The sequence below is a fragment of the Apium graveolens genome, chromosome 5 (genome assembly GCF_009905375.1).
Source record: "Apium graveolens cultivar Ventura chromosome 5, ASM990537v1, whole genome shotgun sequence".
Classification (NCBI taxonomy): domain Eukaryota; kingdom Viridiplantae; phylum Streptophyta; class Magnoliopsida; order Apiales; family Apiaceae; genus Apium; species Apium graveolens.
In genome coordinates this window covers 17,089,327-17,161,415 of record NC_133651.1, presented here as the reverse complement: position 1 = coordinate 17,161,415, position 72,089 = coordinate 17,089,327, and the positions used below count along the sequence as shown (strand labels likewise).

Here is a 72,089-nt window from a genome sequence, read left to right as displayed (position 1 = left end):
ACAATGTAATTCTTCAATTCCATCTCAGCATACACATTTTTGCAGCACTTTTGAATTTCTGCTTTATTACAGTTCATATGCTTATTAAGTGTTTTGTTATCATCAAGTTAAACCCAAATTTATGCCTATAATTCTAGTAGACATAAATAGGGGGAGATTGTTAGGAATATGTGTATTAGTTTGATGATAAGTTAAACAAAACACTTAAGTAAAAATCTAGTATTTGTAGCCTCAACGGATAAGACCATCTTGGCTATCCGTTGAAGGAGTAGCTTTACTTAGAAATGAGTTTAGTATTGTAGCACATTTCAGTCTCTGTATTTAAGTTGTACTTCTTAGATGTTGTGGGAAATTATCAGTCATGTTGACTACTAGTGGATATGCAAATAGGAGGGCTAATTATAAATATTTCATGCCTTGTAATTTTGTATAAGTGAAATAGCATCAACTGATATTAAAGGCCTTCAACGGATGAGAAACAAAGCTTCAACGGATGTCTCTAAAGCTTCAACAGATAACATCCATCAACGGATGAGTGTCTCAACGAATAATGCTTCAACTGCTAATACATCAACGGATAAAAGCTTTAATGGATGCTTAGTTCAAATAGCAGTTGATAGTGACAATTCAGAAGCTGACAGAGGCACATGGGTTGACAGAGACAAACTGGAATGTGGCATCCTCTAGGAGGAATCAAGAAAATGCAGCATTTCCATTCTGGTGCAAACAAGGAAGTATTCAAAGATTCACAGCCAAACCTAAATTGCATTGGATAGAGAAATGAAGAAGAAATATGTGAAGAACCTTTTAATTGTATTTTACAGTTTTGTCTTCACTTGTAAACTTGGTGATATATAAACCAAGTAGCAGCTAGTAATTAGATGTGAATTTTCCAGAGCTGTTTAGAAAAATCCAGAGAGAAAATCATCTAGTTTGTACTAGGAATCAGCTGTGATTTAATTCTTTGAATCACAGATTTTCTGAAATAACACATCTCTGGTGGAACAACAAATCCACCAGAAAAGTTTTTAAGTCTGTTGTGTTCTTTACATTTGTGTTTGAATATATATCTGTCTGCATTAGCTCAAAGCAATTCACACACATTTGCTCATCAAAACACATAGACTAGAAACTGCTCAAAACTTGAAAAAGATTTGAGATTTACATTCAACCCCCTTCTGTAAATCTCATTGTTAGTTCACTGGGAATAACAACACCTTATCTTAGATCTGTCAACAGATCCAGTTTTATAGCCATTCTTGCTATCAGAATTGTACTTCCTTTTTTCCTTCCAGCTGTTGTCTTTGTTGAAAAACTGTCCTTTATTCTTAAAGTATCTTGGCTTCTTTACTCTAATATTAGAGAATTTCCTAGTCAAATAGGCCATTGACTGATCTAGCTCATCCAGTTCTTCAAGAGTATAGAACTCATCTTTTTCCAATTCCAGAATAACTTGTTCCTGTGAATCATTTGTTCTTTGCTCACTTGTTGAGGCAACTGGAGTTTGAGATCTTGGTTTATCATTGGATGTTTGACCTTCATTTACAATTAAAGCACTTGAGCCATCCACAATATGACCTTGACCAGATCTCAATGATTGTCTTTGAATCATCTCTAGTTCATATGTTTTGAGAATTCCATATAGAACTTCCAGTGTTATTCTGCTCAAGTCTCTCCCTTCCCTGATTGTTGAGATTTTATGTTCCAAATTATCAGGAAGAGTAAGCAAGAACTTTAGATTCACTTCTTCAGCTTCATAGAATTTATCATGAAGTTGCAAGTCATTTATCAGCTTATTAAATCTTTCAAACACATCATTAATGCTTTCCTTTGGCTTAGCCATGAAACCCTCATACTATGAAATCAGTATCCTTCTTTTATTTGATCTAACTTCCTCAGTTCCCTCACAGAGTATCTCAATTTTTTCCCATATTTTCTTGGCAGTGTCACAGTTGACAATATTGTTGTACATTACATTGTCAAGTGACTCAATCAAAATTAATTGCAAGCTGCTATCCAGGAAATTTTCTCTTTTTCAGGATCAGTATATTCAGCAGGATCTTTTTCAGGATCAGTATCCTGTCTCCATCTGTAGATTCCTCAGTTCTAACCGTAGGGATGAAGGGTCCATCCTTGAGGATCTCAATGTAGAGTGGATTGGTCATCCTGATAAACAGCATCATTTTCTTTTTCCAAAGAGTGTAGTTAGCTTTGTCAAAGGTAGGAATTTTGATGCTACTGATTTTCTGTGTATTCATTCTTCCAAGATCTTGAATCTGTTTACTTTCATATTTTGCTCTGATACCACTTGTTAGAAAATGAATAACACACAGAGGGAGGGGTTGAATATGTTTTACAGTTTTTAGGCTTTTCTTGAATATTTTTGGCTTGGTTGAACAAAGTAAATTTAATCTTGTAAAAATGTGTTACTGTAGGAATTTAAACATGCAAGAATAAGGAACACAGATCTTTTCAAAACTCACTTAATTTTGTATTAAAATTAAGAATGTTTTGCTACAAAATTTCTAGACTCTTTGATGTTAAAGAGCTTAGCTTCTTCTTGAGAGTGTTACGAGAAATTTGATCTAAATTGTTACAACTGACTAAGGACCAGTGTTAACTTTATAACTCAGTTAACTGCTGGTTTACACAGTGTATAATAAGACATGCTATTAACTTTTCTAAACTGTCACTTGTCATTTCAATTTATAGAAAAGTAGATCTTCCATTTCTGGATTAGCATATCTTTAGCATCCCGTGTTCACTTTAATCTTCCTCTGTCAGTTAATCTTTACTATTGATCTTGCACATTCTTCGAGCTGCTTTTTGTAGACTTGTCAATCCAGCTGTTGGATTGTTTGTTGATTGTTTATCTTGGATATTGAACTGATCTGCAACTTTGTACTTTGAGATTGTACCTCGAGATCTCCAGGTTAGGTCTATAGAGCACTTGACATCTCGATAAGTATATTGTCTTATCGAGATCTCTAGTACTCTATATTTAATTTGGCTTGTAGAAGTCTTCAGTTCTCTATAAGATATTTTAGGCTTGTCGAGATCTCTAGACTTCACATCTTTACTTTGACTTATCGATAACTCTTAGTTCTCTAGTGGATTTTTGACTTGTTGACATCCCAGAGTTCTCTAGTCAAATTTACCTTGTCGATATCCCAGAGTCCTCTAGTTAATTTTAACTTGTCGATATCTCTAAGTTCTCTAGTGAATTTTGACTTATCGATATCTCTGAGTTCTCTAGTAGAACTTGACTTATCGATAATTCAAAGTTCTCTACTGAATGTAGACTTGTCGATAACTCTGAGTTCTCTAGTGAAGAAATGACTTGTCGATATCTCCAATCTTCAGTCCTTCAATTTGGCTTGTAGATATCTTTCTGAGTTCTCTAGTAGCTTTCCTGACTTCTCGATAAGCCATTCTGGAGTTCTCGAATGACTTCTATATAACATTAAATCTGTGACTTGTAGAGATCTTGACTTAGAGTAATTTTCTCTAAACAGATTTATTCAACTCCAAGCTTCTTCAAAATTCTTCTGAGGCATGATCTTCTTGATCTTCTTCCAGATAGAATCCTTAGGCTTGATATTGTTTTAGGAAAAAGACTTCAGTCTTCTCATTTGCATTTTTACAGACTTTAAGTGTTACAAGTATAAAATACAGACTAAGATAACAACACAACTTACTTAGGGTTGGCCCCAAGCTTAGCTGATTACCAAAAATTACAGTTCATCAATCTTCACTTTAGATCAGATGTCCATTTGGATTGCTTCATACTTTGATCAGGGACACTAATAATATTGTTATCTTTAGTGATCTTTGACATCATCACTTATATATTACAGGTCCCAACCAATTTTTCTTAGCTGTAATCTAACCTAAACAAACAACAAAACATGAAAACAAAATCAAACATAGATGATAAAAATAACAATCAATTATTCAACATAATCAAGTCAAACTGCGTAAGATTAGAAAACAATCACAAATATATGTACATGAAAACAGATAAATACACCCAAAATATACATCCATAGACATAATAAAGAAGAAAAGAAGATAGAGAGAAAAAAATATGGATTTAATTCTAAAAATGGATGTAGGTAATCAAAGATGTAAAAATGGTAAATCAGATAATGATTATCGAAATGAGAAAAGTGGTAATGATTTTTGAATTTGAATTAGTGTTAGCATGAATTCTGGATCTATAATTGATTTGTCGTACTAATTTATATTTTAGTTATAGGTTTATTCTTCTTAATATTGATATATTATTATTATTTTGATTATTTTAAAACCCATATAAGTATCAGATAGTCTATGAATATAGACTAAATTGTATAGAAAATAGTATGTTTAGGAAAATGGGTCGACCCACTGGTCATATTTTAAAAATAAGAGTTTTATGTATATTTGCCATAGTACCCTTTTTAGTACAAATTTGAGGATATTTATGCTAGTGCTCATTAAGATATAATAGATATAATACCTAATAGTAAAATAGACTCTTGTTTAAATAAAAATTGTCTGAGATTAAGTCTCTTATTTTTCTCTAGCCTCCTTATCTCTATCTCAAATATAGCCGCTGGGGCGTTCACCGGTTTTCTCCGGTGAAAAGCCCCATTATCTTTATTTTATTTCATTGTTTTTACCTTTATTATTAGATCTTGATTTCTATCATATATTGTTTTTCAAAATAATTCTTAAATTAAACACCATCGGAGAATCCAGATTTTCTATCTTCTCCGATTAAATGTGTCGTTCTTCGTTTTCAAGGGGTCCGAGTTCATTTATTTTTGTGGTTTGTTTTGTGGATCTAAGGCTTGCTTTTATTCCTTAATTTCAATTTGGTTGTAGTCTCTCTTTATTGAGAGTTTTGGTATTTTTCTCCTTTATTTGTGCGAGTATGATTTTTGATTTAATGATAAAAATTTCTATGGGATTGCAATTATGGTCGATAGCTCAAATGGGATTAGTTCTAACTGGATGTGATAAAGCGGGTACATGTAAATATATGATCTTCAACAAATGGTGTGATTGTTTCTCCAAAATAAATGGATTGATCAACTATTATTTCTGTTTTATGTTGTTCGACGCGACTATCTTTGTAGATGTCGTATGACTTTTATTTATTGAATTAATTTCTTACTAAAAAAATATAGATAATACCGAAAGTATCTTATATATATATATCAAGTTCTATGGAGACCCCTATTTTATCGGAGATCTCGGAGACCGCCTATGTTCTCCAATCAAAATACTATAAAATACATTATTTTGTGAAGTATGTTCAACAAATATTGTAATGCCCAAAATTTGGTATAAACCTTGTTCGGCTCAAAACCGGGTCAATTGGTCAGAATTGGGATATTGGTTGCTAAAATTAAGAAAAAGATAAGGCAGCTATTTTATCACGAAGGAAGAAGGCGCGCCCTACAGATATGGGGAGGCGCGCCCTTATGCATGACGCCTTACATAATCAAGGCGCGCCCTCATTGGTGAAGGAGACGCGCCCTATTGATATATGAAGAAAGGAATTCAACTGATTCATAGAGCTATCCCCTGAGGTATTAGGGCGCGACCTAAGTGAGAAAGATAGCTTGGATGGGACTTCAACATGGTTACTTGGACAGGTTCTTAGGATGATTCAAGGAAGAGGGAAATTATTATTACTAACCTATTTGTTGTAGTTACTCTATTAAAGAACTCATTTCTGTAATGCAACCACAGAAATGCGGTGTTCGTGATCAGAGACATCCAGTGGTATGCCTGGATGGCAGGCCTCCTCCTATAGTCAATGAGTGTCCTCATTAGGGATGTGGGGTAAATTCTGGAGTGTGCTTTGGGAGCCCTGTCTCTGTAGTCAACGGGTGTCCTCGTTGGGAGACTTCGGAGTATCATGCACTTTGCACCTAAAAGCTTGGGATCACTTATCCTGCAATCTGGTAGGGGCTCCTTATCCGGGGGACGAGAATGCATCCAACATTTGGGGTGAACCACGGCTATACCCGCGTCCACGGGCTAGAGAAACAGCTAGTAGCGGAGGGTTATCCTTGGCCAGGGAGATGCCTTATCCGTGAAGTCTCGAAGCCGTGGACGAGCCTTGGGCCTTTGTGGTTGGGCCTCATCGGCGGACATTTCTAAAGCTAGTAGAAGACGGTTTCCAGTAGGTTTTCTACTGGGCCTCGGGACAAGAAATCTAAGCCCGTTAGGTTTCTTGTTCCCCAAGAACTACGTTGGCTTGATTCCCTATAAATAGGGATACGTAGGAAAATTGCAAGGGGTCGGAAGCGAGAGCCTTAAGGAGCCACCACCTACCCTAAGCAATCTCAGCCCCCAATTCACCACAACCACCACACTACGCTCATTTTTCAGGGAAAGAACCATCATCGTAGATCTTGATTCCGGAGATGAACCTCAAACTTTGTTGATACCAAATTCCTCCGTCAACAAATTGGCGCTAGAAGGAGGGGCTGATCAAGATCATAATCTCATGAGGAAGAGATTTCACATCACGGTGAAGGTTTTTAAATGCAAGAATTGAAGTGTAGCCACGGAGGAGGTTGCAAGTAACGGCCACGAAGGAGATCCACAAATAACTATTTTCGGCCAGGGGGGTTGAATGAGATTTAAAAGTAGTAATCGCGGCCACGAGCGACATCCATGGATGATGATTTCCAGTTATGGGGGTTGAAGTTTACAGCGATGGCCAGGAAGAAGCAAGGTTGGATGCAAAATTCGGATTTGGCGGGTTAAGCGATTTGTCTACACTGTTTGGGCCCTAACTCGAGTTTCGTAAGTCAGATTTGGATGATCTTATAGCCTACACAAAGATTATTGAATTCTATTTAATTCAGAGATGATATGGTTATGAGAATCCAAGTTGAACAGCCCAGAAATAGAGGAAACAGTAACTGTAAATTTTTACCAAAAAATCCTTTTTGGTTGGGAAAATTGAAGAAACCTATTTGGTTTAGAAGATTGAAAGAAATCTATGTGGTGTAGAAGATTGCAAGAAACCTATTTGGTTTAGAATATTGGGAAAATCCTATTCGATTTAGAAGATTGCAAGAAAACTATTTGGTTTAGAAGTTTGGGAAAATCCTATTCGATTTAGAAGATTGGAGAATCCTATTCCAACAAGAAGACTGAAGAATCCTATTTGATTTAGAAGATTTGAGAATAATATTCAGTTTAGAAGACTTAACCAGGAGAAAATCTGAGGACGATCGGGAGGAGAACACTCCAAGAAGAAGGCATTACTACGATGAGCTAGTCATCGCCGTTAAGACGATTCCTCGAGGTAACACTCGACTAGTTTTGTTGTGTTTTCCGTTAATTGTTTCTAGGACTTATGCAGGAAGAATATTTTGAAAGATATTTAGCACGGAGGATATCCTCACAAACACTTAGAACACGCCTTGATGAAGACATCTGAGGCCCGGGAGACTTTCAACAAATTTCAGGAGAGTTTGCTGATTGGACATGTCCATCCCTCTAGGACGCGTCCTCCAAGTAACATTTAAAGTTCCATATTAATTATATTTCTTGCAGGCAGGAAATCTTATCTGGAAAAAATCTCATGATTTTCCAAGCACAGTATCACAATCTATTAAGGTGCGCCCTCTGCATGTGAGACATTCAGTGGAAAATTGCCTTCCCAGGGCGCGCCCTCAGAAGAAAAATTCTATGGAAGTTTTCAATGAAGATGTCTTGATGATCAGATGAGTTATAGTCAGTATTTGAATAATGGCTCGACTGAAACTAATTCCTTGTCTTTCAAGATGCGCCCTTTCTTTAAGGTGCGCCCTCAAAAAAAATATTGATGGTGAGGTGAACTTTATTGACTACAAGGAGAATCTTAATATTGGAACTTTAGAAGAAAAGAAGCTATCAGAGTAGAGGCACCATGAATCCTAGGATGCGCCCCTTGATTGTCAAGGTGAGGCCCCATGACGTGAATGAGCTCCTCCATCTAAGGATATAATGTTATATCCTCAACAGTTATAAGTAAACTCTCCAAGGCTATCTCTCTTCAGGCGCGCCTTCATTGAAATACCCATGTCATCTTCCTCGTAATTACATACATGATTTATAAAGAAGCAAATGAAGTACAACGATCTTCCTAGTATGCCGAGAGTATAGTTTCAGCGAACGCGCCCTCACATCCTCAATAATCTGAGTGAGTTTTCAGGACGCGCCCTGAGCATATCTGGCTCATATGTTAAGGCTTCTTCTTTCGATATGATTATCAAGGTCATCTGGTTGTCTTCAGCAAAAAGAAAATATGGGAGTTGTATTAGAAACAAATGAGAAAGATGAGGCTACAAAGTATTTTTGACAGGGTGCACGCTCGGGGGGTAGGTCACCTCTCATTAATTCTGTGGTGTTACATATTTCCACATGATTAAGATATATTATTTTTCCTAAAAATCAGAGAGATGCTCAAGTTCTGGAAAACACCCATATTTAATAAAACGCTCAACTTCAAGAAAATATCTCTGAGAGTGAGATGCCCGTTATCAGATTCCACTTCGTGAGATGCCTCGCTCAGAGATGTTTCAACATGAGATAGTTTCTGCATCCTTTAAGCTTTGTTGAATATAAAAGCCTTCCAAGAATATTGATCTTTGATTTAGTTTTGTTACATGAAGATTCTGTAGAAGACCCTTGTCGAGGTAGATGCTCCTCTTACAGAAGACGCGCCCTCCAAGGATGATTTCCTTTGTCGAGGTGAATGCGTCTCTGACAGAGGACGCGCTCTCCAAGGATGATTTCCCTTGTCGAGGTGGATGCGTCTCTGACAGAGGACGCGCCCTCCAAGTATGATTTCCCTTTTCGAGGTGGATTCGTCTCTTATAGAGAATGCGCCCTCCAAGGATGAATACCCTTGTCGAGCTAGATGCTCCTCTTACAGAGGACCCAACCTCCAAGGATGAATACCCTTATCGAGGTAGATGCGTCTTACAGAGGGCGCGCCCTCCAAGGATGATTTTCCTTGTCGAGGTGGATGCGTCTCTTACAGAGGACGCGCCCTTCGAGGATGATTTTCCTTGTCGAGGTGGATGCGTCTCTGACAGAGGACGCGCCCTCCAAGGATGAATACCCTTGTCGAGGTAGATGCGTCTCTTATAAAGGACGCGCCCTCCAAGGATGATTTCCCTTGTCGAGGTGGATGTGTCTCTGATAGAGGACGCGCCCTCCAAGGATGATTTCCCTCATCGAGGTGGATGCGCCTCTTATAGAGGACGCGCCCTCCAAGGATGAATACCCTTGTCGAGGTAGATACGTCTCTTACAGAGGACGCGCCCTCCAATGATGATTTTCCTTGTCGAGGTGGATGCGTCTCTGACAGAGGACGCGCCCTCCAAGGATGATTTCCCTAGTCAAGGTGGATACGTCTCTGACAGATGACGCGCTCTCCAAGGATGATTTCCCTTATCGAGGTGGATGCGTCTCTGACAGAGGACGCGCCCTCCGAGGATGATTTCCATTATCGAGGTGGATGCGTCTCTGACAGAGGACGCGCCCTCCAAGGATGAATAGCCTTGTCGAGGTAGATGCTCCTCTTACAGAGGGCGCGCCCTCCAAGAATGAATACCCTTGTCGAGGTAGACGCGCCTCTTACAGAGGAAGCTCCCTCCAAGGATGATTATCTTTATCTAGGAAGACGCTCCTCGTAAAGAGGACGCGCCCTCTAATTCAGAGATGTTAATTTTATTTGAGGAAGACGCCGCCACTATAAAGGGCGCGCCCTCTAAAAATATATGATTGTAGAAGATCGTAAAGGTTTTTGCTTTGAGTTAAATAAATGAATCGCACTATTTGTGGAAAAGACGAGATCAGCGATTTAGAGTTATGATTTGACAGGGAGCAAGAAATCAAATATGGAATGGTATTGTGTTATCGATGGAAGGATCACTCTTACTAACAAGGCACGTCCTCCTTTCATCAAAGATTATTTATTATTTGAAGATCATAGAACTGGTCTTTTATTCCGATTGTGCCTTCCCTTAGAGAGCGCCCTCCGATGATGACCCTTTCAGTTTAAGGCGTGTCCATAAGAGACCAATATCGGGATGAAAAAGTTTGAGAACCCTCGAACCTTTATTAATGGATTGTGTTTTTCCAAGGTATGTGAGGTGCACACTTTTGTACAGTTTCTCTTGTTTCTTACGCCGAGTTAGCTCATGTAAGCTTAGAGATATGGTGCATTAGTGGTAAACCTCTCTAGACACACCAAGGTTAAAGCTATTAAGATGAGAAGCAGGAGAGAGTGACAAATGTTACGCTGGGGGTGTGAAGTTGTTGTATAGATTCATGAGATGTGCATTCATACAAGGCGCGCCCTATCATGTTCAAAGAAGAAATAGAGCAGGATGAAGAAAGAGGAATGAATAAGTTCGTAAGGGCATACCCTCAAATTGGTAGATGCTCATACAAATTTTTTAAGTTTTCTAGGGGCTGAAAATTCCAATCCCATTTTCAATAGCATATGGAATTTGGGGGCTAGTTGTTATGCCCAAACTTTGGTATAAACCTTGTTCGGGTCAAAACCGGGTCAATTGGTCAGAATTGGGATATTGGTTCCTAAAATTAAGGAAAAGATAAGGCATCTATTTTATCACGAAGGAAGAAGGCGCGCCCTATAAATATGGGGAGGCGCACCCTTATGCATGGCGCCTTACATAATCAAGGCACCCCCTCACTGGTGAAGGAGGTGCGCCCTATTGATATATGAAGAAAGGAATTCAACTGATTATTAGAGCTATCCCCTAAGGTATTAAGGCGCGCCCTAAGTGAGAAAGATAACTTGGATGGGGCTTCAACATGGTTATTTGGACGGGTTCTCTGGATGATTTAAGGAAGAGGGGGGGTTATTATTACTAACCTATTTGTTGCAGGTACTCTATTGAAGAACTCCTTTATGTAATGCAACCACAGAAAGGCGGTGTCCGTGGTCAGAGACCTCCAAGGGTATGCCTGGACGAAAGGCATCCTCCTGTAGTCAATGAGTGTCCTCATTGGGGATGTGGGGTAAACTTTGGTGTGTGCTGTGGGAGCTCTGTCTCTGTAGTCAACGGGTGTCCTCGTTGGGAGACTTCGGAGTATCCTGCACTTTGCACCCAAAAACTTGGGATCACTTATCCTGCAATCTGGTAGGGGCTCCTTATCTGGGGGGACAAGAATGCGCCCAACATTTGGGGTGAACCACGGCTATACCTGCGTCCACGAACTAGAAAAACAGCTGGTAGCAGAGGGTTATCCTTGACCTGGGAGATGCCTTATCCGTGAAGTCTCGAAGTCGTGGACGAGCCTTGGGCCTTTGTGGTTGGGCCTCATCGGCGGACATTCCTAAAGCTAGTAGAAGACGGTTTCCATTAGGATTCTACTGGGCCTCAGAACAAGAAATCTAAGCCCGTTAGGTTTCTTGTTCCCCAAGAACTACGTTGGCTTGATTCCCAATAAATAGGGATACGTAGGCAAATTGCAAGGGGTCGGAAGCGAGAGCCTTAAGGAGCCACCACCTACCCTAAGCAAGCTCAACCCCCAATTCATTACAACCACCACACTCCGCTCACTTTTCAGGGAAAGAACCATCATCGTAGATTTTGATTCCGGCGACGAACCTCAAATTTTGTTGATACCAAATTCCTCCGTCAACAAATATCACTAATTCATTAAAATTGTTGAAGATCCTTTAAGTTTAATAAGTAGAATGTGTATGTTCTGCAAGCTGAACAAATGTTCTGCAAACTAGACATGTTTTATAAAATAAAACATTTTGTAATGTTCTACATGCAGTACATATATTATATTCAAGATTTTGAATAATATATGATTTTTGCAAAACATGATTCATAAAATAATAAGTTTTGCAATGTTTTTATGAAAGATTTTACTTGCAAAACATAAGTGATCTCCAGAAAAAACAAATTAAAAACGAATGGGAAAAGCTGAAATTGGGTGTGGGAGGGTGCATAGTAGTTGGGTTAGGAGCTTTTAGGGGGGTCATTAGATTAGGTTGATCTAATGCTTCAGATTAATTCTGAGTTTCTATATTAAATTTGGTTTGTATTATATATATATAGGGTAGCACTCCATGAAATACCCTCTTACGTAGAGAATTGTGGAGAACCATTATTTAAAAAATATATAATATATAATTTATTTTATTTTTCATCATATATAGTTAAAAATTTTAATTATCATGTTAAAAATCGAAGTTACAGAATTTTTTATTTAATAAATCATTGAAAAAGTTTAAATTGGTTCTATAGCAGAATCACAGTAGAATCACACTTATTAAAAATTATTCCACTTTAGAATCAAATTTAAAATCAAGTAATTTTATCAAATTTTAATTGTTAAATTTTTTATTATATTTATATTCTAGATTAGCATCGAATTTTATATTTTTTAAAATAAAAAATTACAATTTATGATGAGATTTTATGATTAAAACAATGGTTCTCCACGATTCTCTATATAAGATGGTTCTGCACGGAGTAAAGGCCTAATATATGGGCACATGATCAAATAAGTTCTCAATCAGAGTTCTCACGTATACATAGAGTCCCACTCAAATATAATGCAAATTAGAATAGAAATTAAAAACTGCACCACAACCAATTTAAATGTACTCTCCATGCACAATTCCATCTAATTTCCTCAATTTTTAATTGAATTTTTCCTATCAATTGGGAAACTATTTTTAAAATCTAACTTCACCATATTTTTATACATACTCCAACAATCAGTATGAATACCATATGTGATATATTTCAACGATAAATCACTATTTTTACCTACCAGAATCACTAAAATCTACTTATTCAAAAAATAGTACTGATTTAACCTAGTGATCCAGTTAAGTTTAAATACTGATTGATCGTCATAATATACCAAACATATTATGCAAATTGATGAGTGGGAGATGGAGAAAAATACGCTGAAATTATATTTTAAAAAAAAATAATCGATTAACGGGAAAAATCAAATTAAAAATGAAAAGGAATATATATATGAATACATAGTGCACATTGAGGAAGAGAAAGGGGTTAAATATGCATTGTTATTGATTTTTAGTTTCTATTTTAAAATTAATTTATATTTGATCATTAGCCATACATGTACCTAATCTCAAAATATAAAAATAAAAATTGACAAATACCTCATAACTTTACAAAAGTTATACACGGCGTCTAACAAACCTGCTTTTGTCTCCTATCCCATATATTTTCACATGAGATTCTCAAGAGTTTTTAACCAATATTTAGTTTTTTATAGATAAGACTTAACTGTCATATTCAGATATTAGTATAGAATATTGAAATATATTAGCTCTATTACTCTGATTTTAGATTAGGCCTGACTTATGTCTGATATTTTTCAATTTTTATGACCAGGAGTACAAGTTTGTGCAAATCACAATTTTATTTTTAATATATTATGAATTTTATTTAAATTATATATACAGTTGTATTTTTAATAATTTCTTCCACCAGATATACTATTATGTGTTAGGATTTTATTTTTAAGATTGTATTATGGTATTCACTAAATCACATTGTTTGCTTTTTCAATCACCATGTTTAGTACTTAATACACAACGTGTTAACTTAAAGTTAGGTGATTATAGTACACTAGATTAAAACCCACGGGTTCCATTAATTTTTATATTTTTTATTTATATTTTATATGATTTTATTGAAATTCTAATAAAAATAAATAAATACGTTAATTAATAACAATATAGTTATAATTTGATTGTGTAAAATTTTAAGTTAAATCAAATAATATAGTATAAAATAGTATATGGTTGATGAGATTTGAACCATTAACATTATTTATATATAATAATTAAATGTTTGATGTTAGCGGGGTTCGAATATGTGAACTTGGTTAGTGTATTTATTTATAATATTAAATATAAATATTTGTTGTTGGCAGGAGTCGAACCTAGAAATTTATTTATAATTTTATAAATAATAATATAAATGTTTGTTGTTGGCGGGATTCGAACTTAATTGTAAGTTTGGTGGGTGTATTTTATTAGTATTCAGATCTAACGATTATGATCATTTGATTAAGAGATCTAACGGTCGTGATCGAAAGGGATAACCAAAAATAGGGTTAACCAAACTACAAATTATACCCTGTTCGATTATTATAATTTAGTATAGATACTATCAATAAACAATGAAAAATGACAAGAGTACTAAATTGATTATCAAAAAAATTACAAAAAATCATAAAAAAATTACGTGGGTCAAGATTTTATTGGCTAAATAAATACTAATAATACCAATAAAATTACGTGGGTCATTTTATAATAATTTCTATAACATTTTTTATACCTCTAATATAAATAATATATAAATACATGGGAGAAAACTTTCATAAATAAAATAATCTAAATGGACGGGGATCAGTGATATACAACACCGCCAATGAGTACAAAGTAACGAATCTGAATGAAAGCATGCTTACATCAGGGTCGTATATTATTTGCTTTCCTCGTTAAGACGTCAAAATAACTATTGCGCAAAAGGAAATTATAATATATTTTTTCGATTTCTGTTTGCAAGACCATTCTATTTGAGCACAGTGTTGCTGCCGAAAATTTGTACAACGGCAGATTGAATGTATCAATTTTAAGTTTCAAATCTATATTTATACTATATATGTTATTATATTATAATAGACGAAATATTAAAAATTTGGTATTTGATCAATAACCTAATTACCCTTATTCAATTATTTAATTATAATTACTGGGTCGATCAATTTTAATTGTAATTGGTATTGAAGTCAATTTTCTCAATTGCTTTACCAAATTCAATTCTATTTTATATCGAAATATATATTATTATAATTTATATTAAAATCAACTTCTTCTACCAATTTAAATTTTAATTCATATCGAGTTTTATATTATTATAATTTATTATTTCGGGTTAAATTAAATTTAAGCAGACTAAATATAATTTTTAAGATTTAGTTGATATATAATGTGACCCGGGTTAAGATAAAATAATAATACTATTAATCCCCCTAAAAAATTATACTAATGAACTTGGATAAACAAAATAATATATTTTACTTACACAGGATAAAATAATACATTATACAATTAACAGACTAACACAAAACTAAAATAAAAATACAATTCGATCAACAAAAATAAAATCATATATACTAATTATTCAATCTAAAACAAAATTATCTTATTGATCGAGACTTTAAAAAAAATTAAAAATAAACTCAAAATAATTAATTTGTTTTGGTCGGTGTATTGTGCATTGGACTAAAATAAATTAATGTAAATCACTGATCCGAGATAAATATGATCCGAGATAAATATAATTAATATTACACTAAGTATAATTCTTATCCTATTGATATGAACTAAAAAATCAAATTTTAATTAATACATAATTGTTTTTTAAAATACACATAAAGTTATCAATAAAACTATATCGTTCAACCAGTAATTGTCTTTTTCAAATATCTTTTATAAATTATAATTAATCGATTAAGTAATCACCATACTAAAATAATACTTTTTTAAAGTCCCAACATAATGGAGACATTATATTTTTACCCTTAGTAAAATAATAATTTTCTTATAATAATATTTCCCCATACAAATGATATCACTTTAAATAAGTTTAAATATTTTAAAAAATTATGAATATATACGTCTACTAATATAATTATCATGTAGTCATATCATTTAAAGTTTTAAATGAACAAAATTAAGAATTAAATTCAATATATATTTTTAAAAAATATATTTAATATTAAAAAAATTTATGTGATCCGTGCATCGCACGAGTTTTAAGCTAGTATATTATTATCGCAAAAGAGCGGAAAGGTCCCGGATCATTTTAAGCATTTTTTCTTGAATTTCTATTTTTTAATAAAATATATTTTTAAGACATTTAATAATATCATAATAGTCATTAATTACACCTATTAATTATACATTCAAATTCCTTTATGATATTCATAATTACACGTATTAGTTATATATTAAATTTATCTAATCTTATTCATAAAAAATTAAGTTGACTTTTTTCGAGCATTATAATTATTATTTCAATACAATATAGTACTCCTTCAGTACCACTGGGTTGTTTACATTGGGGGACGAGAAATCGGCACGCATTTTAAGACTCCGTAAAACAGGTTCTCTAAATAATTTAAATATTTTTTTCTTTCAAATAAAAATATAATATTTAAACTTTTATACAGAAAAATAAATTCTAAAAATAAATTATATAACTATATTTATAGTAACCTTAAAATGCGTGTCAAGTATGAGAAAAAAAATGTGTAAATAATCCAGTGGGACGGAGTGAGTAGTTATTAATATAAAATAAAAGTTTAGGTGAAACGACGACTATAAATTATTTCTATTTCATCATTTTTTATTACTTATTAAGGTCAATGCAATTTATTTTCGGACTATGGTAGGTTATTAATATGAAAAAAATTATATTTTTAGGTTAAATTACGCCTATAAATTATTTATATTTTGTCACTTTTAATACCTTTTAAGATCAACACAATTTATTTTCGGATAATAGTAGGTTAGATGATCTTAACTTTTTGAGAAATAAAATTATCATGTAGTCTACTAATATAATTATCATGTAGTCATATCATTTAAAATTTTAAATGAACAAAATTAAGAATTGAATTCAATATATATTTTTAAAAAATATATATAATATTAAAAAAAAATCTATGTGATCCGTGTATCGCACGGGTTTTAAGCTAGTATATTATTATCGCAAAGGAGCAGAAAGGTCCCGGATCATTTTAAGAATTTTTTCTTGAATTTCTATTTTTTAATAAAATATATTTTTAAGACATTTAATAATATCATAATAGTCATTAATTACACCTATTAATTATACATTAAAATTCCTTTATGATATTCATAATGACACGTATTAGTTATATATTAAATTTATCTAATCTTTTTCATAAAAAATTAAGTTGACTTTTTTCGAGCATTATAATTATTATTTCAATACAATATAGAGGAATCAGCACGCATTTTAAGACTCCGTAAAACAGGTTCTCTAAATAATTTAAATATTTTTTCTTTTAAATAAAAATATAATGTTTAAACTTTTATACAGAAAAATAAATTCTAAAAATAAATTATATAACTATATTTATAGTAACTTTAAAATACGTGCCAAGTATGAGAAATTTCCTATTGTAACAATTATTATGCAAAATTATATTAAAATACTATAAACGAGGGTACAAGTAATTTGACCGGTGAAACTTTAGTTAAAAGAAAGAGAATTGTTGGATATAATATTAAAATTATTCCAAATAATTATTTTTAATATTCGGTCTGACTAGGATTTATAATGCATTTATAAATCTAGGGTTATAAATGAATCGAGCTGTTCGTTAAACTTGTTCGGTTCGTTCAAATTCGAGTTCGATAATTTCTTCCAATAAATTTATTGAACTCGAGTTCGGACAACATTTCTTGTCCGATAATGTTAACGAACCGGACCAAGCTTTTATGGTGTTCGACTCGAGTTCGGTAAAAAAAAGTATATTTATAATATTATATGTATAAATAATATATGGTTTATTAATAATATATATGAATTTTATTTTATAAGAATTTCAAATAAGTAATTTATTGATGAAAACATATTTAATTAATAGTTTGATACAAATTTTTACTTAAAATTATATATATTTTTTAAAATAATACATAAAATGTTCATTATCAGTTCGTATTCGATTCGGTTCGATTCGATATGTGATGAACAATTCATATTTGGTTTGAATATTATCGAATTTGAATTTTGAGAAAAAAATTTAGTCCAACAATGTACAATTTGTTAAAATTTTATCCAAATTCATTAAAAAAATTCCAAATTCGTATGAGATCATTTCGTTAACGGCTCTACTCTACATGCATCCTTCATATATCAGCATGTTAACATTTGTACAAGCTGGAGATTATTATTCCCTTTGTCCCAATCGTTTTTTTACATTTTTCTTTTTGAGATGTCTCATCCAATTTTTTACCTTTCAAAATTTACCAAAAATAGTTAATGAGTCCCACCACTTTCCCGTTCTTCCTCCATTTTCACACTAGTTTTACTCCAATATTTTTTTTTTATATATTAAAAATTAATATGTCCCACTACTACACCCACTTTTTTTACTCTTTTTTATTATTTTATACATATTTCTTAATTTTCATGCCTAAATCAAATGTAAATATTTGATCGGGACGGAAGGAGTATAACTTATAAGATCCGTTTCACACTTGGGACGGAGAAAGAAAATGAATTGCCCTCTTCTCTCCCTATGTCCTATTCATGCATGTGCATGTCTTTTTTGTCAGGGATGCATGTTTGGTTCGGATTCAAGATGCTTTTTGCTTTAGTCAGTAACTAAACTAAAAATAATTGTCTAACAAGAATAATAATACTCCTGTGTCCCAACCATTCTTTTATATTTTCCTTTTCAGGATGTCCATCTAATTATTTATATTTTAAAACTTATCAAAAGTAGTAAATGGGTCATAACATTTTTCACTTTTTTTCGTTTTTACACTACTTTTTACTCCACTATCTCCTTTTTATACATTAAAAATTAATGGGTCTCACTACTTTACATACTTTTCTTTCTCTTTTTCACTGTTTTATACATATTTCTTAATCTCCGTGCCCAAACCAAATATAAACAAATGCCGGAGAGAGTAATTGTTTTTCAGCCAATTTTGGTATTTATAACAAAAGAACACGTTCCTGCATCTTCCCAAAAATACCCCGACCCAACTAAATATAAATATGACTTCCTCCAACAGACAGGGAGGCCAACAAAATGTGTTTTCAGTTTTCACTATATGTGTTTCACATTTTTGTGCGAAGTCAACCCACCCGGATTCTAGACGATCGGTTTGGTGATATTAATATCCAATAGATGTGTAATGAAATATACCAAGTGATATCATACTTCTTTGCTTTTCCTGAAAATATAATCTTAAATTTAAATTGTACCAATTTAAGGGAAAAAATTATTTGTACAATAAAATTTAATTATCATCTAAATATCATGCATTATGACCTTGGAAATCTATAGAATAATGTCTGGAGCTGATTACTTGAATAACTTAGAACTTACCCTTTTAATTCTAGTCCAGCTACCATCAAGCCGAAGACGGTACCTGTTACCTGAGTAAGATCTGAAAAGAATTTCAAATCATAATTAGTTAATCATTTCATATGCATAAATCAATTTTTTTCTAAAATATGTCTATTAATTAAACTCCTTTTTTTTTGTCTGAGAATTATATGCTTATATAATAAATTGTACCAAACACAATACTGTAAAAAGAAAGGTTTTTTCATTCTGTAAAACTACTACTACTACTGTTATTTATTATAGTGCCTGTACCGGATGATCTGAGTTGGAACTTGGACCATGTAAATTTAAACTTCTTGAGAAAAGTCTACCCTGTAGCTGATTATTAGGTATGCTTCTCTGTTTGCAAGGATTAATCCGTGATTACGTCCTTAATACAATTTTATGGACGTCATCTTAATACATGTGTTATGATTAGCAGCTTAAATATTACAAGTTGAACATGTATATGCAGGCTTTATAAACAAATAATATAAGGTTGGTTAACCTTCAAGCTTTTGTTTCTTTTGATTCAACAGTGTCTGGCGTAGGTTCATTTTGTATACTGCGACTGCAAGGTATCCCAACACATTGTACAGGGATCTCTCTCTATATATAGAGCTAGACCCTCGTATCAATTTCACAAGAAAATCAATTAGCAAAAGAGATAAAAAACGAGAGAGAGAGAGAGAGAGAGAGAGAGAGAGAGATGGAAGTAATCAACGTGCTGCACATGAATGGAGGAATAGGAAATGCTAGTTATGCAAACAACTCCCTTGTTCAAGTAAGGATTTACACACACAAACACACTTTAATTCAAAATTTGAAAAGACAGTAAGCATTCTGTACATATGCGTCGTTTATGACATTTATTTGTAAATAGTTGCCAACGTTATATATTTGAACAGGAAAAAGTTATATCCATGACAAGGCCAATATTGGAAGAAGCTGTAATTGATCTATACTACAATTCCACCTTCCCCAAAAAGCTATGCATAGCGGACCTGGGATGTTCATCCGGCCCAAACACATTGCTAGCCATTTCTGGGATCATGAAAACTGTGGACAAGATACGTGAAGCAGGCGGCATTCAGTCACCAGAGTTCCAGGTCTACTTAAATGATCTTCCAGGAAATGATTTTAATTCCATTTTCAGGGCCTTGCCACAATTTCAGGACAGATTGAAGAAACAGATGGGCTCGGGTTTAGGGCCTTGCTTTTTCACAGGTGTCCCTGGGTCATTTTATCATAGGCTGTTTCTTTCCAAAACTCTGCATTTTGTTCATTCTTCTTACAGTCTTCAATGGCTTTCTCAGGTAGGCATATTTGATGATTTATTTTTTATGTTAATTTAATTATTATTCCAAGTTTGAACACACAGTTTACTAATGGAATTTTCACTTGCAGGTTCCTAAATTGGAAGAGACTAACAAAGGGAATATCTACATGGCAAGTACAAGCCCCCCGAGTGTGCTCAAGGCATACCATCAACAATTTCAAAGAGATTTCACAGCATTTCTCAATTGTCGTTCAGAGGAACTCGTTATAGGAGGGCGCATGGTTTTGACGTTCCTAGGAAGGAAAAGTGATGATCCATCAAGCAAAGAATGCTGTTACATATGGGAGCTTCTATCCATGGCTCTTAGGGACATGGTTTCACAAGTAATTAAACATATTAATTTAATTTAGGCACGGGTATAAATCCCGTTAATCAATTTAAACTGCCTCCGTACGTAGAAATTTGACCTTAATAAATAGCCTCGGCTAAAATATCACAATTCGAAACATTAGTACTGCTGACAAGTAAACTTTTTGAAGATTAATTAATGTATGTTTTTATAATTTGGTGCAGGGACTGGTAGAAGAAAAGAAATTGGACGAGTTTAACATCCCGCAATACACTCCATCTCCTAGAGAAGTGAAAGAAGTGGTGGAAAAAGAAGGGTCTTTTTCGATTGATCGCCTGGAGGTTTCTCAGGTGAACTGGAATGTGTATGAGAATGATGGCGACTACAATGTTACCCAGTGTATGAGAGCTGTAGCAGAACCCTTACTTGTTGATCAATTTGGACAAGCTATGATGGACAAGATCTTCCAAAGGTACCGGGAGATTATTGCTGACAAAATCTCCAAAGAAACGACTCACTTTTACAATGTCATTGTTTCCGTGACCAAAACCTAATGTAATTCATGTACTGTGCCTCAGAACTTGTACTTGTCTTATTGCTATATAAATAAATTATTACTTAAATAAATAATAGAGTTGAAAAATTTAAGTATATCTATATAATTATTTTCATGAATCGTTCATGATATTATTTTGCATGATTGACCAGATAAAACACATACTGAACTAAACAGACAAAAAATAAATAAATGGAAATATGAGATATAAAATTTAAGACATTAAACAAAGACTCGTAAGTCAACCTTACAAAGTTTGAAGTTCCATTTATCTTGAAAGATGATTAGCGATCACAGTGATTTGATTATACTACGTATTAGTGTTCAGAAAAACAACATTACAAAAATAAGGTAATTATCGACCAATTATTTTTGACCAAAAACAATCCGTCAGATATAACAACATAAGCATAAAGTTTTTAGCTATAGTGACCTAACAAGTGATAATTTTTACTAAACGTATTATTGACCGAATTGGGTCGGTTATGACTTTTTGGGTGAACTTTCGGTCAAGCAATAAAGTTAAATGATATTTCACGTACGACCACCCCAATTGGCCGGTTTTAAGACATAATCATGATGTCACAATGACACCAGCTTCTACAGCGACCCATTATGATGCAACATGAAAACGTAAAAAAAACAAACGCTAATTCTCGCAAGAAATTTAATGCGAAAAATCCTTTAATACCTTGAATCCACAATTTTTTCTTGAATCCACAAAAAATATAAGAGAAAAACTCTTAGTTCTTAATTTCAACAAAAAATTTCAAGTATGTTTCATCGTAAAACTGTTTATATAGGGATATAAAATCCTAAAATAAATAAAAATAAATCATAATTAAAAATTAGTAGTAATTAAAACCAGCGTGATCATGCAGTCTGAATAATGAGTATGCGTTATCTCCATCTTGATCCTCAAAAGTTACTGTTGTATTTTTAAGTTTTGGCATGTTTATGCAATCTAGCGGCATGAGCATGCCATCATATATCATCAACAGCATGATCATGAAGTTCTCAACATGATCATACATTTGCTCTTCTCGAATTCATTATACCCTCGATATGTACCGAAAATCCTCATACATCAGAGTCTTCTACTTCAAAAGAACTCAACCTCGAGTTCTCATCTAGAATAACAATTGCGTCTACTAGCTTGCTATTTATCTCACCATATTTTAAAGTCATCATTTGAATACGTATTGTCTCTTGGTACAAGACATGAGCTCTATGACGTCAATTTCAAATTTGTGCTCATAAAGATTTTTCATGGTTGGTTCGAACTTGTTTAGTGATATTTTATGCTTAAAAGTTATATTGGAGGAGAATATGAAGTACAAAGTTCGAATAAGGCATTTTCTTTTAAGAGTAACACCAAACATTTATCCTCAAATGAAAAAAGACATATTCCATGTTATCATTTTTTAAAATCAAACTGTTTTACCCGAAATTTTGTGATACTAACTCAAATCAAAATGATATGGCCTACGCATTACCAACTTATAAGAATTCACATAAAAATTTTCAAAATATGCAACATCCTTATACTTTAAATGATTAACAATGTCAGTCACATAATTTTCACTTACGGTGGTGATAACCAATAATTTACTCCAAACAACATTATTTGGTGCAACATAAATTTGCGGAGGCAACTTAATTTTTTTAACCATGTCATTTAAATTAAATTTATCATAATATTGATAATCTGCCACAACCGAATTAGTTTTTGCCGTATATCATTAAACATTCTGTAATTGTCCAAAGATATATTATGCACGTCTTCAACATGTTGGTAATCATCGTTTTCATCTCCATACACATCGAAACTCTATTTTTTGTTTTCTTCTTCATCTTCATCCTCATCCTTGTCATGTTCTTTAATCATATCAAATTCATTACAATCCATAGACGTACAATTTTCAGAACCTAGTGTCTCACACACTTCTTCAAATATCTCCGAACCGTTTAAATCCTCGACAGAAATTTATGCAATTATATAACCAGGCTCTTTTCTATCTTTCTCACCAAATATGCTACCAAATTTTAGTAGAGGACATAAATCGAACATATTATAAGCATTATCGTGTTCATATTGCTGAACTAAATCATCATCTTCATTATGCTTCATATACCTCTTGTAATCATAACCCTCCGATAAAAATCTCTTTAACATCAATTGTCTCATCTGTCACTATGTTCCGATCAGTTCTTTTTTTTGCCTTTTTCTCTGCATAACTAATTAATCCCACCAAATCAAAGTAACACTCTTTAACTTGATAGCTACCATTATCACCTGCTTACTCTCAGGAACACCCATAATATCAAAGAATCTATCAGCATCAATATACCAATTCAAGAATTCATCAACTCGAAGAGGCCCATAAAATAATGGTATATCAGCCTTTATAATATCGTTGAGTCGATTATCCAGATTTGAAGCCAAGCCAGAATTTTCACAATTGTGATTTTTCCGCCCCGAAAGACTCGATTTCGATCTTCTTTTTTACCTCTATATTGCTTGTTATTGTTATTAATCTTGACCATCAATATAGACTTCCTATCTGTCAAAGCCATGAGACCCCTGATAAAAGCCGTCATAACCTCTGCAAGATCTTTTTAGTAATTGGCTCTCATACAATGAATCAGGTAAAGAAAAGATAGCATAAATCCTTCTCTGATGCCAACGAGAGCATAGAAAAAGCCATCGATAATCCTGACTCTTACACGAGAATTCTTTTAATACCTTGAATTCGTAAGGCAAACCTTGAATTCACAAGAGTTTCTTGAATTCACAAGAAAGATAAGAGAAAAATGTTGAAGGTTTTAATTTCTATAAAAGATTTCAAATACGTTACATCATAAGACCTTTTATATAGGGATGTAAAACCCAAAAAATAAAAATAAATCCTAATTAAAAATAAAAAATAATTAAAAGTAGCGTGGTCATGCAGCCTGAAGCATGAGTATGCGATATCTCCTTCTTGATCCTCAAAAGTCACTGTTGTATTTTTCAGTTTTGGCATTTTCAAGTAATCCAACGGCGTGAGCATTCCATAATATATTCGCAACAGCGTGACCATGCAGTTCTCAGCGTGATCATACCTTTACTTTTCTCGTATTCATTACACCCTCGATATCTATGAGATCTCTATGTACATTTTGACTTGTCGATATCTCTGAGATCTCTAATAAGAAATTGACTTGACGATATCTCCAATCTTCACATCTTCATTTTACTTGTCGATATCTCTGAGACTTTTCTATAAGCCATTTTGGACTTCTCGATAAATCATTCTGGAGTTCTCGAATGACTTATTGATATAACTTGATCTGTGAATTGTCGATATCTTGACTTAGAACATTTTTCATAAAATAGATTTATTCAACTCCAAGTTTCTACATCTTTTCTCTGAGGCATGATCTTTACTTGATCTTCTTCCAGAGTTTATTTCCAGGCTAGAAATTATTTACAGAAAAATACTCCAGTCTAATCTTCTAACTTTTTTACAGACTCAAGAAATACAATACATAATACAGAATTAGACTATCATACAACTAAATCTCACGGTTTTCAATGTGACTTGGTCTTGTTATTATACATGCATGTCTTCCACAACAAATATTATCCTTTATTATAAAAATTTTGTCAATAGTAAAGGTATTTTTATAATACTCTTTAAAATTATCATATAAAATTTAATTTAATTTAATTTAATTTAATTTCATGTCATTTGAAAATGAGTATTGTTGTTTAAGATTTGATTTAATGAAATTATTTAAGAATTAATCAAGGTTTCAAATCTGGGAAAAAATTTAATGAGCCAACCATCTAGATTTAAATTGTAGTAAAAAATATCATCTACATAAAAAATTATCAATTTCGTAGGTCATCTTGTCGTGATATATAACAATTCTAATCATACACAATTAAAAGTAGTCGTAATATCTCTAGTTGGTTGTTAAAATGTTAAACCATGTATATTTATTTGTTTCTCTAACTTATGGAATATCACTAAGGTATATAGATTTTGATATCTGTAAAATAATAGAATATGAATATTATCTTGAAAATCAGGCTTCCAAATATATGATATGGTTGGAAAAGCTCATTGATACATGATACTAATAAGACAAGCGAAAATAACACGTATGAACACATATGATGGATGTTATATTACTCGAGTGAACTGATTAATGAGAATTATATGTGGGATTTTTTTCTATATATATGGGTATATAGACAATTCATGGGGTCTTCTTCGCACGCGCCTTTTTATATTGAGAGTACATACACTCTTGTGTGAGACAATATTTTTAAGGTTCTTGGCTGACTAGTCTATAATTGCAACACAGTAAACTCTAGATTTCTGTAGATTCGGTATTTCATTTAAAGAAATCGCCACATGTGTTCTTCGGAAACTTAAATACATGTGGTGAATTAAACAGATTATGTTCTTTTTATTATGCTTTCGGTTTATGTTTATATATATCTATAGTTTGTGATTGACTTGAATACATGTGGTCATGCTTTAATCTGATTATGTTATTTTCATTATTCCTTGATTCGAGTTTATGCCTTTCGTTATTATGTGAAAACGTGTGCAAACAATGAATAACATACATGCGATTATTTATTGTGACAATATTGTCTTTTATATATTTGTAAAATCTATGCTTGAACTTGAATAATTGAAATATGATACATATACATAACGTTGATGTATAGTGCATATATATGTTAAAAAAGGATTATAACAATAGAAATCCTAATGTGTGGGGTATACTTATAGAGAGAAGTGAAAGAGTTAAATTAGGAAAAGAATTTTGAATGGCCAATTAAGGAGTTGGTGCAAAGTTTTCTAAATAATTTTATTTATTTTATAAGAAATAAATTAATAAAATTAGGGACAATTTTGATGTCAAACTTTTTACTCGACATGATGACAATAGAAAGATGAGAATATTATCTACCGAAGTAAAATTACACGATATGAATGAAGGTAATGGACGAGAACAATGGAGCGAAATGGCTAAAGCAAATACCAGCCCTAAAAATCCGGAGAAAATATAACTAAAAACTATTCAACATAAGTTATTATGGATCATGACAAGAAAATATGAACTAATATTAGCTTACTTGAGGAGATATAACAAGAGAGAATCACAAATCATCGCAAATCACGATCACATAATAAAGATGCATTTCTAGTCTATCAAAAACTCTTTCATTCTGTATTATGATAACACATTTAACGTTAAAAATATTTACAATACGTATATTTATTGTCATATTAAATATAATCATTTGTAATCATCAATTTTATATTATTAATGTAATCATTTCGGCTAGATTTCATCCTACCTATAATTTTTACCCTTTTCGAGAATTTTCCGCATCAACAACTTTTAGTTTACATTTTATTTTTGTTTTTGTTTTTTTATTTTTCGCACTTGAATCACATATATTAGATTGAATAGAATTTATTTTTAATCCGAAAAAAATTACTAAAACAACGGGAAACAACCGGTAGCAAAAAGGATGTTTCCTCTATAAAGGGTATATCTGTAAATTACAAAGTCCCAAAAATTATGAATGAGACTTAGCCTTTTATGACTAGGCCACATTCATTACAAGAAAATAGGACAAAACTGATCGAAGCAATTCAACAGTTTTAAACCAAAACGGTCGGTTTAAAAGATAAAATAGACGAAATCGAGTGGTCGATTTGAGACTAGTCGGTTATGAGTTTTGGTCGGGTTTAAACTTAAAAAATGACCCACAATAAGTTCGATTACGTGCCTTTGTACAAAATAAATATGTGGGTCCATTTTATACATGTGTCACCACATATCACCACGTGTGCACGTGGGCACACGTGGTCCATTTTATGAAATATTATCACTTTGCAATTAATTACCAATCTAACTTCAACCAAAAGTTTCCATCTACCAAAATATGTATTTAACATTAAAAAAAATATATTTAACATGCATTTCATAAAAAATTAAAAATATTTAATATTACTCTTTAATACATACAAGACAATATTTAATACATACAACAAATACACACACATTGATTATATATATTAAATGAGAAGAACTTATAATTTCTCTATGACTCCTCCTCTTCAATTCTCTTCAATTATATTATTCCTCTTTGTTTTTTTTATATTTTTGCTCAATTTCAAGAAATGAAATATTTAAGATAAAAAAATAAAGTAACAGGATATAACCGACCGACGGCGGTCGGTATATACACGACAGTTAAACGTCATCGTTCTGTCCACAACAACTACATATTTTGTACTTTTAAATTTATTTTATATTATACACAAAACCGACCCATGGGTTGTTGGCGGTTTTATCCGCGCCAAGTCAGACATGTAATCGATCGATATCGGGTGATCGGTTTTATATATGCCACATCATCAAAATTACATGGTTTGTATCACATTTAACCGAACGATCTCGGTGATCGGTCATAATCTACCAGATCGATACCGATCGATTATGTGTCGATCAATTTTGTATTATTTTCTTGTAGTGATCATCTGACATTTATAAAATTAGCCAGTCCAAGACGGTCAGTAGGTTCTCCTACTGGACTTGGAATGAATAACCTAGTTTAAATATGTTTCTTGTTCACCATATAAACATCAATGTGTAGGTAGATTACAAGGTGTCTAAAAGTCGACGAGAGTCCTGAAAAAATTCACCCCCAACTCTAGACATCATCAATTATACACAACCATCATCAATCAAATTTTCGGCACAATCACTGCCAATCAATTTTTTGACAGAAAAACACTGTCATACATCTTGATTCAAATGATAAAACTCAAATTTATCGTTATCTATACACTGGATAGTGTATTGATAGCCTTGCTACGTCACGAAACATAACTCAATATATGGACATAAATAAAAACGTGTCATGCTTGCATGGTCAGCAGATGTTACCCGCTACCTGGGACAATCGATTGGAATAACACTACAACAAAAATAACTAAATTCCACCAACTAAAAGCCACCAACATTAAATTCCCCCGATTTTGGTGGAATTTAAAGTCAACTAGAATTTTCGTTGACGAATGAATAAAATCCACCGCGTGCGGTGGAATTTAAGTTCAGTCGCTTTTAATCGGTGAAATTTATAGTCGGTCGCTTTTAATCGGTGGAATTTAATTTTAGCTGTGCTTTTATTTCTATTAAATTCAATAATAATAGGCGGGAAATTTCCCTCCAAAAAATACAAATATTGGAAACAACAAAAACAACTGAATTCAGTGACTTTTATATTAACAATAAATTTAAAATAATTTAATTTACCTATATTTAAATATTTTAAGAGTGTCTTAACAATTCACAGTTGACTCACTATAGAATTATCCCACCCACCACTCCCACCCCCTCCCCTGCCCCTTCCCGTCCTCCTATCCTCTCACTGATCCATCCCTCCCCCCCTCCTCTCTCTCACTCGCAGCACACACACACTCACAATAACATCTCTCACACACCATAACACACACACAATTTGCAACAAAACTCGTTGTCAGTGGTGGTGGGTTATGGCGACGGTCGAAGCAGGGTAGGGTTGTGGTGTTTGTGAGTTCCAGTGAAATATGGGATGTCAATGTCTTTGGTGGCGCGATACTTGACACAGGCTCCAGCCTTACCTTCCTCGCATTGCCAGCTTACAAGCCTATAGTAGCTGCACTGACAACATCACTAAATAAATTTGAAATATTGGATATTAAACTCGGACAGTAGACTACTGCTTTAATGCTACAGGCTTTAGTGAGCTCCTGGATTTTCCAAGACTAATCTTTCAATTTCAAGACGGAACTCGATTCGAGCCACCTGTGAGGAATTATGTGATTGATGCAGCTGATGGAGTAAAGTGTCAACTGTTTGGCCGGGAGTTTCAGTAATTGGCAACATTATGCAACAAAATAATTCTTTTACTGATCAACATTATGCAACATTATGCAACATTATGCAACTTTTTGTGTGTTATTGCAGGTTTACTTCGACCACAGTGTCTTGAACTGTGAAGCACGAGTGCGGGTGCGGGTGCGGCGGTGCGAGGATACGGGAATTCGACAAATTTCAAAAAATGGGGATACGGGTGCGGGGGATACGGCAAATATTAAAATATTATATATATTATATATATATATATATTTAACAATTACTTAGAAAATGTAAATAAAAGACATCAAATATTTAACAATTAGAAGTAAGTATTCTAATTCAACCAAATAAAAGTTATCAAATTCACAAGTTCATCATTAAACATATATATATAACAATATTTAATAAACAAAATCACAAAAAATAATCATTAAATAACAAAACTAAAAATGGACAGTGAGTACATGACTGTGAGACTGTGAGACTTGTACTAGCCCACAAAATTAAAAGCCCAGGCCCAATTAACATATACACACGTATATACAGTGTAAGTTACACACAGATATACACAGACATACTACACACATCGACGATGAGTCAACCAGATTAGCAGAGAAGAAAGGGAAGAAAGGGCAGAGAAGACTTGAACGAACAGAGAAAAGGAAGAGAAGACTTACGAGTTACGAGAAGAGAAGAAGTTGGCCAGATTCTGAACGTCGGTGCCGGAGTGTTCGTCGACCCTTAGTTTTTTGTTTGAGTTTTAGCTGATGTGAAATTACTAATACTTCCCCTCCCGCACCCCCCGTATTGAGTCTCTGAAATTCGCCGACACGCCACATGGCGCACCGCGTACGCACCCCGGCACACCGCGGCGCACCCCCGCACGCGTCGCACACCGCATACACGATTCTTCACCTGACCCGAGTATCCCTGCTTTCCAGGTCTTGAACCTCCTTCTGGAACTACTTGCAACCCTAAGTATTGTTAGCAAAGTCAAGTGGTATTGGCGGTGTTGTAGCAGCGAGGGAGAGAGGGAGAGAGGGAGAGAGAGAGAGAAGCAAAACGGAGGGTAAAATGGTGAGAGATGGAGTTGCCGGAATTTTTTCCGGGTGGTGGCCAGCGGTTGCACGGTTGATGGGTGTGGGTGGTTCTATTTTTTTTTGAAATATTTTATGTTAAAATCGACCGATTTTGGTGTAATTTATTTAGAGGCGTGACATTCAAATTTTCACAAAATTTTGAATTTCAAATTTCAAATTTTATAAAAGCGACCAAAGATTCGGTCGATTTTATATAAATTCCACCGTAAAACTTAAAATCCACCTCTTAAAAGCCACCAACATGCTTCGGTCGATTTTATACTAAAATCCACCGAATATGATCGATTATAGCTAAATTCCACCGATATTTGGTGGTGGATTTTAGTATTTTTTGTTGTAGCGTAAAATAATAAAAAAAGGGACTTCTTTGTGTGTTGCAGGGACTTCTTTGTGTGTTGCTTAGTTTAATTACGAAATTAACATATTTGTGCGTCTTGTCAGGGAAGTAAAATGTAGTACAGTACTACAGTACGTGTTTAAACGGGTCAAGTATAAATATTAAATAATTAAAATATCACTAAATATTACATTTTCAAAGGAAAATGACATAGCATGACAAGAGAAAAGTTTTATGTACATCACATTTTTATGGAGAATTCGGACACTATCTTTATTTTGCCATTAAAATACTATTAAATATATTATTTTGTAAAGTATGTTCAGAAATATAACTAATTTATTTAAATTGTTAAAAATCATTTAAGTTTAATAAGTATAATGTATATGTTCTGCGATTTGAACAAATATTATACAGACTGAACATGTTTGGTCTATTTTGTAATGTTAAACATGCATATGATGTTTAGGATTTTGAATAAAATAATGATCTTTATAGAACATTATTCACAAAATAATGTATTTTAAAATATTTTTATGTAAGATTTTACTTACACAATATAAATTAAATGCGTTCTCAGTAAAATTTGACCTCATGTGACAATATTGTTTCATGCATGACTAGTACTTTACAAAATCGACAATGAAACAAAATTTGAAAAGAAGATATCCAAATGCTCACTCATTATATTTAAATAAATCAAGAGAGTCTTTCATTGTAATAATGATTTAATATAATCATAAAAATAAAAAGATGTAACAATATACTCATTTTTTAATTAATAATTAATTTAATATATTTCGATTTAGTGGTAAATAATGTATGTTTTAATTACGAGTCTATTAATTTTGGTTTAATTTAAAAATATTTATTTATCAACGTTAACTTATTTAATTTATATAAAAACTTATATTTGTAATTTTAAGTTTTTTTCAGGTTATTTCTAATTTAAAGTCGAATTTATATGTTTGGCTAATTTTACTTAAAATGAAATAATTGAATATTTTTTACTGAAAAATAAAATTTGTAGTATTTGGACATAAAATAAAATTATAAAATATAAAGAAATACATATTAAAAAGTAAAACAGGATTTAAAAGATGACTTAAATAGATTTGATGTAAAATAAATCTAAGTTAAAAAATGAACCTCAAAAAATTTAGATATTTTGGATTAAAAATAACTTTTAAAGTAAGGATAGACAAACAGTACTCTGCAGTGAGTTGATGCGGGAAGCAAGATAAAATAAGTTGAGCTAGGGTCCAAGCCTAGATTCTTCACCATTTTAATTTCAAAGCATTGCTCTATTTTACAAATGACCGTCTCCATACAAATTAATTGATCATCACTCATGCGTGTACGATTCTACTTCCATTTCACAGGTCGAATAATTAAGCCTATCTCTATAAATAAGGTCATAGATTCCGTAAAAATTAACATAGATAAAGATATGGAACTGAGTAGAGTGCTGCACATGAAAGGAGGGACTGAAGATTCAAGTTATGCAAGCAACTCTCAAGTCGGAGTATCTATTTCTTTTGTTTTATACATTTCTACATCCAACACTGCAAATTATTTAATGCATGTAATTTGCATCCCCGAGAAGCTATGCGTAGCAGACCTGGGCTGTGCATCCGGACCAAATGCATTTCTAGCTGTTTTGGGAATTATGAAAACTGTGGACAAGATACGCGAACAAGGAGGCTTTCGGTCACCAGAGTTTCAGGTCTATTTAAATGATCTCCCGGGAAATGATTTTAACGCCTTTTTCAGGGCCTTGCCACAGTTTCAGGACAGTTTGAAGGACCAGATGGGCTCCGGATTTGGACCTTGTTTTTTCACAGGAGTCCCTGGTTCATTTTATCAGAGGCCGTTTCTTTCCAAAACTCTACATTTTGTCTATTCTTTCTACAGTCTCCAATGGCTATCACAAGTACGTCTACGTTAAATATATTATTATGTAGATAGTTGATATTGAAATTCGATGACTCGATAGATAAAATAATATTCTAATTGTCAAGGCAAATGAGACAGTCTCTTATGCAAATGGGACAGTCCCTTTACAAATGAGACAGGGTATGAGACAGTCTCTTTTAACTGCAGAAAGTAAATTACTGAAATATAAATGCAGTAATAAAGAAATTAAACAATGCAGAACACCAAGAGTTTTCACTTGGTCCGGCCCCTACACCTAGTCTATGGCCTACATCCAAGTCCCCATGCCAACTAGCATAGAGAATGTATTATATCAATTTTAATAAAATAACTTATAGTCTTTTCCTTGATTACAAATATAGCACCTGAAATAAACCCTTTCCCAAGCTACATTGCTACCTAGCCCACTGCTATTCCTTAGCCTTCTAGCTACCTTGCTATACTTTGAAATCAAGCTTGCCACAACCCGACACAAAATTGATATGAATACACGAGATAGATAACAATGAAATATTACAACTCAAACTAGGCTTCTTGTTTGACTGGATATTCAAGAGATATAAAACAAGAAAGGTGTTTCAGATTATAAAGATAGAACATGGAATCATTAGGTGTAATCTGAAAACATGAGATGTGTCTTCTTCTTAAATAGAATATTCAAGATAATGGAATAAGAAGAGTTTTTCAGAGAATAAAGATAGAACGTGGAATAAGCACTCTTTTTTTTGAATCTGGAAAATAAGATGTGTATTTATACACACAAATCTAACGGGTTTAATTTTCAAAACAAAGAAGAGATAAGATTGAATAATCTATTTGTTTGAAAATATTTGAATGAAAAACTAATCTGTTAGTGTTTGAAAAAGATAAACCAAGTAAAAGATAAGTTTTGAAAGATTCAAACTTGGTTTATAGGATAGGGTTGTTGAGATAAGATTTATCCAGTCAAATAGAATTACAAAAACCCTATCACTTACAACAACTAAGTCCCATAATCTGCATTCTCTACGTACATCTTGAATTAGGTCATCATCAGAAATCTGCAAATCAACATTCTCCCCCTTTTATGATGATGACAAAGAGAACAATTGCTCCCCCTATCAAAAACACTTTAAGCTCTGTTCAAGATGTTAGTAACAAGAAAATAGCATATGCAGATTATATCTTTATGCAACAGATATAACAATAAGTATAGAATCAAATGAAATTAGTAAATAATCAAAATCGAAAAATAACTCTTTCTCCCCCTCAACATCATAAAAGGGATAAAAGAATTAATCACACAAAGAACACATACCAAGTTCTCGACGCATCAAACAAAATCTATCTTCAGCTAAAGGCTTAGTGAAGATATCTGCACGCTGTTTCTCAGTAGTTATATAAATAAGCTCAATATTACCTTTAGAAACATTATCTCGTAGAAAATGGTGACGAACTTCAATATGCTTAGTACGAGAATGCATAACAGGATTTTTAGAGATATTAATTGCAGAAGTATTATCACAATAAATAGGAATATTTGAGTAAGAAATACCAAAATCCTGCAATGTTTGTTGCATCCACAAAATTTGAGCACAGCAACTTCCAGCTGCAATGTACTCTCCTTCAGCTGTAGAAAGAGCTACTGAAGTTTGCTTTTTACTATGCCATGCAACTAAACAATCTCCTAAAAATTCACAAGCACCACTTGTGCTTTTTCTATCAACCTGTGATCCTGCATAGTCAGCATCTGAAAAACCGATTAAGTCAAAGGAAGAGGAGCTTGGATAAAATAATCCCAAATCACTCGTACCTTTCAAATATTTAAAAATACGTTTAACGGCATTCAAATGAGATTCTTTAGGTTGAGATTGAAAACGAGCACACAAACATACACTATACATAATGTCAGGTCGTGAGGCAGTTAAATATAACAATGAACCAATCATACCTCGAAATTTAGTGACATCTACAGGTGTACCTTGTTCATCCTTTGTAAGCTTAACTGAAGTACTCATCGGAGTTGATTTAGGTGAGACATGATCAAGTGCAAATCTTTTGAGTAAATCCTTTATGTACTTGCCTTGGTGAATAAATATTCCTGCATTAGACTGATTAATTTGCAAACCTAGAAAGTACTGCAATTCACCCATCAAACTCATATCGAATTCCTTATGCATGCAATCAGAAAACCACTTACACAGAGATTCGTTAGAAGATCCAAATACTATATCATCAACATAAACTTGTACTAAAAGAAAGTTATCACGTTTATGAAAAATAAAGAGAGTTGGATCGAGTGTACCACGAATGAAACCATTGTTCACAAGAAACTGACTGAGACGCTCGTACCAACAACGAGGAGACTGTCTCAATCCATAGACAGATTTCTTGAGCTTGTAAACATAGTTAGGGTACTTCTCGTGAATAAAACCTGGAGGCTGCTTCACGTAGACTTCTTCCTTGAGATAGCCATTTAGAAAAGCGCTCTTGACGTCCATCTGATAGAGCTTGAACTTCTTGTGAGCTGCAAAAGCCATTAAGATTCGAATAGCTTCTAAACGAGCTACTGGAGCATATGTCTCGTCGTAATCGATTCCTTCATGTTGGTTGTATCCCTGAGCAACCGAACGAGCTTTATTTCGAATAATGTTGCCATCTTCATCCTTCTTATTCTTGAAAACCCAACGAGTACCAATGATCTTGGCATCCTGAGGAGGTGGGACGAGTTCCCAAACATCACAACGGTCGAACTGGTTCATTCCTCCTGCATTGCAATAGACCAATGTTCGTCTGTAACTGCTTCTTGAGCGTTCTTTGGTTCGAACTCAGCAACAAAAGTACAGAATGCACATAGATTATGAAATCTGCTTCGAGTAGAAATCCCTTGATCTAGATCAGTAAGAAGATTATCTGGTGGATGATTCTTCACAGTCTTAGAAGATTTAGGAAGTTGAATATTACTCATCTCTTCCTCATTAGAATTGTCTGCCTGGAAATGAATGGGAGTTGTCTTATTCAAAAGAGACTGCCTCATTTCCGCTTGTGATGATTTATCCAGAGGAGTAACAGAATTCACATTTGAAACACTATTGGGAGTCTTTGGAGAGCCAGAAGATTCATCTGAAGCTTGAGTAGATCCCAAAGAATTATCAGAAGACTGAGATGGACCTGGAGAGTCTTGACTGTTTGATTTGTCAGAATGAGACTGACTCTTTTCAGAATGAGACTGTCTCATTTGGGAATGAGACGATAGATCTGCAGTGTCTTCATCAATTTGAGATATATTCCTTGAGGATTCATTGAATGCAATATTGATGGATTCTTCTACTTTATTCTTGACAGAATTATAAACACGATAAGCTTTGCTTGTTGTAGAATATCCCAAAAAGATTCCTTCCGTAGATTTCGCATCGAACTTGCCTCGATTATTTTGAGTATCTAAAATAAAACATTTGGAACCAAATACTCGAAAATAACTAATGTTAGGAGTCCTTTTCTTAAGCAATTCATACGGAGTTTTAAGCAAAATAGGACGAATAAGTACTCTATTTAACACATAACAGGAAGTGTGTACCGCTTCAGCCCAAAATTTTCTTGGAAGCTTACTCTCATGCAGTAGAGTTCTGGCAGTTTCCTGTAAAGTTCTGTTCTTGCGTTCTACTACTCCGTTCTGCTGAGGAGTTCGAGGAGCTGAGAATTCATGAGTGATTCCTCTTGATTTGCAGAAGGTTGTGAAATCCTTCTCGAATTCACCTCCATGATCACTACGAATAGTCTTGAGCTTAAATGAATACTTAGTCTCAAGGTTAGTAATAAGATCCTTAAACTCAACAAAAGCTTCATCCTTAGTTCGTAAAAATAATACCCAAGTAAAACGAGAATAATCATCAACTATAACAAAGGCATAATTCTTACCTCCCAAGCTTACGTACCTTTCTTGACCGAAAAGATCTAGATGAAGGAGCTGCAAAGGAACAAAAGTTGATACTTTATTCTTAGCAATAAAGGAAGTTTTCACCTGTTTTCCAAGTTGGCATGCTGTGCAAGGTTCTATTTTCTTGTACTTCAGCTTTGGTAGACCTCAAACCAGATCATGAGAAGATATCTTCCGAAGAAGATCCATGTGAACATGGCCTAGACGTCGATGCCAAAGATTCTGCTGATCTTGAACAATAGCAAGATAAATTTCCTCCTGCTGTTCATCAAAATCTAACACAAAAATATTTCCTTTCCTTTTGGAAACTAAAGCAAACTCGTTAGACTTAGTGCTAATATAACATACATCTTTATCGAACTTAACCTTATGACCAACATCAGTAAGTTGACTTACACTAATGAGATTATATTTCAAACCATCAACTAAACGAACATTAGAAATGGCAAACCTGTCATTACCAATGATGCCTTTTCCAATAATTCTGACGGTGTTTGAATCTCCAAGAGTAACTAAGCCACCTTCCTTGGAAACTAGAGATAGAAACTTGGACTTATCACCTGTCATGTGACGTGAACAACCACTGTCGATGATCCATTTATTTCGCGGAACATGGACCTTCAAACAAACCTGCAAGAATTGCTTTATCTCTTAGGTACCCACTTAACCTTGGGTCCTGGTTGGTTAATATCACAAATCTTATATAAATGTCTATCTGATTTCTTAATCCACATCTGAACAATATTAACAGAAGTATTAACAGATTTATATCTAGTAGACGATTCATAAGATGAGTTAGAGGAATGGCCCTTGATACCACATAATCTAGATTCAGATGTAGGGTGGCCAGCTTTCCCACAATCTCGATATTTCTCATAAGGCATCTTATATTTCATAGGAGCTCGCTTATACCCTCCTCGAAATGCACATTTCTTGATTGATTCACATCCTAAACCTCCTTTATCAAGAGAAGATTTTTGTTCTCCAAGAAGAGCATTCAAAGTTCCTTCTCCATGGAAACATTTAGCTAAATCCTTTTCAAGCTGTTCGACTTTCTGCTTTAATTCAGGAACCAAAGGATCAGGAGCACTGTCTTCTTTAACGGTTTCTGGATCAACAGATATTGACTCTTTCTTCAAGGCTTCAAGGCATACATCTTTCATCTCAATCTCATTTTTGAGATATAGATTTTCTTCAGTAAGTTTTGAAACCCTTTCAAGCAATGATTTGTTCTCAGCAACTAGGGCTTCTTTCTTCATGGGGTCATCCATTTCACTAAGAACTTCACTTAAAGCTTGTTTTAAATAAGCATTCTTTTCTTTTAACTTCTTAACCTGGACCTGCAAATTTAAAATAGATGGAGATATATTTGAATTATACTTAATATTATGTACCTCATCATTATCACTGGAGTTGTCCTCTAGTCCTGCAAAACAAAGTTGAGCAACTTCATCGTCTGAATCGATCTCCACGTCAAATTCATCATCACTCCAAGTAATTAATGCCTTCTTTTTGTTCTTCAGCTTGTAGCAGTCCTTTTTGAAGTGCCCTTTCTTTCCACACTCAAAACAAGTATCCTTGCTTTGATTCACTTTAACCTCCTTGCTCAGATTAGATTTGAAGTCCTTCTTTGGAAACTGTGACTTCATAGGTCATTTGGAAGCATTCCGTTTGGCAAGAAATTTATGAAACTTCTTTGTTAGAAGAACAATCTCTTCATCAGAATCATCAGGAGACTCATCTGCATCTGTATTAAGTGCAAGAGTTTTCTTACAGGGAGCTTCATCTTCTTCATCATATCTGCGTAGCTGATTTTCGAATTCTTCCAATTCACTGAACAGTGTTAGAGTATCCATAGTCGAAAGCAGTGTTAAATCCTGCAGAATGATAACCTTTGGAGCAAACTTCTTTGGCATTGCTCTGAGGATTTTCCTATTAATCTCAGATTGAGGAATGATCCTTTCCAGAAGTGAGATAGAGTTCATCAATGTCAGAAACCTCCCTTGAGCATCTCGCACGCTTTCATCCCTTTCCAACCTGAAACCTTCATAGTCACTCATTAGCATACTTAATTTTACTTCACGTACCTTAGACGTGCCTTCGTGGCTGACTTTGATCGTATCCCAAATCTGCTTGGCAGTAGTACATGCTGAAACTTTTCTTAATTCGGTAGTTACCATGCCATTGAGAAGTGAGTTCATAGCTTTAGCATTTGAGTTCATTGCATTCACTTCTTCAGGAGAAAGATCCTTGAGAGATTTTGGCTTCCCTTCTTTCATGGGAATGGTAAAACCATTTTCTACAGCATCCCATTCGAAAGCATCACGCCGAAGAAAGATTTTCATCCGAAACTTCTAGTCATTGTAGTTTTCAGCACCATGAAGCAATGGCGGATAATTGTTTGAATACCTATCTGGTTGAGCCATGGATCGCTAGCAAAATAAACACTAAAAAGAGAATTAAATGCACCTGCTCTGATACCAAATGAAATTCGATGGCTCGATAGATAAAATAATATTCTAACTGTCAAGGCAAATGGGACAGTCTCTTATGCAAATGGGACAGTCCCTTTACAAATGAGACAGGGTATGAGACAGTCTCTTTTAACTGCAGAAAGTAAATTACTGAAATATAAATGCAGTAATAAAGAAATTAAACAATGCAGAACACCAATAGTTTTCACTTGGTTCGACCCCTACACCTAGTCTATGGCCTACATCCAAGTCCCCATGCCAACTAGCATAGAGAATGTATTATATCAACTTTAATAAAAGAACTTACAGTCTTTTCCTTGATTACAAATATAGCACCTGAAAGAAACCCTTTCCCAAGCTACCTTGCTACCTAGCCCACTGCTATTCCTTAGCCTTCTAGCTACCTTGCTATACTTTGAAATCAAGTTTGCCACAACCCGGCACAAAATTGATATCAATACACGAGATAGATAACAATGAAATATTACAACTCAAACTAGGCTTCTTGTTTGACTGGATATTCAAGAGATATAAAACAAGAAAGGTGTTTCAGATTATAAAGATAGAACATGGAATCATTAGGTGTAATCTGAAAACATGAGATGTGTCTTCTTCTTAAATAGAATATTCAAGAGAATGGAATAAGAAGAGTTTTTCAGAGAATAAAGATAGAACATGGAATAAGCACTCTTTTTTTGAATCTGAAAAATAAGATGTGTATTTATACACACAAATCTAACGGGTTTAATTTTCAAAACAAAGAAGAGATAAGATTGGATAATCTATTTGTTTGAAAATATTTGAATGAAAAACTAATCTGTTAGTGTTTGAAAAAGATAAACCAAGTAAAAGATAAGTTTTGAAAGATTCAAACTTGGTTTATAGGATAGGGTTGTTGAGATAAGATTTATCCAGTCAAATAGAATTACAAAAACCCTATCACTTACAACAACTAAGTCCCATAATCTGCATTCTCTACGCACATCTTGAATTAGGTTATCATCAGAAATCTGCAAATCAACAGATATATATATGTCAAGATTTTATATAACATTCAAAACAGCAAAATGCAAAGACAAGGAAATGGAGGGAGTTAGAATCATTACTATACCAGTTTTAGCAATGATTTTTAGCAGGTTTCAGTCAAGGAGAAATTAAGAAATGAGTAGTAAGCTAATTATAGAAGTGTAGTGCATACCCTGAATTGATCCAAAAAATGTTCCCTAATGTGCCGTGTTTTTATACGTAGGACTCGTGTATGTACACGGTGACCATATCATTTATGATAGAATAGTCAATAATCTGCGGACAACTCTACATTTGAGAACGATTTTGGACACAATTTTGGGACTCTAGCATTTCTCAATTTTAGAATTCTACATGCAGGTTTCCAAGTTGGACGAGATTAATAAAGGGAATATTTACATTGCAATTACAAGTTCGCCCAGCGTGATCAGAGCATATCATCAACAATTTCAAAAAGATTTCACAGCATTTCTTAAGTGTCGTTCTGAGGAAATGGTCACAGCAGGGCGTATGGTTTTGACAATTATAGGGAGGAGAAGTGATGATCCAACGAGCAAAGAATGCTGTCTTATATGGGAGCTTTTATCCGTGGCTCTCAGGGACATGGTTTCACAAGTAAGCACATGTACAATTAACTAATATATGCACATACAAAAATCCGCTAATTCTATCCAAATTACCGCTGACAATTATATTGAAAAACTATTTCCTGCTTGCAGGGATTGATTGAGGAAAAGAAATTGGATGAATTTAATATCCCTCAGTACAATCCATACCCTGGAGAAGTGAAACAAGCGGTGGAAAATAAAGGTTTGTTTTCCATTGATCGACTGGACGTTTCTCAAGTGAAATGGATTGATCGACTGGATGTTTCTCAAGTGAATAACGTCCATGAGGATGAAGGTGCCTACAACATTACCAAGTGTATAAGATCAGTAAGATCAGTAGCAGAATCCTTACTTGTTTTCAATTTGGACATTCTGTAATGGACAAGCTTTTTCAATGGTACCAGGAGATTATTGCTGATACAATCTCCAAAGAAACTACTCAGCTTTTCAGTGTCATTGTTTCGGTGATCAAGAGCTGAAAGTTAGTTTAATCACAGTTTCATTATATATTCCAAAATTTGTTAATTAAATCCTTAGTTGCACTCAAATGTGCTATTTGTAATCACATGGCTTCAATGTCAGAGATCCTAACTTCTTACATTTAAATTGTTACATTTTTAACGCCACGTGATTAGGATTAGTGCATAGTGTATTGACAGCCTACCTGATAATTGTACGTAACGAAACTTTATTAATAACGACATGAACAAAATTACAAAACGTACACTGAATTTGCTATTTTGAAAGTAACGAGACATAATACAACATTAACCACTAATATCATTTCATTTCGTACATACAAATAACATTCGCAACCAAACAAAAAACCTGTAGTTAGTCAAAAAAAAAAACAAAAACGTGCATGATTGTGTGGGCATTAAGCATTAAGAATTTAATGAAGAAGAAGACCGGGCACAACAATGCACCAAGAGGGCAAAACAATGCACCAACACCAAGTTTAGCGTTAATAATCTTATGTAATTATAATTGACAAATTAATTAACTAAAAACTCGTCCGTCTAAAACCTTAAGATTGAGGATACTTTTTCTAGGACGACTCGAATCGAAGTCTACCTCCCTAAATGGAGTTTTGATATTATAATAAGTACCCGGTTCGTCTAAAATTTTAAGATGGTAGAAGAAGACATGACAAAATCTTATATTTTTCGACATCATGTACCTTCTGCATCTTCTATTTCCTTGCTGATCAAGTTCAGTGTTTTATAAAACACTAACCTCCGTCTTTTGGTGTGTTTCCTCTGTGATCAAGTTCAGCTATAAAATACTAATCTCCGTCTTTTGCTCACCCCCACGCATTTCACTAACGTCTTTTACTTTCAAGGCGACTAGGTCTGCTGGGTTAAAAATAAAAGATCTTATTTGAGCATTTCTGTAACACCTTAAAATTTAGAGCTACTGATTATTTAACATGATATTAGGGTTCAGTAGCCCCATTTATTTAAACATATCGTACTATTGAAGATAACTGTTAAATAGTATAAGATCATCATGTTGGGAACTTGCCTTCCTTTAATATTTTAAAATTTTAGAGTGACTGGTTAATTAACGTATTTGAACAAATATGTGAAAAAATTACCAAAAATTAACGTATTTGGACAAACTTGTGAAAAAATTACCAAATTCCCACATACGGTTGAAATCTTGAAAAGCCTGAAACCAAATTGCGGAAGAAAATCACCAAAAATTATTTAATTACCATGTTAAGCATGGCTAGCTCTATCTTGTGCAGCTAATAGACTCTCTTTATACACAAAGAAAATATCAATTGATCATTTATACTCATGCGCCGACAATAGTGCTTCCATCCCATTGGTCGAATTATTAAACCTATCAATGTCAAAATATTCGACTGCCTTACGAGACAAGCCTACCAAAACAATTAAGTTACTATTAAGGTTTAAGGATAAAAAATGTGCGAAAATAGAGACGAGTACGTATCATAAACGATTACATGTGTATGACATATATGTCGCTATAAATAAGGCCATCGATTCCTTAAAAAATTATAACAAATTTGTGAAATAAAGATATGGAAGTGATCAGCGTGTTGCACATGAAAGGAGGGACTGGAGATTCAAGTTATGCAAGCAACTCCCTAGTCGGGGTATCGATTTTCTTGCTATTTGATTTTGTTGCATGTGATTTAAATGTTTGCTAATCTTTATAATGTTTGAACAGAACAAAGTTATATCCAGGACAAGGCCAGTTATAGAAGAAGCTGTAAGTGATCTCTGCCGCAATGCCACCCTCCCCGAAAAGCTATGCATTGCAGACCTGGGCTGTGCATCCGGACCAAATGCATTTCTAGCAGTGCTGGGAATTATGAAAGCCATGGACAAGATACGAGAAGAAGGCGGCTTCCAGTCACCTGAGTTTCAGGTCTATTTAAATGATCTTCCAGGAAATGATTTTAACACTCTTTTCAGGGCCTTGCCACAATTCCAGGACAGTTTGAAGGAACAGCTCGGCTTGGGATTTGGACCTTGCTTTTTCACAGGAGTCCCTGGGTCATTTTATCGCAGGCTGTTTCTTTCCAAAACTCTCCATTTTGTCCATTCTTCCTACTGTCTCCAATGGCTATCCCAAGTACGTACGTTTCATATAAATTTGTAGGTATTTGGTATATTATGCATGTCACAACTCACGAATCACGATTCATATTCATCACTCTATTGGTTTGTTACAAGATTGCTAACAAAGAGAGAAGGTGCAGGTGCAGAACTAAGGGAGGCAACTATGGGATAAAGCTAATGCACTACTCTTTCCAAATGGAAAATGTTTATTGTACAGAATTGTGTACAAAATTTTGTACATAATGATATGTGGTGGATTTTAATTGGAATGGGCCCCTGCATTCACATCAACAACACCAATTAAAACACCCCCCATCAAGTGTCATGTCATTCTGTACAATTTTTTTATACAAAATTCTGGACACCTAGCACTACTCTTTAGCTCTAAAATTTAATGATAAGAGCTGATTTTCTCAACTTTGTTCACGAATCTGTCTGCTTATTGACTATTGAGGAGAAGAGCTGATTGTAGAATTTCACTTACAGGTTCCTGAGTTGGAAGATATTAACAAAGGGAATGTATACATTGCCATTACAAGCCCGCCCGGCGTGATTAGAGCATACCAGCAACAGTTTCAGAAAGATTTCTCAGCATTTCTCAAGTGTCGTTCTGAGGAAATGGTTACAGGAGGGTGCATGGTCTTGACAATTTTAGGGAGGAAAAGTGATGATCCAACCACCAAAGAATGCTGTCAAATATGGGAGCTTTTATCTATGGCTCTTAGAGACATGGTTTCACAAGTATGTATATGTACACATCTAAATAATTTGTGCACATGAAAAAAATATCCTCTAAATCTATGTGGACTGAGACTGGAAATAAAAATGAAAAAATGTTTCCTTCTTGCAGGAATTGACTGAAGAGAAGAAATTGGATGAGTTCAACATCCCTCACTACAATCCATCTCCTGGAGAAGTGAAAGAAGTGGTGGAAGCCGAAGGGTCTTTTTCCATTGATCGACTAGATGCTTCTCAAGTAAACTGGAACGTCTATGAGAATGACAGTGCCTACAACATTACCAAGTGTATAAGATCAGTAGTAGAATCCTTACTTGTTAATCAATTTGGACATGCTGTAATGGACAGGCTTTTCCAAAGGTACCGGGAGATTATTGATGATACAATCTCCAAGGAAACCACACAGTTTTTCAGTGTCATTGTTACCCTGACCAAAAGAGTTGTGTAACACTGAAACTTCATTTAAACGCAGTTTCATTTATGTTCCGAAATTTGTTAATAAAAACTTGAACTGCGGTCAGTTGTGCAACTTGTAATCATATCAGTGCTTCATTCTCAGAAATCTTAACCTTATTATAGATCTTAACTTGTAATAACAAGGGACACGTGTTTATAGAACGATTCTTTACACGAGTTGTTAGGCTAGTTATGATAAAACACAAAAGACAAAAAAAATTACAATACAATTTCATTACAAAAGTAAGTTTATTACTGTTCTTACGTTCAGACATCTTATCGCGCACATATATATCACAGAAAAGGGATATGAAGGCGCCAAGGGTACAAGTAGTTAAGAGATACACTGAGCTGCAATATTGTTTCCTTAAGACCTGCGCATATAGATAATCTTATTGTTTAAGGTACTTGATGCTTAGTCCTGTTTCTGCATTGCTTCAGCTTGCCCAGGGACGGCCACTCCTCTTCGTATGACAGCATCCTTAATGAGTTCAAGTGATGCCTCGAATTCAGCAGAAAGATTCTTATAATCCGGTATCACATCTGGATCAATGAAATATACGTGATTTTTTTTATTTATTTTAATAAATAATAATAATAATAATAATAATAATAATAATAATAATAATAATAGATTAGGATAAGGACTTATATTATTTTTATTTAGTAATAAAAGCAGAATTGAAACTCTTATTCTCCTAAAATTCTATGAATCCTAATCAAAATAGATGAGTTAGTAGATTATAGAGTAATTGGCAGTTTGTACCCTACTATTATTTTCATTTTTTCGATTTGGGCCTATATTATTTTTTCTGTCAGTTTGCACCCCGGACAATTATTTTCGCTTCTTTTTGCACCCCATGGGCGCTTTTCCATCCAACTGTGCCGTTAACGTTAACGGGAATGGGGGCATTTTAGTCAATTACTAATTAAAAACAAAAAAACAGAGTAAAACAAACAAAAATAGGAAACCAAACTCCACATCAATTAAACCTAACCACTCTCTCATTTCCGTTAATTTGTGAACCCCTAATTGAAACCCCTAATTTGTGAACCCTAGACAACTGTGAGAAAATGAGAGGCCGTATGCGAGTAGTAAGTGATGATAACTTGAGAACAATAAGTTGGAATGAAGTTCCAGAGGATTATTGGCTACAAGTGTTGGACAAAGGAGTTGAAATCCCGGTGATTGAAGCACCAATAATGGAAGATGATGCTGAAATACCAGAATATGGGGGTAAATTTCTATTACAAGTCTGGTTATAGTGTTTGTATGGTATCGATTAAACCCAATATGTTTGCATGCATGATTTTTAGGGTTTCTATTGTTTATTGAACAATTTGTGGTCCCTAAATACTTTGTCATCTAGCAATTTCAGTTATCAGTTATACAAGTGGGGTTACTTTGTCATATGAGTTTTTAGGATTTTTTTTGTCCAATTCGTGGTCTTTTTTAACTGTGACAATGTGTTTATGTTGTGATATTATTGTTTACATGTATACAAAATTGGTTTTGTTTCAGATTATTCACTTAATTTCTCCATTAAACTGTTATATGGGGGAGAGTTTAGTCAAGATTTTACTGCGTACATTGACGGGGAATGCAAATTTTTTGATATGTGCTCTCTTAGAAATTTTAGAATGGTTGATTTGGACTCAATGTGTAAGGAAATAGGCATAGGAGAGGGTTCATATGATCTGTGGTTTTCCCTTCCTGAGAGAGAGTTATGTGTTGATACTATAAATCCATTAGATTTTGATGATGATGTTGGGACCATGTTGGATATGTTAGTTTACACTAAGTGCCTTCAAGTTTATACCACTGCCAAAGATAATTATAGTGACTTGCTTGACTTTGATTTCACTCAATTTAACACTGATGAGAGAATACAAAGAGTTGAGAGTATGATTGAAGAGTGTCAAGCAAAAGGAAAACAGGAAGAAGTGGGGAAAGATGACTGTGAGGGGGATGAAGAGAAAGATGATGTGAGTTTTAATGGAGATAGTTCAAATATGGATTCCAGTGAGAGTGAGGTTGAAATTAGTCCTAAAAAGAAGAAGAAGAGAATACCACCTCCCAATCCTCCTTTCAGAACCAGGAAAAAAGGAAGATACTCAATGCTAAGGGTAATATCTAACTCTCCTTATCAATTTTTAATTATTGCATTTTCATAAATTCTGCTTGATGGTGCATTTTCAAATATGGTGCATTGTTTCCTAACAGGGCTTGTTCAAGAATACTGTTGATACTCCTGTAGTGCTTGATGAAGATGATGGTCCACCTGTAAGTCAGAGTAGTCAGCCAAAGAAGAAAACTAAAAAAGGACAAGCACAGTCAAGTAAAAAAGGAAAAGAAGCAGTTAGGGATGATGCATATGAAGGGGACAGAGAAGAACAAGTGAGAATCAGTGCAGATATAGGTGATGATGAAGGTTTGAATGAAGTTGAGGGTGATAGAGTTGAATGTGAAGAACCAAAAGTTGTTGATGAAGAAAGTTCTGAGGGTGGTTTTGACAGTACTGATGAGAGGATGACTGTTGACTCCTGTGATGAGGTTGACACACAATTCCCTGAGTTTAATGAGTTCACTGATATGGATGACCCTAAGTTTGAGCTTGGTATGTTGTTTACAAGTGCTAAGGTGTTTAGAGCAGCAGTTAGAAAGTATGCAATCAAGAATCAGAGGGCCATTAGTCTTAAGAAGAATCATACTGATAAGGTGAAATGGATGTGCTCACCTGGATGTGAATGGAAATGTTATGGTATAAAGCATAGAAGGACAGACACCTTTCAGATAAAGACATTATGCAAGACACACTCTTGTAATCCCACATGGGAACAGAAGTGTATAACTTCTACATGGATTGCAGAGACATATGAGGATGAATTAAGACTGAACCCAACCTGGGCAACAGTTGCTTTTCATGCTAGGGTTGTGAATGATGTAAAGTGTAAAATTTCTTTGTCAATGATATATAGGGCACTGAAAAAGGCTAGAGATAACATCACAGGTAAGCATGAGGCTGAATATGCTAAGGTCTTTGCATTTGGGAATGAGATTAAGAAACAAATGCCTACCTCCACTGTCAAAATCATGTCTGAGCAAGAGGAAGATGGAAACATGAGATTTAAAAGGATGTACATTTGCTTAGGTCCATTAAAGGAGGGGTTCTTAGATGGCTGCAGACCTGTTATAGGTCTGGATGGGTGCCACCTTAGGGGACCATTAGGTGGGATTTTGTTGACAGCAATTGGGACTGATCCTAATGATGGGATGTACCCAATTGCTTGGGCACAAGTAGAGGCAGAGAACAATGATTCTTGGGATTGGTTTATTGGCCTTCTGAAAGCTGACTTGCATATGGAGCATGAAGGAACTTACACCTTCATCTGTGATAGACAAAAAGGTTTGGTCAATGCATTGGAGAAGCAAGTACCTATGGCAGAACATAGGTTTTGTGTGATGCACCTCTACAGAAATCTTTGGAAAGAGCACAAGGGAATTGGAGTGTGGAAACTTCTATGGCTAGCTGCTAGATCAACTACAGACTATTTCTTCCAAAAAAATATGGCAGAATTGAAAAAGGTATATATGTTTCTTTCTCTTGTGCATTATTAGACTGATATTTAGTCTAGTTTTAGACTGTTTGTAGACTGTTTTTCTTAATGTGTTTTTATATTATTATAAGATTGCACCCAGGGCCCATGATTGGTTGGCATCTAAGCCAAGGTCTCAGTGGAGTAGGTCTGGATTTAGAGATATCTCTAAATCAGACATTTTTGTTAATAATAACTGTGAAGTATTCAATAATGCCATTAACAGATTCAGGGATATGGCCATTGTCACTATGTTCACCAAAATCCATAATACATGCATGGAGAGGATTAGTAGAAGGAAACAGAAGATGGAGCAAAGGAGGACTAAATTTTGTACTAAGCCTCTTAAGAAACTGCACAAGTATGTACTAATGATATGTACTTATTTTTTTCGGTATAAAACAGATTGACTTACTTGCTAAATATTATTTTGAAATAGAGCAATGGAAATGGCTGGAACAGCAAGTCCTGTGTGGAATGGTGGTTACAAATACCTAGTTACTATGTCAGAAGGTGGCCACCAAGTTGTTGTTGACTTGAAGCACCATATTTGTGCATGTAGAAAGTGGCAACTAACAGGTATACCGTGCTTCCACACTTGTGCTTGTATATTTTTTCAAAAACAAAGCCCTTTAGAATACATGCATGAGTGTCACAACAAAGATTGGTACCTAAGGGTCTATAGCCATGTACTTGAACCACTAAATGGAGAGGAGTTTTGGGAGGAGACAAATGAAACTCCCATCTTTCCTCCAAAACTGAGAGTGGCACCTGGTCGACCTAAAAAAAAGAGAAACACAGCCACTGATGTTGTTGAGACAAGAGAAAATGACCCAACAATGTTAAAAAGGAGTGGCACAACAAATCAGTGTGCTTGGTGTAAGGCTTTGGGGCACAACACAAGAACATGTGAAGCTAAGGTATATATCACTGTGCTTTTGGTTTATTTATGCAAATGGTCTGATTTTGGGACTAATTGGAGCTATTTCATTGCCAGAAATTTGATGAGGAGAGAAAGAATAAAGAAGAAGGTGTGGAAGAAAGTACCTCAAAAGTTGCATCAAGATGCGGCAATTGCCAGGGCCATGGCCACAATAAAAGAACCTGCAAAAAGGTAATCAATTACAACTCAATTCATGTCTAAACACATCTGAAGTTAACAACTCATTTAATTACATTACAGCCTTCTGTGGAGCCAAAGAAGAAGGAAAAGAAGAAGCCAACAGTGGAGGCAAAGAAGAACCCAAAAAAGGAGGCAATGAAGGACCCAGCTGTAAAGGGAATGAAGGAAGTGAGGAAGGAGTCAGATCTGGAGCCAAGGAAGGAGGTGCAAAACACACCAAAGAAGGCTAGGACCAATATAGATGCATCCAGTCATGGAGGAATTATCAAGCCCTTCAGGGCACCAGGCCCAAGTACTGGGAAGAAGAAGAATTTGGGTGTGCCGCCAGTCGAAGGTCGAAAGTTCACATCTTTGAGGAATTTGGAAGCAACAAGGCTTCATAAGGAGAAAAATTTGGGAAAGCAAAAGAAGTGAAGAACCAATGTTAAATGAACATATGCACCTACTTTTGTGGTCTTTTGTTAAAACCAAACATTTACTCTAGGTCCATTTATAGTTTTATGTGGCTGCAGTTTGGTGCAATGTTTTAAATATTATTGGATTCGGTTGGTTTGAAGTTAATACTAACGGTTTCAAGTTTGCTTTCCTTTTTATTGCATTGTACAATTCAGTTACATCATAACATACAATTTCCACAACATACAAAAAACAGCTAAAAACTTGAGACTTAAGAATAGTTTCATTACAAACATCTGTCATGACAAATATATTTACTCCTTATCAGAACACAAATAAATGAAAATACATATCCATGTCAATATTAGAAAAGTCATGGTTTTGCTACACCATTTCCCCTTTCCTCCAATCTCCACAACATTTTCATTCATCACTTCGAAATTCTTGATTTCTTCTTCGAGATTATTAATTCTTCGAATAAGTCCCGGAATGATAACTTGAGCACGGTGACACAAAGGGCCATCTACCCATCGGAAAAAATTGCACCTGCGATCCGGACATGCCAAGAAACGTCGACCCGCATTTGCCGTTGTCCAAGCCGTCTGTTGTGCTGCAAATTTTAGACAATAACATCTTGTAGTCATTTCTTATGGCTGATTTGTTGAGAGTAAAGAGTTTAGGCCTGATTTGTTGAGAGAAGAAGAAGAACACATATAGTACATAATGGAAAGGGGCTGCATATATATATACAGGACATACACATTGCAAAAGAGCCGTTCAAAAGTGTTTTTCCATATTTACCCCTTCTCCCGTTAACTTTAACGTCACAGTTGGATGGAAAAGCGACCGTGGGGTGCAATAAGAAGCGAAAATAATTGTCCGGGGTGCAAACTGACAGCAAAAATAATATAGGCCCAAATCGAAAAAATGAAAATAATAGTAGGGTACAAACTGCCAATTACTCTAGATTATATATTTAGATGTATTATATTCATAAACTTATGAACAAAACCTACTTTTAGTTGCCCCGGAGAGACGATACAGAGAGCCTCGGGAGATTGTGCTTCATTGCTGCGTGAACCGTCGATAACTAGTAAGATACTATAGTATTACATAGTTTGTTTTCCTTTAATATAATATGCATGTTTGCTTTCGTATTTGCTACCTAGTTTCAAGAGAGAGAAATTGATATATATACTGATTTGGTGTCTTTTGTCATGGATGTACAGCCTTGAAACAAGTTTTGTATTATAGTTAATTATTATTCAGTTTTTAATTTATACAATCATGTTACTTAATTGTTAGATATATGAAATTTAAGTATATGCTCGTGTCCCTTCGAAGCCTTTATCTGTGATTGCATTACTAGTTATATGTACATAATTATGTAATATATTGCCAAGTTTCGATTGTTCTTTTATGATATAATACTATGTATTGTTAATAACAAAATTTAATGATTTCTGGGTCACTAAGATTGTTATTTTGGTATTTTATTTTTATTTAATTATTTTATTTATTTAATTTTAACCGTACAGATTTTCTTAAAGCTAGATGCCCGGAAGGAATACTAATTATGTGCAAAAATAGTAATATACATAGTTTAATGGTGATAAGATTATGTGGTAATTAGTTTACTAAATAATAGTTATAAACAATTGCCTCGGCCATCTGGATGTCAGTTAGTTTTAATATATAATAGTTTAATAATAATGGCAGGTTAGCGTACTAAGCTTGTTGAATGATTAATTCATTAACCAACGTTTAGTGTATTATATTTCTTTGGCAAGAAACGGTTAGTTTAATATTAGGTGATTAATTAATGGTTAGTTGGTTATGAGTATGTAAATAATAAATTGTAAATTTTGTATTAGGTCGGGAGCTGGGATTTTAGGGGATCGTTTGCAGATTTGTTAGTATTAGAATTTGCGAGTTTCGAGGTACGGATTCTGTCCCCTTTTTATTCTGCGATACTCCTCTTAGAAATTAAATATCCCTAATTCGTTGAATTTCATATTTATTCGCTCCGTCAATATTGTTTGAGAATTATTTCAAAAATTGATTTGGAAAATTTTAAATATATGTTTATGCGGTTTTCAAAACTTATTTATGACACCTTCTGTTTTGAATAATCTGAATTGTTTGTCCGAAGTGATTTTATATTTTGTGAGAAATATTATTTTTCGTTTGGACCCTTAGTGTGATTTAGGGTATACCGAGTTAACCAGCTGTAGGGGTACTACAGTCATGTCATTGCGGCACCAGTGACATGACACTTCCGTGACAGTGTGATTGGTCACGGCGTATCCTTCTGTTAGCTCTTGGGAGGAGCTTTTGGCCATTTGATATTTGTTTCAGGATACGTGGGTGCACCCAGAGTTTGATTTGTGATTTGATTTATGGTGACGTTGTATATGCCGTACACGTTATCCATTCTGTTGCACACATTAGGTACCCTATGATGTGTGTATTTGTATCTGTTCTGATCTCGGTATGAAATATCCTAGCCCTCGTTGTTTCAGCCTTACTTATTTTTAAAATTGTTGTTTTATTGAAAATTGCTGATTATTTATTTCTGATCTTTTGTTTTATAAATTGTATTCCAAATCCGTAATGGGCGTTTGGCTCATGCCATATTCTTTTTCTGGCAGGTGCTTAGGGGGATCTGGGACTGTGTGATGGAGAGCTACCCCAATTCGTTGATTAGGATTTCAGAATTTTATCTTTAATTAGACTTAATTATTTATTTGCAGATTTCACATTTATATTATTGGTTTAGACTGTTTGGAGATTTAATATTATTTTAGAGATTTCGGTCTGTTTAATTATTGTTTAGAAATATATTAGTGCTCTGTTTGCAGGTTTTGGATTTTAAGTAATATCTCCCTTCTATTTAAAGAAGGGGGTGTTACAATCAACCCTTAATACCATATCATTTTCTCTCCATAGCTCTGCCAATGTACTGTCAGTGCCTGTTTCAACATACTAATAAACATGAATATATAAACTTAACCGAACTTATAATGCCATAATTATGTGCTCTTTTCGTCCTGCCCAATTGTTAGGGAACCATTAACATTGCTTTACTTTTATATTCTTACTTGTGGCTGTCCGTAAACACTGGGAGCGATATAAGACAAGTGATGGCCGTAGAAACTGATCTCTTCTCTCGGACCAACAATATTTGAGAAGGTCACTGTTGTGTTTGATATAATTTTGTACATAAAAGCAGCATATTTCTGTTCATAAACAAAGAAAATCATGAATGATCTTGTAGAATAGTAAGGGATTCAGTGTACAGAATGTATGACAATAAGCTTCAAGATCAAACTCTCAATACCTTGAACCCAAAGAACTTGCTTATAAATTGGCCTATTAAGATGGAGCATATAGCTTCAAATGAGAGCTTCTTGCTATCCGCAATGGCCTTGGCCTTCCGAACATAATCTAAAGGATCATCTTGTAAAGCAATAGTAACGGAAGAATAACAGAGGCTAATTTGTTTCCCCACATCGCTCTTGTCTCCTTTTCCATCATCAAAGCCAGTGACTGTTTCCAAACAACAACATTACTACATATTCTCAATCTTCTTAATATTTCAATTATTAGAAAGAACTAAACATTTGAAGTATCAGGTGAATTTACCTTGGTCACTTGATAAACGAGTGGAAAGAAACAAAGAGATCAGCTAGTTGTGTGAACTAATCATATTTTTTATTGAGATAACGAGATATGCTAGCCATCGTTATTCCCAGTAGAACATCATTGATTGTCTAAAAAATCATCAACAATGGGTTAGTGAGTTCTAAATGAACTACGTAGCATACGCTGATGTAAATCTAACACTTCATTAATCGATCATACCACGTTCATTACAGATTTCACTAGTTTTATATCAGGTAAACTAACAATTCTGTGCACAATTCTTGTACGACTCATGAATCTGTCATTCTCTGGAGTGCCTTATTTAATCGGAGTGTCTGTGTCTTTCAAGAAGAAAGCAGTAGCAGTAATATTCACAACAGCCACAAAAGTGTTGAAAAGCATCAAAAAGATTATCCAAATTGTGAACAAAATCCCCCGTATACCATTGAACTTATTCCACAAGCTAGGTGGCCTTTTGGCATTTGGAACAGTAGGCATTGATTCGAGATCAGAATTCTGCTACTAGCCAAAAAAAGGGACATGATAGAAATTCCATCCCCAATTGAATGATGAAGTTTAAGTAATGCAGTTGCATTAGCATCCGATGTCTTTACGTTCAAAATATGAACCTCCCATAACGGCTTTGCAGGATTGAGTCCAGTGGTAGTGAGATCTGATATGTATTCTTCAACAAAGCTATCAGCTAACTCCATATTTGGATTTATATCCGGAGTATACACATGTTCATCAATGTCTACTTTCGTTCTTCTCCAACTCATCTGGCCACCATTCTCATCATCAGTTACCTTCAAAAAAAATTGTAATAATTAGCAAAAAAACAAGCAAACTTTATGTCCAATAGTATAAGATCGTGTCAAAACTTTCATATAACATCTTAAGATTTTAAATGAACCGATTATTTCTTCCTTCTATGACTACGACTTTAAGAGTACAAGAATATTTTGGTACATTTGTATCACTAACTATCACTCACTTTTGATGAGTTAACTTTTATATAACATCTTAAAATTTTAGATAAATGGATTATTTCTTCCTTCTATGACTACGACTTTAAGAGTACAAGAATATTTTGGTACATTTGTATTTATACTAAATATAACTCACTTTTGATGAGTTATCGTATATTATTCTAACACTCCCTCTTAAATTGTTAAATTGTGAGAAATATTGGGGTGACAGAGAGTCGAACCTAAGTCTTCCCGCTGCCTGAGCTCTAAAACCTCAAGACCTCAAGGTGATAGAGAATGGACTTTTGCAGATCTTATATTATTCTAACATAAGTTGTTAATGTTTGTTCATGGGTACCCTCTAAAAAAACCGTAAGTAGGTTATCACTATCAATGATTATAAGAGTATCTCCAACGAGACTAGCTATATCCGTTAGGTATATTAGTAGAAAATAGATATTATGTAAAATTTACTCAGCCTGTAAAGAATTGTGCTTCAATGGTATTAGCTATAATGATTAGCTATATTTAAAAAATAGTTTTTATCGTTATTTTTAAAATATAATGATTAGCTATATATAAAAAATAATTTTTATTGTTATTTTTAAATTTCAACAATTATATAGTAATCTTTTAGCAAAAAGGGTTGGTAAAAAATTATTAATAAAAAATAATTATTTTTAACTTGATATAAGTGGAAATAATATATATATATATAACATATTTAATAATATTGTTAAAATATTTAAATCATGATAAAAATTAATTAACAAACATTACTTTTAGGGCTTTGCTCATAAATACCTAAATTTTATAAACTTTTTGTAAAAATACTGTCAGTTTTTAAAATAAATTGCAAAAATACTACCTTTCAAAAAATATTTGCAAAAATACGGAGATTCCATTTGCAACCATACTGCAACTGACAGCAATCATATCTGCAACCAACTAAGGTGTTCAGGTGGTTGCAAATGACGAAAAATGAATCGCTTGCGGGGCCAATACTAATCCCACAAAAGAAACCATGAAATCAACTAAAACGGATATGTATGGAACGATTTAGGCGAAAACGATTTCATCTATCCAACACACGGCATCGAATACGTTTTCAAAGGATCGGAGCTTCTAGAACCTTTTAAATCCGACGACTCACTAACTCTGCCGCCAAGAAACCGCCGCCGGAGAATTCAAAATCAAGTGACGACTCCAATGACTTACAGGCGATTTCACGCCGCACGCCTGTCCTCTCCCAAATAGCAGTTAGATGTGTCCCCGCAAACTGATCCAACGGCTTTGAACACTCCACGTCACCACACAACCAGAGGCTACAATACAATTCCCCCGCAAACAACTAAACCAAAAACTATACTTTTTTTGATCAACCAAAAACTATACTTAATCACAAATCTGTATTACTCTCACAAATCGTGTATAGATAGGAGAAGTTAAAAAAAAATGGGAAGATGAAAATTGTATTTTTGCAATTTAATTGTTTGTATGTTTAAAAAGATAGTATATTTGCAAGATTTTAAGTAAAATAGTAGAGTTGCAAATAAATATCTAAAAATTGGTATATTTGGCAAATTCCCTTACTTGTATGTATTATAAAACATTTAACTAATTCTTTTTTTTTCAAGCAATTTGTTAATAGTTTTTTATATAAAAATGTATAGTAAAATTATTATATAAGTAATTAATAAATTTGGTTAACAGTGAGTTTTTTTTATAGCTTTTCGATAATAAATTTTTACAGTTAATATTACTTAAAGTTAAAATATAAAATTAAATTAGTAATTATATATATTCAAATATAAAGATACAAAGGATCCCTCCATTTTTGTTAAACTTCATTCAATTCTAAAAATCCAAAACTTAATTATATAAATTTTATGAACCCATCTTGTGGCAGAAGGTGTACCAAAATAAGCAGTTGGAGAATTAATTTAGAGGGAAATGACATGGACTTAATATAGATGATGGTCACTCATGGCTTGCTTGTTTCTCGTCATCTAAAATTTTACCTAACAGGTGTCCCTTGGAATAATACTTTTTTACATATCATGTATATTTTTAAAATTAGGGTTGCCACGTAGATATTATTGCTAACAGGTGGTTACCCTTATATTAGAGATGCTCTAAGTAGCTATATTCATTAGAAAATAGATATTATGTAAAAATTGATGAACCTGTAAGGAATTCTGCTTCAGTGGTATTAGTTATAATGATTAGCTATATTCAAAAAACAGTTTTTATTATTATTTTTAAATTTTAAGAGTTATGTTTTATCAAAAAGGGTTGATAAGAAATTATTAATAAAAAAATAATTTTTTTAACTTAATATAAGTGGAAATAATATATATATATGTATAAAATAAAAATATTTACTGATGTTATTATAATATTTAAATCATGAAAAAAATTAGTTAACAAACATTACTTTTATATATTATAAAATATTTAACTAATTTTTTTATCCAATTAATTTTTAATAGTTTTTTATATCAAAATGTACAATAAAAAATTATGTAAGTAATTAATAAAATTGGTTAACATGATTTTTTTTACAGCTTTTTGATATTAAATTTTTACAATTAATATTATATAAAGTTAAAATATAAAATTAAATTAGTATATATATATATATTAAATGTAATTATTATATATATATATATAATTTTTTGTAAAACTCCACTCAATTCTAAAATCCCAAACCTTAATTATATATATTTGATGAAACCAAATGTTCTAGCGGGAAGGTGTACAATGGAGGGAAAATAAGTTGCTGGAGAAATATTGTATAGGGAAATGACGTGACTTAAATATAGATGACAGTCATTCATTCAACAAATGTAGGTGCCTTTTTTCTCGGCATCTAAAATTTAACTAACAGGTGTCTCGCTTGGAGTACTGTTTTTTTTACATATTATCTATATTTTTAAAATTAGGGTTGCCACGTAGATATTATTGCTAACAGGTGCTCCCCCTTGGAGATGCTCTAAGGCTGACTAATAATCGGGATTTGTAAAAAATTTAGGCGAAAAATAAAATTCAGCAGAAAACGTTTTATTTAACAATTAGTTAAACTGTAGTAGAAAAAATATATGCCAAAACACACTTGTAACCTGCAAGTAACTTATGAGTAGCTGATGAAAAGATGATTGCTTTGCTTACAAGCAAACTGGCGAAACGAGGATGCTTGGCAAGAGTATTCATGAAACCGTATTTCAGAGTGTCAGCATCGATTAGCGTGTTGAAACCAAGGACAATTATAGCTGAAAGGTTGAATTCCGGAGACCGAAACAACCGTGCAGCGGGGCTCAACGGCTCGTCATGAACGATGGTATTTTCATCTTCATCACTAATTTTCTTAGTAACGATGGGTTTCATAGAATTATTATATCCCATGTTTTCTTATAAGAAAATACTGCAGAGTGAATTTGATGTTGGAAAATGTGGGTATTGAGCCTCATTTTGAGCCGTTCTTAAGCGGGTGACGCTTGGAGTATGTTGTCCTCCGTGAGAGCTTTCCGAGACACTTTAAAACACGCAAAATGGTTAATGGATGAATGAGATGATTATCCACTGGGTTTGGGCTCTTAAATAAATATTCATTATTCGGTATTTATTTTTATATATACGAATATAAATTGATTTGACAGTTATAATTCGATTCAATTACGGAGAATAATTGACTCTCGAATTAAATTTAATTAACGCATTTAATTACACTTCTTGATTTTTAACTATCACCTCGATATTCTTCTTTAATTTCTATATGACTTATAATATTATATGTATTATTTTACGCGTTTTTAATTACAATTCTTATATTGATTTCAACTCACTAATCTTATTTTTCTCATATGACTCAATAGTATATTTTGGTGAAATAATATTTTTTTTGAAAATCAATTTATAATTATAATCTTTTTATTTATTATAATTAATAACCTTTATTAATAAGTAAAACACTCTTTTTAGCGGTAATTTGGTTTCAACTCTTTTTGGTTTCATCAATTTTTGAATTTCATTTTAACTCTAAATGTATAATTTTTATTCTTATTTTACTTCTATATGACTTATTATAATATATGAATCATTTTACCGTCCGTTTTTGAATTGCAATACTTATATTGATTTCAACTTAGTAATCAAATTTACCATAGTATTTTTAATTTTATTTCAGCTCGATAATCTTATTTCCGCTATGACTCTATATAATTCTATAGTATTTTTTAATGAAATAATAAAATTGTTGAAATTATATTATTATAATCTTTTTTATTATAAGTCTAATGCAAATAATGTATTTATCACGTTTATTTTACAATTTTTTACTTTTTCTATAATATTTATAAATAAAAATAAAACTAATAATAACTTTAATTCCCAATTTGTTATTACCTTTATTTCACTAGATTCATATATTTTGTACGGTTCTAAATTAATTTTCAATAAATTAATATGATTATTGTAATTATATTATAATTGTAATTTTTTAATAATCAATTATACCTTAATAAATAATTTATTTAGATAATAATGGTGATGATAATAAAAAAATGCACTGATGACCACATTTTTAAAACTAGATGCCCGAAAATATATATTAGCGTTGAATATTGGTTAAAATACCGACCAACTTATGTGTACTAATATTTTGTTTGAACTATACAGATGTTCCTTATGCGTAATCCTTGCAATAAAATTTTTGAGTTTGCTGAATACAAATATTCAACATACGTATCATATATTAAAAGAAAATTATAAAAATATGCATGCTCGACATGTTTATGTCGAGGTATATACAAAAACATGCACTTTCGTGATGTATTACCCACACTCGTGTTTAGTGGGTATTTTGTGCAATTTTTTCCATCGCTGGATAGTTTAGGTTTGGTTTTCTGAGTAAAAATTAGAAATGTTGACATAACATTTGTGACGGCCTCAACATATATATGTTTTATACAAAACCTGATTGTATGTTGTGGTGAAATGTTTTTCCAAAACCAATAACCCTAATTTCGTAAAATGACGAGTATATGTATTTTCTGAAAACGAACACTGAATCGACTCTCGAGAGCGTGAACCTTAATTATATAAAAACAGTTATAGGAACAGAAATCATAGCACGTTTACAAAAGCAAGGTAAATATTCATAAACTGGATATTTAAAACTAGCATGCTCTATAAAATAATAACATCAGTCGTGTGCTGTGTATAAATACCAGAGTCCAATTTTAGCATGCTATTTTCATTTCCAAATCATCTGTTTCAAACAAGTTGATTTGTTAAACAGTTCCAAAATTGAATCAATCAAATCTATTGAACATTCAATGGGTAAAGATAGTTGATCAGTATATCCTCACCGGACAGCGACTAACGGCCGTCCAGCATAAAGAATGTGTTCCGGAACTTGGAAGACTAGCTAGGTCTTTCCCCCACGCTGGACTAATCGGTTAAACAGAGCGCCCAACCGAATTAGCCTCTTACGCCTACTCATCTCCAATAGATTAACTGAATTCCCTTTTTACCTCTTTCCAAATTCCATGACATAGGTGGATCAAAACATTCCACGACATAGGTGGATCAAAACATTCCACGACATAGGTGGATCAAAACTTTCTCCTTATCCATTTTTCCAAAATCATTATCACCTATCTCTTTTTAAAACCATTCTATCACAACACACTATTCAAAACTTCTTTTCAATGTAATCATGTTTAGAGATAGGTGCTTTCAGAAGTTACTTTTCCCAAAACATATTTTAAATAACATTTCTAAATATAAGGTATACGTAACTTAAAACATTCTGTTCCATTACGAGCATAAAACAATAGCTATTCATATATATTGAACTATAGGAGTATGGTCAGGGGTACTTGCCTTGTAGAGCTTTACAACTATCACTGACTAATCTTGGATCGACTCAAACGTTCGAGCTTTATCACCTAATTAGTAGACTATCCTGGATCCGACTTCAACGCTCAGGTCCTTCGCTTGGAACCTCGCTTCGCTGCACTTGTCGACTGACCGCTAGGTTAATTTTAGTCCGACGTCAACTTTCAGGTCTTCCGACTAAAACCTACAGGAGTCGAAATACTCTATGTTAGACGTCTAGGTTTGCTTGACATATCCTCGCTAATAAATCTACCCATTCGATATTAAATCCTGACTCGTAATTGAACCTATTATTGCAATACACATAGCAATCAGGGTTAACATATTCAAAACTCATTTCCATATTCATTTTCAGAAAATACATATACTCATCGTTTTAGAAAACAAGTTGTCAAGTATATCTTACAAAATATTTTATTTATAATTATACAGTTATATACATTCGACTGATATTTCTGATATTTTACAGGATACGTTCCCCAAAATCTGGTAGCGTCTCTTTTGTTTATCGGACTACCCGTCGAAATATAATCGATGTCACCACAATCCAAACCAAATTCATAACCCAAACACCAATAACATTTCTAAAATAATTAAGTCTTTTTTGTTTTGAATACTAATATATGAACTAAATTATTTATTTTAAAATATTATGACTCAGATAACGATCATTACAGTCCACCATTGACACACCGAAGTTCACCGTCAACGGCGGTAAAATCCGGGGTACCCTATTCGGGTTTTCGATCTCGGATTTTACCGATTAAATTCCTGAACAATTAAAATACTTTTCGATTAATCACTATAATTCATACGAATTTTTCATAAATATATTAATTATAAAAAACATTAATCGAGTAATCGACAGGAATCAGGAGCCCCAATTTGGTTAGCCCAACAACAAACGAATAAAACATAGCAGAATCAAAACACAGAGCAACACCCGTGACCCATCTCAGGCCACCTCGCCGAAAAAGAATCCGGTGGCGGCCGGAAAATACAGAACAGCATCAAGGTGAAGCAATCAAGCAAAATAGTGGCTACACCCCTGCATCACAACACACATACCCATATACTTACTCATGTATATATACATAAGCAAACAGAACAGGATCGAGACAGACACCGGACAAACAGGCCGGAAAACGAACAAGCAGCGATGGAGATACTTACCAAGACCAGGGAAACAGAATCAGGGAGAGAGAGGGGAAGAAATTAAACGAAAGAGACACAGAGAGGGGAGATAAGAGAAAAATTAGGGATTTATTTTGTTTTTACAGATGAATAGAAGATGTATAGCTGCTGTGTTGCTCAATTTCAAGCCACGTGTCCATTTAGTAGGACACGTGTTGCATTTCTATTGATCGCAAACCCGAATCCTCATTGTTTTTAGCATATAACGCATAAAGCTGTGAATAATAATTCATCAAAATATAGTAAAAACCATTTTTAAATTTTCTAAATATCCTGAAGCTAATAATACAAAAATTTCATAATTTTAGGACAATTTTCGAAACACAATTTATACCCGCTTTTAATAATTGAACGAATCAACGCGCGAGTGAAATTAATCCAAAAAATTTTCAAAATAAATTTTAAAATTCTCAAAATATTCCAAACTTAATAAAATATGAATTTCATAATTTTTGAAACATTTTTGTTTTTAATATCGAATTTACAATAAAATACAATCAGAAAATCATTTAGGGGTAAAAAATTAATGAAATATTGATTTCTAAATTTTATAAAATCCTAAAAATAATTATTAAAATTATAAAATCATAAAACAATTTTAGGGATAACCCAGATATTTATGAAAAATAAAACTACAATAAAATCACTTTTAAAAGCGAAACAAAATAATACAACCCAATAATTAACTACGCAATTCAATCTCATACACCAGTAATCACATATAAATAATAAAAAAGCAATAACCCGCTGATAGAACCCATACACATATTTTATTCATTTAATTATTTAATAATTATACATTTAAATAATACGAGAATATACGAGTCGTTATATCCTTCCCCCTTAAAAAGATTATGTCCTCAGAATCTGATTTAACTAAACAAGTGAGGATATTTGTCAAGCATATCTGTTAGGGCAAAAACAAGCGCTAATATTCACGCAAGTATACGCGAGTAGTATAAGATATAAATCAGATTCGTTCCCACAGAGACTGGTTTATGTTAAGTTCAATTTATGCACCTATGCAACAATGTATGGTTATCGCTCAATGCTAAGATAAATAATAAATTGGATTTTGATTAAACTAAGAATTAAACTAAAAATTATAAGTAACAGAACAAGAATGGTTGAATTAATATATATGACAAACATGGGATCCTAACTTCATTAAATACTTCATTCAATAGCCTTTTTGTTATTAACCTTAGCATGTAATAGTGATGACACTAATCTGATAACACGAAACTAGTAAACGACAACTTTCGTTCTACGAATACCCTACTACCAAGCATCCACAAAAGAGATAGAAGTTGAATATACACCAATTATGCTTAGTCCTTATATATCTATAAGAATTGAAAACATAACGGTTTAATGCGCAAGTTATCTATCGTGATTACATAGGGCAAGTAAGATGGTTAAAATTACCTACGAATCATGCATAACAATAACACATGAACCTATATTCACTGTCGCTTCAATAGAGATTAACACGCTATCTTATACGTTAACTACGCACATAAGATGAATAAGCACAACCAATACTAGGTTATTATACAATCACTACACTAAGGTATTGAAATAATTTAACTAAAGAAATCCATAAATAAATCCGCTAGAACCCCACGATAACGATTAGTTCATAATCGAACTCATCATCACCATGGGTTCCAATGAAAGCATGATAATAAATAATATAAGAGTACTAGGGTTCAAAAATAAATCGAAAATAAGCATCCAAGTATCAACTATATTAAAGAAAATAAAAGTCTTCTTCTCCGTAGCCGTCTCGTGCTCTCTAGGTCTTCTTATTGCTCTCCCAGGCCTCCTTGTTAAAAACGTCTTTTTATTGATATATATAGGCTCCAGGATGACCAGGACTCTCAAAATCTTCAATTTCGACTAAAATCAGGATTCTGGTATAGAAACAGGGCGCGGGCGCGCTGTTTTCGGGCGCGGCCGTGCTGGAATAGTGGTTTCAGCGGAGCGGGCGCACTGGTTCTGGCGCGGCCGCGCTGACATTCTGGAAAAATTCTGACAATTCTTCTTTTGGCCGTATCTTAAGTTCTGATTGTCAGAATTAGGCGATTCAACTTCCCCCGCTAAGCTAACGAGATTCTCTACAACTTGAGAATGGCCTAGGCTTACAATTCTGATCTCTTTTCAGCATATTTCTTTAAAAAGCTTCTTTCTTCATTTAACTGATGCCTGAAATGCACAAACACAAAAACACATCAAAAATACCAACAACTTGAGTCCAAAACACCAACTTAAGCCTGAAATGAAGCGTTCCAAGTAGATATAAAATCCACTTATCACACCCCCAAACTTGAATTGATGCTTGTCCTCAAGCATAAACAGACTCAAAATTACAAAACAAACCTAATGCATGAATGCAACTACGCGAATGCAACTAAATGATAATGCAATCGATCCCCTCAGAATAACTATAACCAAATGAATAAGCCAATGCCTCTAAGAATGCAATGACTCAAAACAGAGCTCGAATAAATCCCACAAACCAACTCACAAACCAAAAACGTGCGTGTGTGGATGCTTAACAGATAAACTCTCGACACTAGATCAATAACCATATCTTGTCTTTCATCAAAACAATCACAAGTTTATAAACAGAATAGACGATAAACACATAATGACTCATAACACCTTCATTCTACTAGAGTTATACAAGAATTCATGATATTATTGAACACATAACACATATGCTTATTTGATCGTGCAATGAATGAGGTCACAAAAGACTTATGCAATAATACCCATGTAGCGAGCGTTAGGTTACCGGATCCCAGACTATAAAAGCCTTAGGTCACTAGGCACAAAGTCCCCTAAAAACTTAATAACTCGAGTATTAAAGAGCTCACTCTTGATCAATAAATCACATACTTTTTTTCTTTACTTTTTTTTCTTTTTTTTCTTCAACGATTTCTGAATGAGTGTGTTTCGCTCCATCTCATTCAACCCTAGACTACTTATATAAATATGAGCCGACTACTATCTATTTGACACTAGCTTTACAACAACTAGCAATAAAATCCAAGCTTTTCTCTAGTTTAAAAATTCAGTGTTCTTTTGTCATTACGAGAATAGCAAATATTCTAAATATAAACCAGTGATTAAATCTCAACTAATAAACAAGCATAAGTATGATCTAGATCAAAAGAAATCCTATAAAATTTTGTGAATTTTTTTCTTCTGGCATGCAAATCAATCTTTTTAAGACTTAAACATCCCTCTATTCATCATCACCACACTCAAATCAACATCAACTTATCAAATAACATAGTTCATTTTAAGGGATCATGCTAAATATGCATACAAATGCAACTATATGAAATTACATAAAAAAACAAACATATATGTCCTATTTGAACAATCATGCAACACTATGAATGAAATACAACTATATGCAACATGAATCTATATGAACTATATGGACACACACAAACTAATCCTTACATTATCACCCCCAAACTTAAAATTTTCAATGTCCTCATTGAAGGTAATAATATGGATTTCAGGCATACCTAGTCGTCGGAAAGATCACCCTCCTCGGGTGGAGGATCAGGTGACCAATCAACCTCGACACCAGTGGCTTGGAAAATAGTGCCCAAAGCCTGTGTCAAATCTGCAGCAAAACGACGGTGAATGCCGTGCATGGCCTCCATACGCCTATTCACTCACATGTACTGCTCATCAGCAACACCAGTCCTATCAACTACCTGCTGCAATGAGAAGAACCCTCTGTAGGCACGGAAGATCCGTCCAACCACTTTCTACATCATCCAAAATATATCCCAACCCCTTATCATGGGGTGCACCTAAGAATGAATAACTCAAGTGATCTAGAAGTCGATTGAGCTCAAGTATGGGAGCTTATTATGGGAGCTTCTTCAATAGATGGGCAGTCGGTTGAACTCAAGTATGGGAGCTTCTTCAATAAATGGTTCAAAATGCTCTTGAGAAATTTTCAGCTCTGCTAATCCAAGAGAATCGAATGGCATATCCAACTTCCTCTTCCACAGAGGTGCATTCAAAACCTGCATTTGCTCTACTCCTTCTTCATCTTTACTATCAAATTCCCATGTTAAGGATCTCTCCAAGGTATCTAACTTTGGTAATTGCTCAAGCTCCGAATTCACGACAAAATCGTCCTACTCTACTTTAAAGCGTTCCTCTTTAGTTATGGGTAACTTTATTGCCTTGAACACATTAAAAGTGACCTTCTGATCATGAACCTTCATCGTAAGCTCTCCTTTTTGCACATCGATCATAGTTCGGCCTGTATCCAAGAATGGTCTTCCTAAGATAATAGGAATCTTCTTATCTTCCTCAAAGTCTAGAATGACAAAATTAGCAGGGAAGATGAGCTTATCCACCTTAACCAAGATATCCTCAATTACTCATCGTGGAGAAGTGATGGAATGATCAGCCAACTGTAAGGTAATGTTCACAGGTTTTGGATCAGTTAGACCAACTTTCTTGAAGATGGACAAGGGCATCAGATTGATGCTAGCTCCCAAATCACATAAATACTATCGAAAGACAAGTTTCCAATAGTGCAAGGAATAGTGAAGCTTCCAGGATCTTTAAGCTTCGGAGGCAACTTCTGTTACAGCACAGCACTGCATTCCTCCGTAAGAGCAACGGTCTCTAAGTCATCGAGATTCACTTTCCGAGAAAGAATACCTTTCATAAACCTTGCATAGCTAGGCATCTATTCAAGAGCTTCAGCGAAAGGTATGTTGATATGAAGTTTCTTGAACACTTCCAGAAACTTAGCAAATTGCTTATCCAACTTCTGCTTCTGTAGCCTTTTAGGAAAAGGAGGTGGAAGACAGACCTGTTTTTCCCCTGTATTACCCTCATGAGGAGTGTGTTCCATAGTTTTCTTCCTTGATTCCACCTCGTATCCTTCTACACCACTTTTTCAACCACAACTGCATTTTCTGAAACTTGAGATTTTTCAGGCTCTTCGTCTTGCTGAATTTGGGGGCTTGCGACCTTTCCAGACCTCAAGGTGATGGCGTTCACCTATTCTTCAACTTCCCTGTTACCTGGATTGGCTTCTGTATCACTAAGAAGCATTCCTGGTGGTCGATTCAATAAGGCATTAGCAATTTGCCCTATCTGGTTCTCCATAGTCTTGATAGAAACAGCCTGGCTTTGGCATATAAGAGCCTGGTTTTTGCACATAAGCCTCAAATCCTCCAATTCATATTTTTCATTCAAAGATTGACCTGCACCATGAGTTTGTTGTTGAATTTGGAGTTGTTGTCTTGGTGTAAATTGATGCTGAAAACCAGGAGGGTTGAATTGCTTTGCTGCATACTGCTGATAAGGCTGTTGCATCGCACTCTGATTTTTGCTCCAGCTGAAGTTCGAATGATTCCAGTTGTCAGGATAATAAATTGCTAAAATGGTTGCTGCGATCTCTGAAAGTTGCTAACAAAATGAGCTGATTCACTAGATATAGCGCATTGCTCCGTCGCATGCGAACCTGCACACATCTCACAAACACTTGTCCTCTGATAAACTCCATAGTTAGCCAGAGAATTGATCTTCATAGAAAACGCCTTTAGTTGAGCAGTGATAGCCGTATCTGTATCCACTTCAAGAACTCCTGCAACCTTGCAATGTGGCAATCTCTGGGTTGGATATTGATATTCATTAGCATCCATCAGTTCAGTTAGATTATAAGCTTCCTCATAGCTCTTTGCCCATAATGCTCCACCTGATGCTACATCGAGTATGGGTCTTGACTCTGCTCCCAAACCGTTATAGAAGCAATTGATGATCATCCAATCAGGCATTCCATGATGAGGACACTTCCTAAACATCTCCTTGTAGGGCTCCCAAGCTTCACATAGAGATTCTCCCGATTGCTGCGCAAATTGAGTAAGAGCGTTTCTGATTGCAGCTGTCATCGCCACAGGGAAGAATTTAGTAAGAAACTTCTGAGCAAGATCCTCCCAAGTGGTGATAGAACCTGCTGGTAGAGAATATAACCAGCACTTAGCTTTATCCCTCAGGGAGAATGGGAAAAGCCTCAGCTTTATAGCATTTTCAGAAACTCCATTGAACCTGAAGGTGTCGCAGATCTCTATGAAATCCCAAATGTGCGTATTGGGATCTTCCATTGGAGCACCCCCAAACTGAACTGAATTCTATACCATCTGAATTATGCCAGGCTCGATCCAAAAGGTGTTAGCTGTGATAGCTAGCCTGACAATGCTAGATTGAATGTCATTGATCTTGGGTTGAGAAAAATCCATCAAGGCTTTCGTTCATGCTGCTGGATCTCCCATTGTAATGAGTACCTGAAACACAATAAGTAAATTGTGAAAGTAAAAGAGTCCGAGTAAGTGAACTTTAATGACCACTAATGACAAGCACATAAACTAAAAATTAACACCGAGTCCCCGGCAGCGGCGCCAAAAACTTGTTAGGGTGAAAATACGCGCTAATATTCATGCAAGTATACGCGTTCGCAAGTAGTATAAGATATAAATCAGATTCGTTCCCATAGGTACTGGTTTAGGTTAAATTCAATTTATGCACCTATGCAACAATTTATGGTTATCGCTCAATGCTAAGACAAATAACAAATTAGGTTTTAATTAAACTAAGAATTAAACTAACAATTATAACCAAGACAACAAGAATGGTTGAATTAATATATATGACAAACATGGAATCCTAACTCTATTAAATACTTCATTCAATAGCCTTTTTTTCCTTAACCTCGGCATGTAATAGTGATGTCACTAATTAAATAACACGAAACTAGTAAATGCCAACTTTTGTTGTACGAATACCCTACTATCAAGCATCTATAAAAGAGATAGAAGTTGAATAGAAACCAATTATGCTTAGTCCTTATATATCTATAAGAATTGAAAACATAACGGTTTAATGTGCAAGTTATCTATCGTGATCACATAGGGAAAGTAAGATGGTTAAAATTACCTACGAATCATGCATAACAATAACACATGAACTTATGCTAGCATGACAAGTTCTAAACCTCTATATTCACTGTCGCTTCAATAAAGATTAACACGCTATCTTATATGTTAGCTATGCACATAAGATGAATAAGCACAATCAATACTAGGTTATCATACAATCACCACACACTAAGGTATCGAAATAATTTAACTAAAAAAATCCATAAATAAATCCTCTAGAACCCCACACTAACAATTAGTTCATAATCGAACTCAACATCACCATGGGTTTCAATGAAAGCATGATAATAAATAATATAAGAGTACTAGGGTTCAAAGACAAATCGAAAACAAGCATCCAAGTATCAACTATATTAAAAAAAATAAAGGTCTTCTTCTTTGTAGCTGTCTCGTGCTCTTTTGGTCTTCTTATTGCTCTCCCAGGCCTCCTTGTTGTTAAAAACATCTTTTTATTGGTATATATAGGCTCCAGGATGACCAGGACTCTCAAAATCTTCAATTTTGACTAAAATCAGGATTCTGGTATAGAAACAGGGCGCGAGTGCGCTGTTTTTGGGCGCGGCCGCGCTGGAATAGTGTTTTCAGCGGCGTGGGCGCGCTGGTCCTGGCGTGGGCGCGCAGACATCCTGGAAAAATTCTGACAATTCTTCTTTTGGCCGTATCTTGAGTTCTGCTCGTCAGAATTAGGAGATTCAACTGTCCATGCGAAGCTAACGAGATTCTCTACAACTTGAGAATGGCCTAGGCTTACAATTCTGATCTCTTTTCTGCATATTTCTTTAAAAAGCTTCTTTCTTCATTTAACTGATGCCTGAAATGTATAAACACAATTTGAGTCCAAAACACTAACTTAAGCCTGAAATGAAGCGTTCCAAGTAGATATAAAATCCACTTATCAATATCTGACTCTAACTCCCAAATGGACTCTTCCACTCGAGGATTTATCCCAAGCATATTCACTATTGGAATAGACTTATTCCTGAGGGATCGCTTTTACGATCTAGGATTGATTCATATCCACTATCTTGATTCAAATCGAGGATATACTTCTTTAACACAAAGACGTAAAATACACTACCAACTATGGTAACAGCGCTAGCTCATAGGCGACTTTACCTATTTTCTCAATATCTTAAATGATCTGATATTCCTAGGGCTTAGCCTACTTTTATGCCCAAATCTCACTATTCCTTTCCAAGGCGAAACTTCTAGCGATGTTAATGTTCCAACTTTTACCTTTATATCCTTCAGATAGGAATCCGCATTTACCCTTTGTACATCATGAGTTGATTTTAACCTTTCCCAAATCAATATTCCGTATTCATAATCTAGTAAACTAATTCGGGACCTGATAATCCCTTATCTTTTCAGTTAATTTAGACTGAAAATGAACTTCATACAGTGGCTTCTTATCACTCTCGGTTACTCAAACTTCAACTCTTTCTGACTCTTTTGCTAACTCCTTAGGGATCTTAATTACATATCTTTTACTACATTGGCTTTTCTTGAGTGGTCGTTAATAGGATAACCCTAATATTTTGGTAATCTCAACCAAAATTTATACCTTGAAATCTTAACATACAGTTGCTCCCTTTCAATCTTCGTAGAGAAATCTTGGGGCATTCTACATGGATTTTCTTAGTTTTAAATAGCTGAGGATGTTATCAATAAATACAATTATACTTTTACAAGTACTCTTTATACACTTTGTTCAATAAATATTTCGACGTGACTGGTGTATTTGCTAGTCCAAATAATATCACCCGAACTCGTAATGTCCATACCTTACTCTAAACACAGTCTTTAGTATGACCTCAGGCTTACCTTTAGCTGACGGTAGCCTGATCTTAGGTCATCCTTCAAGAACCAACATGTTCCTTTAATTGAATTATATAAATAATCAATGCCATTCAGAGGTTACTTATTCCTATTCGTCAACTTTTCAAGCTTCTGATAATCAGTACATAATTTCATACATCCATTCTTCTTTTCTATAAACCACATTAGTGCACAACACTGAATACACCTTGTCTCATTATTTCTTTATCCCACAATCCTGAAGTTTCCTTAAATAATTACTTGATTCCTACGGGGCCATACGATACGGGGCTTTTGACACTAGCCCGACTCTGTACAGTAAATAATGAGAAGTTCTATCTCAGTCTCCGAGGTAATCCTGGTAAGTCATACGGTAAAACCTTTGGGACTTCACTTGCTATCTGGATTTCTTCCAACTTAGGTGCTTCCTTCTTGATATCCACGACATGTGCTAGTTATGCCTTACATTCTTGCTTATGTCTTCGGATACTCATCCTAATATTAGCTTCCGTAAATATTATAATTTGCTTATTCTGGAAATCAATCACTGCCCTATGACACACACCCAATCCACTCCTAAGATTATATCAATCTCTTTTGACTCGAAAGGTAATAGGTCAGCCGCAATTTATTTATTTTAAGATTTTAATAGGGTATTTAGGACATGACTGATTTACTGGTACGATATCCTGATTAGTCGATTCTATAATTAAGAGTTCAATTAAATATTCCAATATTAACTTCATTCCATCCACATGTAAGTAACTTAAACTCTCGTTGCCACTCAATACTTTAACAGGTATGAAATTAAGAAAAGATGTACCTGGTTCCGTATCAGGGTCTTGAGCAGTTGACCTTTTACTCATATTATAAGTCTTAGACTTGGGTGTACTGGATGTCAGACCTTTTGATGTACTACCTCCCATGATATCTCGGATACACTTCTATAGTTCTTGGCAATATGTCCCACCTTGCCACAATTGTAACATGTGACTCCCGAATTTTCTACTTTACACTCTGACGCATAGTGTCCATTCTGTCCACACCTGAAACATTCAGTATTTGCTTTACACACTCCACCATGCCTTTTACCACATTGCTTGCATTCCAATATAGGCAACCTGTCCGACTTGACTTGACTAGAGCTGACTGAGGTGTTATTAGGCTTGTTTAAAGAAAAACTTTATCCTCTAAATTCTTTCTTCTTATTCCTTCCAACCTTTTTCTGAGACTTCTGGTTAGATCCTTCTTGACCTGATGCTTCTTCCACATCATCTATCTTTCGCTTCTTATCTTCTTTTTCCCAAGCGGCTAAGTTCTGATCAATTTCAATTACTAAGGCGTCCTAAACTACGGAAGGATACGTCTTGAGTTGCAATGCTACAACTCCACTGCGAAACTCAGGCTTCAATTCTTGTTGAAACCTCCTTGCCTTCTGAGCTTCAGAGTGTACATAGTCTGGTAAAAATTTAGCCAACTCTGTGAACTTAGCCTCATACTCAGCTATACTTCTATCGCCTTGCTTTCAGGAGGCAGTATTGAAGGTTGCAGTTTTAGAAAGGTTAACTCAGTAGAGGAACGGTTGGTTGGAACTTGAACGGGTGGACTCAATAGAGTCCAGAGTTCCATAAGTTTGACTCGGTTTGCTATTACAGTGGATTATATTATTTTTATTATTGTTGTTGGTGACGTCAACTCCTGACCCCGAGGTTGAGGCCGTCACAACATTCGTATAATATAATTTCTAAAAATTAGTTAAATAAATTAACTCGGTCCGGATTATTGACTCGTATATGCAAAAATAGCAAAATGCAAACATGAGGAAAGGGAGGGAGTTCTAATCATCATTTTGTCAGTTCGTTACAAGATTATTAACATGTTCCTTACCTCGCAGAAGAGAAACCAGGATCTAAGACAACCCAGTTCTAAAATATAAAAGAATAATTGGTAAATGATTATTTGAGATCAGTTGAGATGAA

At 34.1% G+C, this 72,089-nt stretch overlaps 2 protein-coding genes, 1 long non-coding RNA gene, 1 other non-coding gene and 1 pseudogene across 4 annotated transcripts; 4 read left to right on the top strand and 1 right to left on the bottom strand.

The window, feature by feature from the left end:
* The first annotated feature begins 19,724 nt into the window (after window positions 1–19,724).
* LOC141659666 (S-adenosyl-L-methionine:benzoic acid/salicylic acid carboxyl methyltransferase 3-like) lies at window positions 19,725–21,449 on the top strand. Its single transcript, XM_074466592.1, has 4 exons — window positions 19,725–19,975; window positions 20,100–20,507; window positions 20,599–20,853; window positions 21,044–21,449. The coding sequence occupies exons 1-4, from the start codon at window positions 19,901–19,903 to the stop codon at window positions 21,371–21,373; spliced, it is 1,068 nt and encodes a 355-aa protein (XP_074322693.1). The 5' UTR covers window positions 19,725–19,900; the 3' UTR covers window positions 21,374–21,449.
* A 10,733-nt stretch (window positions 21,450–32,182) lies between these two features.
* Window positions 32,183–41,276, top strand: LOC141723600 (S-adenosyl-L-methionine:benzoic acid/salicylic acid carboxyl methyltransferase 3-like; annotated as a pseudogene).
* A 1,416-nt stretch (window positions 41,277–42,692) lies between these two features.
* On the top strand, window positions 42,693–44,567 carry LOC141723599 (S-adenosyl-L-methionine:benzoic acid/salicylic acid carboxyl methyltransferase 3-like). Its single transcript, XM_074525444.1, has 4 exons — window positions 42,693–42,816; window positions 42,891–43,298; window positions 43,772–44,026; window positions 44,136–44,567. The coding sequence occupies exons 1-4, from the start codon at window positions 42,742–42,744 to the stop codon at window positions 44,469–44,471; spliced, it is 1,074 nt and encodes a 357-aa protein (XP_074381545.1). The 5' UTR covers window positions 42,693–42,741; the 3' UTR covers window positions 44,472–44,567.
* Window positions 44,568–52,523: 7,956 nt separating this feature from the next.
* On the bottom strand, window positions 52,524–54,119 carry LOC141723605 (uncharacterized). The gene is made up of 5 exons (XR_012576316.1): window positions 53,460–54,119; window positions 53,241–53,368; window positions 52,936–53,144; window positions 52,697–52,834; window positions 52,524–52,567 (listed from the first exon to the last, which is right to left on the bottom strand). It is a non-coding gene; the product is annotated as an uncharacterized LOC141723605 (long non-coding RNA).
* Window positions 54,120–67,132: 13,013 nt separating this feature from the next.
* On the top strand, window positions 67,133–67,239 carry LOC141663341 (small nucleolar RNA R71). Its single transcript, XR_012551420.1, has one exon. It is a non-coding gene; the product is annotated as a small nucleolar RNA R71 (small nucleolar RNA).
* Window positions 67,240–72,089: the final 4,850 nt, after the last annotated feature.

Excerpts from the sequence above, each read along its gene's own strand:
- LOC141723599 (XM_074525444.1), top strand. The coding sequence starts at position 42,742 with ATGGAAGTGATCAGCGTGTTGCACATGAAAGGAGGGACTGGAGATTCA. Across the intron at positions 42,817-42,890 it reads CAAGCAACTCCCTAGTCGGG|AACAAAGTTATATCCAGGAC; the intron begins GTATCGATTTTC and ends ATGTTTGAACAG. Across the intron at positions 44,027-44,135 it reads TTAGAGACATGGTTTCACAA|GAATTGACTGAAGAGAAGAA; the intron begins GTATGTATATGT and ends TCCTTCTTGCAG.
- LOC141659666 (XM_074466592.1), top strand. The coding sequence starts at position 19,901 with ATGGAAGTAATCAACGTGCTGCACATGAATGGAGGAATAGGAAATGCT. Across the intron at positions 19,976-20,099 it reads CAAACAACTCCCTTGTTCAA|GAAAAAGTTATATCCATGAC; the intron begins GTAAGGATTTAC and ends ATATTTGAACAG. Across the intron at positions 20,854-21,043 it reads TTAGGGACATGGTTTCACAA|GGACTGGTAGAAGAAAAGAA; the intron begins GTAATTAAACAT and ends AATTTGGTGCAG.